This window comes from Myotis lucifugus, unplaced genomic scaffold (assembly GCF_000147115.1).
Source record: "Myotis lucifugus unplaced genomic scaffold, Myoluc2.0 scaffold_22, whole genome shotgun sequence".
NCBI classification, from domain to species: Eukaryota; Metazoa; Chordata; class Mammalia; order Chiroptera; family Vespertilionidae; genus Myotis; species Myotis lucifugus.
In genome coordinates, this window is record NW_005871070.1 from 5468910 (window position 1) to 5540998 (window position 72089).

General features: G+C 41.9%; 1 protein-coding gene and 2 long non-coding RNA genes across 3 annotated transcripts; 2 read left to right on the forward strand and 1 right to left on the reverse strand.

Annotated features, from left to right (window-relative positions):
- Window positions 1-6806: 6806 nt before the first annotated feature.
- Window positions 6807-8954, reverse strand: LOC111825345. Its single transcript, XR_002828507.1, has 3 exons — window positions 8865-8954; window positions 8080-8281; window positions 6807-6880 (listed from the first exon to the last, which is right to left on the reverse strand). It is a non-coding gene; the product is annotated as an uncharacterized LOC111825345 (long non-coding RNA).
- Window positions 8955-9592: 638 nt separating this feature from the next.
- Window positions 9593-36618, forward strand: EGLN3 (egl-9 family hypoxia inducible factor 3). The gene is made up of 5 exons (XM_006085842.3): window positions 9593-10291; window positions 30697-30816; window positions 32532-32668; window positions 34679-34752; window positions 35596-36618. Exons 1-5 carry the CDS (start codon window positions 9935-9937, stop codon window positions 35625-35627), a joined length of 720 nt encoding a protein of 239 aa, XP_006085904.1. The 5' UTR covers window positions 9593-9934; the 3' UTR covers window positions 35628-36618.
- Window positions 10298-19836, forward strand: LOC106696633. Its single transcript, XR_001347575.2, has 2 exons — window positions 10298-10419; window positions 18781-19836. It is a non-coding gene; the product is annotated as an uncharacterized LOC106696633 (long non-coding RNA).
- Window positions 36619-72089: the final 35471 nt, after the last annotated feature.

Consider the following 72089-nt stretch of genomic DNA (forward strand, 5'->3'; position numbering starts at 1 on the left):
TTTATCTTTCTCCAACTGGCTTATTTCGCTTAGCATAATGCTCTCCAGGTCCATCCATGCTAATGCAAATGGTAAGAGTTCCTTCTTTTTTATAGCAGCATAGTATTCCATTGTGTACATGTACCACAGTTTTCTAATCCACTCATCTGCTGATGGGCACTTGGGCTGTTTCCAAATCTTAGCTATTGTAAATTGTGCTGCTATGAATATATAAGATACATATATCCTTTCTGGTTGGTGTTTCTGATTTCTTGGGATATAATCCTAGAAGTGGGATCACTGGGTCAAATGGGAGTTCCATTTTTAATTTTTTGAGGAAATTCCATACTGTTCTCCACAGTGGCTGCACCAGTCTGCATTCCCACCAGCAGTGCATGAGGGCTCCTTTTTCTCACATCCTCACCAGCACTTGTCATTTGTTGATTTGTTGATGATAGCCATTCTGACAGGTGTGAGATGGTACCTAATTGTTGTTTTGCTTTGCATCTCTAGGATGATTAGTGATTTTGAGCATGTTTTCATATGTCTCTTGGCCTTCTGTAGGTCCTCTTTCAAAAAGTGTCTATTTAGGTCCTTTGTCCACTTTTTGATTGGATTGTTTATCTTCCTTTTGTTAAGTTGTATAAGTTCCCTATAGATTTTGGAGATTAAGCCCTTATCAGATATAACATTGACAAATATGTTCTCCCATGCAGTGGGTTCTCTTGTTGTTTTGTTGATGGTTTCTTTTGCTGTGCAGAAGCTTTTTATTTTGATGTAGTCCCATTTGTCTATTTTCTCCTTAGTTTCCATTGTCTCAGGAGATGTGTCGGTAAACATATTGCTAGGACATATGTCTGGTATTTTGCTGCCTATGGATTCTTCTAAGATTTTTATGGTTTCCCGTCTTATGTTTAAGTCCTTTTCCCATTTTGAGTTTATTTTTGTGTGTGGTGTAAGTTGGTGATCTAGTTTCATTTTGTTGCATGTATCAGTCCAATTTTCCCAACACCATTTATTGAAGAGACTGTCTTGATTCCATTGTATGCTCTTGCCTCCTTTGTCAAATATTAATTAGGCATAATGGCTTGGGTTGATTTCTGGGTTCTCTGTTCTCTTCCATTGGTCTATATGTTTGTTCTTGTGCTAGTACCAGGCTGTTTTGAGAACAGTGGCTTTGTAATATGACTTGATATCTGGTATTGTGATCCCTCCAAATTTGTTCTTCCAAAATTATACTTTTCCTACATACTTAATTTTAATTACACAAAATATGTCTATGTAAGTAAAAACAGGTAAACTAATTTGTTAATTTTTTAACATGTGTATTCAGAAAACCTACTTTATTATATAACAGTCTTTCAGCTTTAACGGACACCCCCTTGCCCAATTAGTCCATTATATTGAGGTTTTACTGTAGTTACAAAACTTTTGGAAAGGTGAGAGAAATAGAAAGGGGAAGGTGTGGAAACCGAGAGGGGAGTGTCTGCAGGAAGGCAGGACCACTCCCAAGGCTGGAGGAAAAAAAGTGGTGGTGATGTTATCAGAGCCCAGAAGTGTCTGGCATCTGACACTGTGTGGAGCTGCGGATGCTGCTGGAGCTGGCCACTGCCCCAGCCACCGATGCTGTTGCTGGAACTGCCGAGGCTCCTGGAGCCCACAGCCTCTGTTTGCTACCACAGCCACTGCCAGAAGCTTTTAAAAAAAGGGTCTCTTCCTCATCCAGTTTCCCACCAGTGCTTCCCACTGGCAGCATCTAACTGAGCCAGCTGGCAAAGGAGTCTGAGAAACTCAAGTCAGGATTCCAGCCACCTCCAACAGTGCACACAAAGGCGGGAATGGTACTAGTGCCAATAAGCCACTAAATCCCATATTCTTTACAAATACACATTCCTTTTTTTCTACAAAGGCAATATGTTTCCATTAGAGAATAATTAGAAAATACAAACAGGGCATTAAAAACTGCCATATTCATGCCCTGACCGGTTTGGCTCAGTGGATAGAGCGTCGGCCTGCGGACTGAAGGGTCCCGGGTTCGATTCTGGTCAAGGGCATGTACCTTGGTTGCGGGTGCATCCCCAGTGGGGAGTGTGCAGGAGGCAGCTGATCGATGTTTCTAACTCTCTATCCCTCTCTCCTCCTCTCTGTAAAAAATCAATAAAATATATATTTTTTTAAAAAAACAAAACTGCCATATTCCCACTTACCCAGAAACAATCATTAATAGCATCTTGGGGTCTCTCTCTCTCTCTCTCTCTCTCTCTCTCTCTCAAAAAGGGACTCTTACTCTACATTCGGTTCTATAACGCACTGTACAAAATTTTTGCTATAAAACACTTGCTGGACATTTACTTTGTTCCAACTAGTTTCCAGTATTGAGTATTTATGTTCTACCAACATTTTCCTATTATAAATATAAAAAGGGAATTATTGCTTGAAAACAAATTTGCAATTTATAAAAACAATTTATAAAGAATATAATCATAATCTGTATTTTGACTATTATGAGATTGTTTGCTTAGGTAGAAAGAGAAAACTAACTATTTTAAACATAAGGTAAAATGCCAGGTCTTTCCTATCCTGTTCATTTCTTTTGTTGGGGAGCAAAAAGCACTGTAGAATTTCCGAGCTGGGAATGCATGCAGGCCAGAGCCGGGGAGGAGCGTGATTTGCAGGCTGTTCTAGAACCGTCCTGCTGCCCTCTCTGTCTCTCTTCATGGAGTCAGACCTCTGATGAGAAAGCTGGTCTTCTGGAGTGTGCAGAAGGGTGACATGGAGACAAGGTGCCTTTAAGAGTAGACCCATTACTATGGCCACTTGGCAACCATTTCTCATATGTTATCTGTTAGAATGTTTTTGACTACTAGTGGCTGGACTTCCATTGGCTTTAAAAGTGAAGAAATGTATTATCTCACATAACGAGAAGTCCAGAGGTAGGACAGGCTCCCAGAATAGTGAGATAAGCCATTCAGTGATGTCACCAAGGGCTCAAGTCCTTTCAACACTCGGTCCTGCCTTTCTGGGTGTTGGCTCCATCCCGAGACTGGCTCCCTTCTTGGTGACTAGATGGCTGCCAGAGGCCACAGAGCTACCTGCTTCCTTGTCCACGTTTGGCAGGATATCAATTCTTTTCAGCTTAAGCAGACCAGTGGTTTCAATACTGTTGTACATTAAAATCACCAGGAGTGTTTTTGAATTATTTATGTATTAATATTTCATTTTAATTTTGTTTTATTTATTTATTTACTATTGTATTTTTTAACTGTCTAGGCCTTATCTTTAATTTTTTAAAAAAATTGATTTGGTTGAGAGAGAGGAAGGTGAGAGAGAGAAACATCGATTGCTTGCCTCCTGTGTGCACCCTGATTGGTGACTAAACATGAAGCCTGAGTATGTGCCCTGACTGGGAATCAAACGTGCCACCTGTTGGTGGTATAGGACGACACTCCAACCACCTGAGCCACACCGCCCAGGACCTTGGCCTTGTCTTTAGAAAATTAATTTATTATTCCAGGGTGGGGCCCAGCTGGAGGTAATTTTTAAAAGCTCCCAAGTGATTCTCATGTACAGCCAGGACAGAGAACCACTGGATTATGCTGGTTTAGGTGACCTGCCTATTGCTAGACTAACAGTCACCAGGATAATACTGATTAGCTTAGGAAAGTGGATCTCAGAATATGCTCCCTTTCTCCCCCCCCTCCCCCCGCCCCCCCAACAGAAGCAGCTCCAGGGAGCCTGTCAGAAATGCAAACTGATAATGGTGCCTGATAAGCACCACCCAGACCTATTAATTCAGAAACTCTGGGGGTGGGGTCAGCAATTTGTGTTTTAATAAGCTTTATTCTGATGGACTCCCTGCCTCATACCAGTCAAGCTCCTTCTGTGGAGCTGGGGAGCAGGGAAATGTGTGAGCAAAAGCTGAGGTCTTTGGGGCAGTGAGTCCCGGGGCACTGGACCCTTGAGCACTCCCTCCTCCCAGCACAGGCCAGAGACAGAAAAAGGGATCAGCACCTGAATCCGGGAGACTCCTGGCTGTGCAGAGAAGGCCTCTGAATGTTGCCACCAAGCCTAAGTCCCTGCAATGGGCTCTCAGGAGCAGAAGAAGCCATGTTCTGTTGGTATCCAATCCTTTTACCCCAGGGGACTCTAGAAGTTTCTAGGAGCTAAAGGACTGAAAAGACTGACTTGGCGTACACTTTCCCGAAAACATTGTGAACTAATTTTAACCACAGTGCAATTTCACTAGGGTCCTGGAAAAGAAAAAGACCATTAGGTAAAAACAAAGGAGATCTGCATACAATAAGGACTTTAGTTAATAATATATCAGTATTCATTTATAAACTGTGACATATGTACCATACTCATGTCACATGTCTACAGGGGAAACGGGGTGTGGGGTTTATGGGAACTCTGTGAAATCAACTTTCTTTCCTGCAGATCTAAAACTGTTCTAAAATAAAAGGTTCTTTTAAATATGACACATTAAGAGGTGAAATTCTAACAGATGGAAACACCTTTGTAAAGGGTTTATTAAAATTAAGCATAAATGTCTCTTCAAAATGCTCCATATTAATATAACCTTGACACTGTTATATTTTCACGATTGATACCATGTTTTTGTTTTTGTTTTTTTGCCATGTTTTTAGCCAGGGCAAATGCTTGTTGAACATTTTCAGTTTAAACAAGAGCTGAATTTGAAACTATTAATGAAATTCCTGATATGCCACATTCTCAGAATCTGCACATGGCCAGAATTATCAAAGAGCTAATGGGAGAGGCATAACCTTGTCCATGTGCTTAGGAAGAATTACGAACCTATATAAAAAGTCACTTCCTTTCCCCTCAGACTCGGAAAGGAGGAGGGCGGCTGGACTCCACGGGGGATGGGCTATAGTCAAAGGCATCTTACTCAGAACCCAGTTCATAGTGAGCTCAGGCAGACATCCCCCTCAGGCGCTGTCCTGTTGTTCCAGCAGCTCCATTTCAGTTAAATGTGATTCCTGTGTCCTGAGGGGTGACCCATGCAATCCCGTGGACAGAGGGGTGGCTCATTCCCAATGACTCATCTCAGCAGAGTGTACATCAGTGGAATGTGCAATTCCTGGAAACACTGGGCCATAATTGGAATGGAGCAAGGAGCAAGGAGCAAATCTTATAGTTTGGAAGGCTCCCCTCAATGTAGTCCGCTGAGTAATTTATGGTAAGTTTTGCTTACAAGTACTAGCAAGGAAACTGATAACTAAGATGGTCCTTGCAGGGTCAGAGTGTTATTATTAAGAGTCATAACAAAAAGAGCACTGAGGGGCAGTTCCGGTGGGGGCGGCCTCCCCAGGACAACATGCCTCTCACTAGGCCCTTCTTCACCCCGCTCCAGAAGAGGAGCAGCGGGAACACCAGAAGCACCTGGTGCAGAGCCCCAGTTCCCACTTCATGCCTGTGACACGCCCAGGACGCTATAAAACCACCACTTGTTGGCCCTGCACAAAAGGCCGTTTCCTGTGTAGGCTGCTCACTGTCCTCTGTCGGTCAACAGGAGGAAAAGCAAGGCTGACAGAGGATGCTCTTTCAGAAGCAAGCAGCACTGAAAGCACTCCGAATCAAGATGAGTAGGGAACCAGCCCACATTTTGGATAAAAAATAAAGTACTTAAGGGCAAAACTGTTGCCGTGCCAAGCAAGTAGCTTGAAATAATGTTCCCCCCTGATCTTGCTATGTTGGAATCTCTCAGATTTTTTCTGTCATTGTTTTACTCTCTCACTATGTGACCTTGAACACATTCCTTAGCCTCTCTCTCTCTCTCTCTCTCTCACTCTCTCTCTCTCTCTCTCCCCCCCCTCATTTTTATCTTCACAATGGGGAATATTAATAGTACCTATTTCTTGGCAGTGTTATATGAATTCATCAAAGTAATGTTTACAACACTTTTAGAAGAGTGCCTAGAATATGGTGTTAACAAAAGTGTTTGTTTAATAAATTAATGAATAAATAAGATAGCCCTTGCTCACACTGAAGTCCTTCAATGCAACAATAGACCTCTTGATGATATCGCATGGCAAAAACACAGAAAATAATGCTCAGGGAGGGAGCCTCAGGCATGGCAGGACATTGAAGGAGAAGAAGAAACAGAACATTTTCATGAGAAATAAAAGTGAATGTGATGGAAAACTCCCCTATTATTGGAGGAAATGTAAAATGACGCAGCCCTTTCGAAAACAGTTTAGCAGTACCTCAAAAAGTTAAACACAGAGTTACCATATGACCCAGCAATTCCACTCTTAGGTCTATACCCCAAAGAATTGAAAGCAGGTACTCAATAACCAAAAGATGGAAACAACCAAATGTTCATTAGCTTATGACTGAATAAACAAATGTGGTCTATCCGTATAATAGACTATTATTCCGTCATACAAGAGAACAAAGTGCTGATAAATGGTGCAACGTGGATGAACCTGGGAAACAGTTTACTGAGTGAAAGAAACCAGACACAAAAGGTCCCACGTCCCACGATTCTACTTATAGGGACTATCCAGCATTGGTAATTCATAGCCACTGAAGGCAGGTTGGTGGCTGTTCAGAGCTGGGTAATTGGGGAGTAACTGCTTAATGGGTGGAGGGTTTTCTTTTCTGGTGGTAAACATGTTTGGAACTAGAGAGTGGCAGTGGTTGCACAAGTTTGTGAATGTACTAAATGCCATTGAATTGTTCAGTTTATAAGGGTTCATTTTATGTTTAGTAAGTCTTACATCATAAAAAATCATACATACGTAAGTGGGACCAGAGTGAGTGCTGTGTTTGTTCTCGTTGAGAATACAGAACATTCCAGACTCCTCTTCCACTCACCAGAAACCTTATTTGAGAAAGTTATCTAATGGCCATCCCCTCTGGGCCCTGGTTTCAGTATCTGTAAGAAAATGGAAGTGGACTGGGTGATTACGAGGAGCCCTTTCATTTCAAATTCTAAGGCAGAGAAATTCAACACCCCTCTTTTCTCCCTGTCTCATCCACAGGCTTGGAAACAACTGCATCTGAACTGCAGATGTATACTGGAAGACAATGAATGTTGTAATTAAATTATAGGGAAATTAATTTGTTTTAGTTATTCGTTATAATATTAGTTATTACAATGACACAAATTAATGGGCAAATAACTAAAACAAATGCACGTTAGCAATGAGCTTGGAGTTTGCCACTGTGATACTTAGGCTCGGAGCCCATGCACGGCTCCAGCCTGTCTGTACCCTCCATGTAAGCACACACTGTGCTTTTGCCAGTCACAGTATCTCAAGCTCTCCAGCCAAGTGCAGTGCTGGCAGAATCACGTTGATTGGGAGGCCCTTGATTGATTAATCAGTGCCTTGCCAAGCAGGATGGTGACGAGAAATTAAATACCCTTCTGAACGGCCTACTCTTTGCAACCAAGTAATCTAGAACAGCTCGAGGCCATCAATCATTAGAACATGCCATAGACCACTGCTCTAATTACAACTAGACTAGTTAGAACTTTACTCTAAAATTATTGAAATGTTATTTGAATAGTAATTTGAATAGTAAGCCAAATTTACCCAGTCCTGGGACTTAAAGTCTGGGAGGTGGGTATGTAATTTTCTGCATATTACCCATCACAGCATGAGTCCACAAGTTGTTGAGGACAGGCCATTGTGAACATCACTAATTCGTGTAGTTGCTAGGAGTCAGAGCCGTCTCAATGGCGCATGGCACACACACCTCCACTACTGCTACTGCAGGTTACCGGTCTTCTGTAAATTCCTTCCTAATGATTCCTAGGAGTCTCAGGTGCATCTACATAGACTTCAGCTGGAAGCATTTCAGCCATCTACCAAGGTTTATCAGTCACCCCCCACCCCTTAAATTCTGGTTTCTTCAGGGATATCTACTTTGGAGGTCTACAACAGTCCCCAAAGCTGCACCAACCGGAAGCCACAGTCTATCCAGGCCCACATTGTTAGATAACTATTAGCTGCTAATTTCAGGAGGTCCAAGCATGTGGGCTCCCGGCCTCATGGAGCAGCTGAGAGAATTTAGATAGCGCCTTGAGGCTGGCCAAGTCAAGCCTCCTGAAAGGTCATACCAACGACTTACCCTCTTGGCTGAGAGCCTCTCTCAATATAACTGGAAGTTCCACCAGTTTCCCATTGACTACTCTTCTTGAACGTTCCTTCTAGCTACTTCTTTCCATCACGGAGCAGCAGCGTCCCTTTCCTCTTCCACTCTTTGTTCTTGGCCTGGACTTCATTCTGTTCCTCCTTTCATATTTCTCCTCTCACATGCAGAGAGGAGAAGGCTATAGGAAGGAGAATAAAAGTGAAAAAGCTGGAGGGGATTGTGTACAAATTAAGCAATGCCTGTAAACCCTGTACATCCTTCTATTCAACTTAGATGAAGAAACTGAGTGCAAATTACTGTAAAATTAAAAATATGAAAATAGCTTTGCATCCAACTTATGAATCTTGTTTTCCTGATTTTGATCTCTGGTGTTCATTAGGAAATAAATAAAATAAAAAAAACCCATAAAGCAGTCAGCTTATCTTTGGGTAACTAAAAACTCTTCTGGTCGTCCTGACCAGTTTGGCTCAGTGGATGGAGCATCGGCCTGCGGACTGAAGGGTCCCGGGTTTGATTCTGGTCAAGGGCATGTACCTTGGTTGTGGGCACATCCCCAGTGGGGGTGGGCAGGGGGCAGCTGATCGATGTTTCTCTCTCATCGATGTTTCTAACTCTCTATCCCTCTCCCTTCCTCTCTGTAAAAAATCAATAAAATATATTAAAAAACAAAAAACAAAACAAAACTCTTCTGGTGATATTCCTCCCTCCCTTCCTGTAGGGAAAGTGAGATGAGAACATAGTCTATATTTTGGGCGATATACCTAAACTGGCTGTTACACAAGCATGTGATTAATTTTGAAGGCTGACTTTCAGAACACCATATTTGAGTAAACTTGAAAGATAAGTCAATGAAAACATCCAGCAAAGCAAAATAGATATTTTCCCGTTTCAATCAGATATCAGATATGACCCAGCATTTCTTCATCCCATTTCAATCAGATATCAGATATGACCCAACATTTCTTCATGTTCAACCCTCTGAACACAGAGGGTCTTGAATACAGTAGTGGTTAGCGAAATGTTTGTTAATTTTAGTTAAAATGGAATTTCTCTCAGTCGCTCAGTGGCTTGAACTTCCTGACTTGAGGAAAAGGGAATAAGGAAAGGCATCATGATGATAAAGCTAGAAAGAGATCACTATTTAAAATACAGATAATTTGTTCCTGGGTTTATTACTTTGTTCAAAAGCCTGTGAGGTGAGCAGCCAGAATGTGGCAGTAAACTGTGCTATTAATTCCATTTATATTTTCAGAGCTGGGAGTCTGGTTTTCAAGTTTGTTCTTGGACTTTATGCAAAACATATGCAAATCTATAGCATTCTAAAATCCCGTCTCTTTGCCAGCCCCTCCCCTAGTCACAAACAGCCCGGGCTGCGGAGTGGTGGACCCCGGCGGGGGTGATGGGCGGGGATGGGGGGAGTGGGGGAAGGGCTGTCCGCGAGGCGGTCCAGGGGCGGAGCCTGGGCGGGGCTGGTGACGCGCCGAGTTGGCCGGCTGCGGGGCTGGACCTCAGCCTTTCCCCGCCTGGGGCCGCCGCCGCACCATTGGTTGCTCCGCGTCTCCAAAAGGGGCCCTTGGACGCCTCACTGGGTCAGTCTGGTGCTGGGTGGTGGAACTCCCCACAACTCCCGCTGGTCCGGAACTGGATCCCTTCTTCCCAGAGTTGCGAGCAACTTTCCCGTCTCCCTGGCGCTGCAGTGGCTCGGGGACCGGGGCAGCCGCTGGTAGCTGAACCCAGGGCCACGCTACCCGCGCCCCGGCTGAGCGCGCGCGTTGGTCTCTCTCTCTCTCGGTGCACGCTGGGGGTCCCGGAGCTCCGCTCTGCCGGGGAGATGCCTCTGGGACACATCATGAGGCTGGATCTGGAGAAAATCGCCCTGGAGTACATCGTGCCCTGTCTGCACGAAGTCGGCTTCTGCTACCTGGACAACTTCCTTGGCGAGGTGGTGGGCGACTGCGTCCTGGAGCGCGTCAAGCAGCTGCACAGCAACGGAGTCCTGCGGGACGGCCAGCTGGCCGGGCCGCGCGCAGGCGTCTCCAAGCGGCACCTGAGGGGCGACCAGATCACGTGGATCGGGGGCAATGAGGAGGGCTGCGAAGCCATCAGCTTTCTCCTGTCCCTCATCGACAGGCTGGTCCTGTACTGCGGGAGCCGGCTGGGCAAATACTACGTCAAGGAGAGGTCCAAGGTAGGACGCGCGCGGGCGCCCCACCGCTGCTGCAGCCCGCAGGGACCGGAGACATGCGGAGTCTGTTGTCTGTCGCCTTCGCAGGGCTACAAGCGAACTTTAGGTTTTAACCAAGAAGCAAGAAAGAAGTCAGTCTGGTCTTCCCATCCCCCAGGGAAAATCCATGCTAAGGGACTTAGGTGTATCATTATAATGACCTTCTGATAACTTTGAAATAATGGCTCTGGTGGGTGGTACAAGCCGGACAAGCTGTGGCTTTTTGGTCTGATTTTAAGACGTGGAGGTTCTCAAAAGTCCATACGAGGGACAGGTTGTTAGAAAGATGGTGTATGTTCCGAGACACACGTGAACTCATGATCTTAACTGTCTACTTTAAAGTCACCTAATATTTGCCCTTCATTGATTCCAAAGGGGATTCCCATGACCGCACTTTTAAAGAATGCTGGAGACAGCTGTGATTTTGCAATGTGGCATTTGGTTTGTGGAGTTTGGCAGGTGTGGAAAGAGTTTGCCCGGTGAAAGAGTAAAGCTCCTCTTCACTTTTGAGTGCTGCCCTTGGCTTGTTGCACTCAGGACACTTAGATCATAATGAACTGTTTGACTGAAAATTCTCTCCTGGTGCTGAGCCCACACCACCACCTTCCCTTTCCTAACTTGCAGTTGATGGGGAAATCTACTCAAAATCACCGGTTATGCCCTACCCGGTTTGGCTCAGTGGATAAGACCGTGGACCTGCGGACTGAAGGGTCCCAGGTTCCATTCCGGTCAAGGGTATGTACCTTGGTTGCGGGCACATCCCCAGTAGGGGGTGTGCAGGAGGCAGCTGATTGATGTTTCTAACTCTCTATCCCTCTCCCTTTCTCTCTGTAAAAAATCAATAAAATATATATTTTTAAAAATACACTGGTTATGTGATCAGAATAGGGTAGTCAAGTACCTCTGGAAAGAAATGATGTTTTCGTTCACAGCCAGAAGTGACTCCCTGGGTAGAAATTTATCTTGGAAACATTTAGAGGTAGGTTGGCAGAAATGTGGGAACATGTAGTGCCATGTACATTCATTTGGGATAGTCTAGCCACTCAGTCTTTTCTACAAATGACAATCCAGCCTGCTTTCCAGTGGCAGTTCTGAGAGTGATTTGCATTTCTTTTATTGTGGACTGGCCAAGGGGCACTCAGAACTGTAGGAAACTTGCACTTTAACACAGCAAGGCTACACATACTAGCGTGAGAAGGAAGGTGAACATTCACCTCTGTACCATTCTTTAACCACATAGGTAGTATTTCTCAATTTAAGATTCATCCTGTGATAACATACCTTGTTGTCTCATTTATTCCATAAGCTGAGAGGAGCACTCTTAATATAGTGCAAGTAGTGAAGACTGGAAATGTATAGAAATGAAGGGGTTGGAGTGGGTGAATGGAGTAGAGGAGAAATAGATTGCTTTCAAACTAGGGGGACATGAATAGAATATCAGAAGACATTGTTATTAATCTGACACAAAAAGTAAATCTTAGAAAAAAATGCTGCTTTCTAACTTTGCTTTGGGGAAAATTCAGAGTTAGCAGGAATCAGTAGACGATGTTATTGTTTCTCTACTCTTCCATCATTTGGGTGGTGGATGAGAAAGTTGTTTGTCTTGATCAGTCTTATATTTGCACCTTGCCCGTCTGGGGCCCCGTGGGGGAGGGGAGGGGAGGGAAATGGCTAGCCTCAGTATTGCAGAGGTGCTTGTAGCTTCAACTTGGAAGAGCAGATGGCTTCTTACCAGTTTTTAAAACTTTCTTTTAAACTTAGGCTGAGGAATCCTCCCCTCCCCCCACCTCCCTCGGCATTCTAGGAACAGAATTCGCTTTGAAGGAGGTCAGAATTAATTGGCAGAAAGAGGTCACTAACATGTTTGAATGTTAAGTATTTTTATTTAGCTTTGACTTAATGAACAGTGGTAGGGTTTTACTCCAAGTGTTAGCTCCACAAAGGGAATGAAAAGCACTGAGTATGTCTGGCTAAGGACAAGATTTATAAATATGATTTTTCAATTATGGATTATCTTCTGGGTAGAACAAATAACTTTTCAGTTCAGTTAACAGAACATGACTGTGAATTGAAAAGAGGAAATACATCTGTTGTCCATGGAAGAGACATCTGTCTGCCCATACCTAGATGTCCAACTCTCCTTTGGCTATTTTGACACAAAACTCTTCACTCCTTCCCTTTAGAAAAATCACCTCTAGATTGGGATATTCCCAACCAATGAGAACCAAATGCAAACCAGGTTTGAGCAAACAGTTGTTATAGTAAATTTTTTTTTAAAGTTTGATTTGCTTGTATAAAGAAGTCTCTTTAGTAATGTCTGTGGCCTTGGGTCTCTTGTTTGAAGTTCATTATTAAAGCATTGTAGGAAAAACACATTGCATTTCTACATGATTTATATTAGTTTCATCTTAATTTAACCTATTTACTTGTCTTGCTTCAACTGAGTACCTTACCCTTCTGCTTCCCAGAGTAATGATATAGACCCACTTTTTTCATACCCAGTTTTAGAAAAACTGAATTTTTAAAAAGCAGAACATGTAAATTTATTTTAAAAATTTATTTGTAACTTTTTATGAAAAATTTCAAACATATTAATTTAGAGAGGCTAGTATAATGAACTCCCATCCCCCATTTTCAACATTTGCCAATGCATACATTTATTTCAGACCAATTCTTTTTCAGGTACTTTAAATTTCTGTGCTTATTAGTGTATTGACTCTAATTAAGTACTTTTTCCCCTGGATTTTTAAAGGTCATTGAATAATGTAATAATGCCCTGTATCTCAATGAAGCAATAGCAAAGGCATTGGTAATAAAATAGGAATATAATACTGGAATTGAAATGGAAATTGTGGAAGGATATGGAAATAAATATTCCAGGATCCCCTCTTTCCTGCCAAAAAGGTTATTACAGGTCAGAATTTATCTACCTCCACTTTGTTGGAGAAAAGTCCTAGGGTGGTGAAGACTCTGGGGCAGTGGTTTCCTATAATGTAGTACAGCAGTATGGCGCCCCCTAACTGCAAGCATGATCATTGCTTTCAGGCTATCAAAAGATTTATCTGCTACTTCCTTTTGGAGACTTTAGACTATATCCAAGATAAATATTGGTTATAAATTGCTCCTTTTGTTTTGGCTGCCTAGAAATGGCTATTTTCCAGCGAACATGTAACTTATAGAACTGAATGTTCTGCTTGAAGCATCTCATTATAGACTCACTAGTGAGTAACTAATAACTACACTTTAATGAGCAGTTTGCTCTGTCTGGCATTGTACTAATAAGCACTTTAAAAACACTGTCTGTCTGACTTAGTCTTCAAAACCACAATCTTCAGCAAATTGAGTGATTAAATCATTTACCAAAGGTCACAAAGTCAGTGGTAAGAAGCAGTTTATCATAAAAGTTAGGACAAACTCACAGATACAGACAATAGCATGGGAATTACCAGAGAGGAAGGGGGTTAGGAGGAGGTAGAAGAGGGTACAGGAAGGAGATTTGATTTGGGGTGGTAAACAGCACAATTTACAGATGATGCATTACAGAACTGTACACCTGAAACCTATATAATTTTATTAATCAATGTCACCCCAATAAAGTTAATAAAAAATTAAAATAAAATAAAAGTTAGGAGCTTATGCCGGGGGTTACTGACCCTGTAGGTAAGTTGCTCAATTTTTACCAAGTGTTAAAGCTTTTCAGGGAGGGAGCATTAGATAAGATAATGTACTTAAAATTCCTAGCAGGATTCTAAGCCTTCATAAATGTTATAGGCTGTCAGTGGAAGACTTGGGATTCTAACCCAGTTCTGTCTGACTCCAGAGTTTGTGTTCTTGACTATGATGCTCCTAGTTTTCATCCTTTCATTTATTCAGCAAGTGCTCACTCAGCGTGGGATACTGTGCAAGGCTTGAGGTACAAAGGTGAGCAGGCATAATCCCTGCCTCATGGGGCTTAACATTCACTTGTGCATTTGAATGCAGGATCCTCTAGTTCACACTTGATTAATTCTCAAGCCTAAAAAAGAAAAAAGACAAAACCCAAACATTGCAGTGGGTCAGCTACATACATTTGAGGAAGAAAATGGAGGCTGTGCTAATGCTTCCCTACTGTTACTAGCAGGGAGAGTTTGTTAACAAGGTTGCTTGCTAGGACCCCTGACTAGAGGAGTTCTGGCCATGGGGTTATGTGGGTTGTATTGTGCACAGACAGATCAGCCCTCCTGTGGAAACAATGCAGAGAAGTGATGAAACAGCAATAAGTTATGAATAAAAGAAAAAGTGTTGTGAAGTGGTGGGTTTGTTCCTTTGCTATTTAGCAATAAGTTTGGCCCACCCTTCTCATGTGATGTCAGGAGTATCCCTTACTCAGTGGAACTTTTCATGGTTGCAAACTGCTTTAAGCAAAAATGGGATAATGTATGTTGAAGATCAGGCTCTCTCTCAGGAGCCAAGTGCAGGAAATGCAGTCATGGTTCACAGAAGGGTAGGTGGAGCCATGAACTATGAACCAGCAAGTCCTAATTACCCAGGGAAGCTTGGGTGTTAGTTCTTTTCTCTGGTGCTTTATGGCCTCCATCTTTGCTTCTCTGCTCATGCCCTTTATTTCTCCCCCGCTCTCTGTACCATCCAGCTTTTTCTGCTTTTCCATGTACGTGGCTCAAAATGGCGCCCTCCCCCACGTGGCCACCTCAGCCTCAGTCTGAGATCAGCAAACACTTGACCAACATTCTAGAATCTCCTTTTCATCAGCCTTGGCTGGGGAGGTAGAGGGGCATGTGAAATCATAGATCATAACTATGGTTGTCTGGACCCCTGAGAAGTGCAGTTCTTAAAGCATGGGGCTTGAGGACTAGATCCAGAAACGGTGTCTCTGTAATTAAAAATCTTAAAAATCTGTCTGAGCTATTTTAGGGGGAGGAGGCACTGAGTTTGAAAGACTGGAACATTTTTCTGTAAGGATGTGAGGGATTCCTATAAAAGGTTTTGTATTTAAAAATAACTTAGCTCTTGGAGGAAGGAAATTAATCCAAGGAAATAATTTACAGAATTCAGCGTCAGTGACAGTGAAGCCAGTTTCTCCATTGGGTGGTTTTCATAGTGTCTTTTGTCTGTTCTGTTGAGTAACACTTGGGAACAAAGAAAAGAAGATAGGCGTGTGTGCGTATGTGTGTGTACTTTATAATTTCTTTTGTTCACTTTTGGGCCACTGGCCACTCAACCACTACTTTATCTGCTTGCAGTGAAGTGGAAAGTCAGGGGGTATCAATTTAATTTATTAATTGACAAATTGTTAAATGTCTTGTACTGTGGGAGACCTGTAAGTGGCTGGGAGAAGGGAGGTGAAAAGTGATTATAAAACCACCTAAAGAAGCTGAAAGTTGAGTGGTGTGAAGTGGTTGTCACCAACTTTGCTTTCTCTTTTCTAATTAAACTGCACTTTTACACTGATTAGTCACTTTTGTTTCTCTTCTTCAGGCTTTCTCCAATTTCTTTAAAATTAAGTGATCAACATTAGTAACCAAAACTATACCAAACTTTAATGATACAAGTTTTTAGAGCTAAAGAGAAGTATCAGAAATCACATCTCTCCAGTCATTCAATCATTCAGCAGTTTTAATATCTGGAGAGATGAGGTCTTGCAAGGGATTGGGGTCCTGGGCCTAAGCAAAGGTGCTTTAGTGGAGGGGGGCTACCCTGGCTGGGGTTGCTCCCTGAGTCAGGTAGACTGCGAGACAGGGTCGGTAGGTTAATTCAGCTGCATGAGCATTTTATTTGTGAATTTCAAATATAATTCTAATTTAAAATTGACAAACATCCTTTCATGGGGTTATATAAGCCTATCTATACATTCAACTTTTGGGTGTCATGAATTATTTCCTTTTCTGACCTCACTCAGCCCAGAGCAATTTTGTACATTCTTTTCTTTCTTTCTTTTTTTTTTTAAAAAAATATATTTATATTGATTTCAGAGAAGAAGGGAGAGGGAGAGATAGAAACATCAATGATGAGAGATAATCATTGATCGGCTGCCTCCTGCACGCCCCCTACTGGAGGTTGAGCCTCCAACCTGGACATGTGCCCTTGACCAGAATTGAACCAGGACCCTTCATCCACAGACTGATGCTTTATCTACTGAGCCAAACCGGCTCGGACTATGCGTTGTTTTCTGATTCCTGACTCTGACTAGAAAGATTTCAGATTTTATAAATAACAGGCAGCCTTGCATGTTACGGCTCCATTCTGAAAACACACCATGTGTGGAAGACATCTCGGATAGCAGATGGGGATAGGGTTTGTCCCATAATGAGCAGGGCACCTCTGAGAAGCATCTCTAAGCACCCCAGCATCGTGCATTTCATTAGAAAGCTTAGAGGGCATCTCCACTGTGGGCGGCCTTTGCTGAGTTTGGCAAGACCTCTCTGCTTTGGACTCACCTTTGTAGCCGCAGTTAAATTAAGTGACGTTTTGACCTGTGCCTATTGAATCCTAAGGAGCAGCTTGCGGGTTCACACTATGGAGAAGATTATTAATTCTTTGTTAATTGTTACTGCAACAGACTTGATAATTCCTTTGTAGCACCACTTTGTAACTGTTAACTAATATTGCTCCAAGAAATGGGTGTCATTTTTCTGTAGTGTTTGTCAAATGCACATGTTTTGACAGTAATGATAGTTCAGATGTATTCTGCTGGGCAACTGCCAGGGGTGCCCAGCGGGTAGCTGAATCCAGAGGCACTGGAATTGTAAGTGTGACAGGCAAATCATTTTATGATGCCAGACTAAGGAATTCAGCTTTGGCAGATTGCCCGGAGCCGTTGATTTGGCTCAGATTCAGAGCTATGTGTCCATTTGCCAAGAGATTAGTTAGCTCAGCTCATTATACATAGAATTTATACCCCACTTCCCTCCATTATTTCAATCTTCAACCAGTATGCCTCTTACCTTAATTTTGTATCTTTTGATATTGGGATTTGTGGATGAGTTCCTCTGTTTGTTTTTGGTGAGCTGGTAGTGACTGTTATATTTTTCACCTCCTGCCCCAACCCAGTCCCAGTCTTACAGACACGTGGGTTTGCAGTTGTGTACTGCAGACTTTCAGGTCTTGTGCTGGATTCATTCTGTACCTACTTACTGAGAGTACTCCATGTTCAGTACCATGTCAATACCTTCCTTATTAAGTCAAGACATTTTTTGATTCTTTAGGGAGATACAATGATCAACATTTCTTAATTTGTGAAGTAAATGTATCAACCTCATGTTAAATATTGTTTCCTTCCGACATGAATTTGCAAAATGCAAAGTATCAAGAATCCGACAGCCATCTTGATTATTTGCCAGTGGGAAGAAGATAAAATGGAAAACTCAGTTCCAGGTGTCAGTGACGTCTATTTTGGTTCTCTAAGGGAACTTGAAGTTGTTCTGGAGTATTCAGGATCATACTCTTCTATTTGAGTATTGCTTGGAAGCAGTAAACATACAGTGTTTTAAACAGTTTGAACATCCTTTGGACCTTGCTCTGTGTTCTCCAGACCCAGAACAAGAATCTGCCTGTGCCCCTCCCTCCAGATCCCCTCCCATTTCTACTCATCTGTCTAGTCCAGGGGTCCTCAAACTTTATAAACAGGGGGCCAGGCCAGTTCACTGTCCCTCAGACCGTTGGAGGGCCGGACTATAGTTTAAAAAAAAACTATGAACAAATTCCTATGCACACTGCACATATCTTATTTTGAAGTAAAAAAACAAAACGGGAACAAATACAATATTTGTATTTGCATGTGGCCCGCGGCCCGTAGTTTGAGGAACCCTGGTCTAGTCAAACCTGAGGGACTATTACTCAGAAATCTCAATACCTTACACAAAATTGACAGTGAGTCTTTTTGTTTGTTTGGTTTTTGGATGGCTTTTTTCCTATTCATATTGTTTTTGAGTGATGGGAGTAGATAAGTAAAGCCTTTTTAAAGCACAAAATATTGAAGATTCAGGCAGGAACATGCAATATTATTGGTCAAAGTTTGGCCTATTTTGTGCCATTTTCGCTTTTTATTATGTTTGTTTTTTAGGTTCACTGTGGAGCCTCAAGTTTTGTCTTTTCTTAAAAAACTGAATTTTGTTTTCCTTTCATAGTAGAAATCCTTGAGGAGGAAAGCATTTTAAAGAGACTTAGTTTAACCATAACTCACCTCCCTTTTGTTTTCATTCTCCCTGTAATCCATTTTCATGTGCTTTTGTCAGAGTGTAAACGGCCCCAAACCCATCTCTAATCGTGCAGTCTCTGTGCTTAAAAACCCCCAACCGGGCTCTGTCCCTATTGTCCACTCTACGTGCTGTGTACTTCCTAGTGTGCCACGTAAGGCCTTCCACATCTGACCCCAACTGACCCCATCTGACCCCATTGACCTTTCTATACTTAATCTGCTCACCTCTTTCCTTCTCTCCCAATCCCTGAAATGCTAGGAACTGATTTTGCCAGGCACACGGAGCTTCCCATTGTTTCTACTCTTCAGGATCCATCTTAGTGCCTTCTCCATGAAGTTTTCCCTTCTGCTCCCTAGAACTCTGTGGGTGGCTCAGTCCAGGCTGCCCTAGTACGTTTATTTTTTTGGCTGCTTCCTCTAATCCAGCAGTTACTTAAAAATTCCATTAAGGCAGATATATAAACTTAATATATACTTTCAGTGCCTTGAACAGTCCTTTACAATTCATAGGTGCTTGTTGACTTAATTTCATTTTCAAAAGGAACTTTGATTTCAAAGGATGTCAGGATGTCAAAAAAAAAAAAAAGGTTTTGCAGCATGGTCCCTAATTTGATGTCATAATGTTTAAGTATTGTATTACATTAACATGCTACAAGGAACCATCTTAAAGGAGGGGCTTTAGCTTTGTGAGATTCTTTCCTCTGTTTTGGAATTCCATGCCTGGCCCTGGCTTTGGAAACTCACCATAGAAGTACAGGAAGCAAGACACAATAGAGACGATGAAGATGTCAAGAAGGCAGTGAATGAATATGATGGCATCCTGGAGACGTATATTCCTGTATTGATGGCCCAGGCAGAAAATCTACTGGAACCTCGAAAGTTATTCAATGGTAGAAGAGATCTTTCGCAAATCTGTGGAATTCTGCAATGAGCATGATGTGTGGAAGCTGAATGTGGCTCATGTTCTCTTCACAAAAACAAACACAAAGACGCCATCGGTTTTTATGAGCCCGTAGTCAAGAAGCACTATGACAACATCCTGAATGTCAGTGCTACTGTACTGGCTCACCTCTGTGTTTCATACATTATGACAAGTCAAAATGAAGAAGCTGAGGAGTTGATGAGGAAGCCTGAAAAGGAGGAAGATTGGCTCTCCTATGATGACCCAGATGAGAAAAACTACCATCTGTGGATTTGCTGATAGGGACACTTTACTGTGCCAAAGGAAATTATGACTTTGGGATTTCTCGAGTTATCAAAAGCTTGGAACCTTATAATAAAAAACTTGGAACTGATACCTGGTATTATGCCAAAAGACGCTTCTTGTCTTTATTACAGAACATGTCATAACACATGATCATGTTTTGTGAGAGTGTTACTCAAGAATGTGTTCAGTTTCTAGAACACTGTGAACTTCATGGCGGGAATGTACCTGCCATTATTGAACAACTCCTAGAAGAGGAAAGAACACATATTGGAAAGAATGCAGTCACATATGAATTCAGACAGTTAAAAGCTTTGATTTATGAGATTATAGGATGGACTATGTAGTCATGTCTGTTAATGGTTTGCATCATAATGGCTTTATATCTGTATTTTGTACTGTTTTATTTGTATTTAGCCATTGGTATCTTTACTTTGTTACATGTTGAACTTTGTATACTTTACAATTATTTAATTAAAAAAAGAAGAAGAAAAGAAAAGCCCAGCTGGTGTGGTTCAGAGGTTGAGTGTCTATCTGTGAACCAGGAGGTCACAGTTCGATTCTCAGTCAGGGGGTTGTGGGCTCAATCCCCAGTAGGGAGTGGGCAGGAGGCAGCCGATCAATGATGGTCATCATTTATGTTCCTATCTCTTTCTCCCTCTCGGTTCTGATTCTCTGAAATCAATAAAAAATGTTTTAAAAAAGGGGAAAAAAAAGAAAAGTGAGACAAAATTTTCATATGAAAGGACAAATAGGTACTTTCAGTGCCTCTCATTGGATTCCCGAAGAGAGCTGGCTCTACCAACAGTCACACCCCAGGGAGGGTGACTGCCATGACAGTAATCCTCCGCAATTGGACAGAGTTACAATTGCAATGTTTCCTGCCAGCTTGAGGAATCGCACTGCTGAACCTGTGCCAGAAGCTGCCCTAGGAATTCCCCTTGCTCCCTGCTCTCCCCACCACCTCCTGTTCTCCAAATTAATAGTGCAGCTGACTGTTTACCTTTTATCTCTTAGGGGGAGGCATCGCTCCAGAACTCTTGGTTTTGCCACTTTTTGTGTCTGATTCTCATTTTCTATGTTTGTAAAATGGGGCTTGTATCTATCTTGAAGGAACAGGGGGCAATTAAATTAACCATTCCTGCTCCCCAGACTCAGAGGCAGGCACGCCTTTATTTCTAGTCCCCTTTCTGCTCCCCAAAATACTTTACACATTTCTCTCAGACGATCTTTTGACTTTCTACCACTCTTGAGAGGTTTTCTGGATCTCACCCTTCCTGAAAGCCACAGTGGGTCTGTATCCATTGTGTTCTAATTAATGTAATTTTAGCAAGTTCTGTATTCAGTGAGTACTAATTAACATGGTAGTAGAGGGCGAAGATGTCTCCTAAACAAGTGTTGCACCCAGTGAGGAAAATTTATCCCATCCTGTGTCTTCCCAAGGGAGGCACAATTTTGTATTTACTTGAAAATTTTTTCTTAATTGGTAATTTATCTCCTGACTTTGAAACAAGTCTGAGATGCTTGCCTGCTGTGGACCTGTGCTGACAAGGACAGGTCCTGGAGGGGCTGCTTTCCTCCCATCCAACCTGGCAGGGGCAGAGCAGCCTGCGGCTCAGACTTGAGCTGACTTTTGACCAATTGCATGTGAAGCAGGGGCTACGAAAGTACACTGTGGGATGGATCGGGCCTGTCCTGCAGTGAGTAACCGAAGCAAAGACAACTCGGACAACTAGTTAGTGCTTTGCCACAGGATTCAGAGTCAATTTCCTTTGCAAGGATCCTTGCTTTTGTTATACTCCCAACCCTCACCCCCCGAGCATTTAGTGCATAGACTCAATTGAAAGCACACTCATTTTTCATATTTTTGCGTTTTGTGATTTTCTATCATTATGGAAAGGATGGTAGGCCAGGGTAAGAGGGAATCAAATACTTCAAGTGGAACTGAAGATCTTAGTTCCCTCAAAAATGGGGTGAATTGATTAATGTTAGACATTAGATAAGCGGTTCTCAACCTGTGGGTCGCGACCCCTTTGGCGGTCGAATGACCCTTTCACAGGGGTCGCCTAAGACCATCCTGCATATCAGATATTTACATTACGATTCATAACAGTAGCAACATTACAGTTATGAAGTAGCAACGAAAATAATGTTATGGTTGGGTCACAACATGAGGAACTTTATTTAAAAGGCCAGAAGGTTGAGAACCACTGCATTAGATAGACTGCCCTGGTAGAATATGATTTGGATATTAAGGCCTCCCACTCTGCAGCCAGGCTGACTGGGTTCAAAAAGACAAGTTACCTAACCTCCTTCTGCCTCAGTTTCTTCATCTGTAAAGTGGAGGCAGTAATGGTTTCTGCCTCATGAATATCGAATGAGGTAAGATTTGGGAAGCACAACACTATACAAATGTTTGTTCCATAAGTAAATATGCTTACTGATTTCATGAGTTCTAATTCTAACTGATTTGCTGTATGTCATTTCTTTCATTCAGCAGAAATATTTTTCCAAATGCTGAAATGCAAATAAATGTAAACGTAAGATTTGGTTTTCTAAAAAGTTTTTTGCCTTTATTTTTTTCTAGCAGTTTTGGTGTTCCAAGTTAATAGTTTTAAAATTCACTGGGAATTGCAGGCAAAGTGTTTTCCTGGTTTCTCTTTAAAATATTGCTTCCAGGCATTTTCCAGGGCATATTTTCATTGGTAACTATATTTTTTGTAGATTACCCATTAATAAAATCCTGTCTTAACATTTGTATTTAAGTTATCATCGATTCCCTAAAGTATTTCAGAATTTTCTTCAGATGAGAATTTAAAGACAACCATACTCTGACATTCTGACAGCCACAAACATCCTTTTTTTCTGTTACACTTGGAGCCTTTAGAGAGCTACAGGTACAGTTTTCTTTTTCAGAGAGGGCGGTTTCTCACATCAAAGGAAGTTAAATATTTTGACTCCCTATCCCCATGTAGCTTTAAGAATTACTCATGAATTTGTTTTTCTATAGAAATAAGATAACTTCTAGGTCCATATAACTTCCAGGGTTAATGACTTCTGAGAAATGAGCAGTGACTCATGCAGATGACTGCTGCTCACCCCTCTCCCTCCCCCGTCACTCCCCCACCTCTGTAACCAGGAAATTAAATGAGGTGAGATGTGTAAAGCACCACCTAAAGTACCGCCTGGTTCCATGGGTCCTCGGGAAATGGCAGCTGTTCCGATTTGGGGAAGGGTATCAGAGTGGATGTGGTTAAATGCCTGCTAATGTCCTCAACCCTGAGCCTGGCTTTTACCGATTTCATAATTGCAAGGAAGCCCTTATTCAAAACATGTCTCTGGTGACTGTGGTAGTGGCAGGGGGAGGGACGGGGGATGCTCTCCTATGCTTGTTCCCTCCCTGGTCCCGGGCTGTGTGCTGGGTGTGGGCTGGCTGCCACCCTCACGAAGCGCACGTAGCCCTGTCACTCAGCCGTCACCCAGCTGGCTGGGAGCCAGGCCGCCACGGGAAGGGCTGCCTTCCCCAACCCAAGCAGCCTGCATTGATAGGTGGATGTTCCCGGGCCTGTTTACTGTGCTTAATTGCAGGGCTCTGGCTGAATCCCCTCCAAGAGGAAGAATTAATCACAATTCAGGGAGGAATGACAATAGTCTCTCACATTCCTGGCCTCTGAGCGCTTCAGCGGCTTCTTGGGGAAGGGTGATTTACTTAAGTGCCTGCACAGAGTGCAGGAGCCCTGGAATAGAATCTTGATCTAAAGCAGTTAGCCGTTAAGGACCTGTGAGTCCTCTGTGACTGCGTGTATGTGTGCACATTTCCAGGGGTGGGGGTGGGAGCCCAGCCCTTTAATGTAAGAGTCTCATGGCACTGTTTTCACTGAGCTGGGAGAACTACATAGAAGGTTCCAGAGTCTTGGCAATTGTTGATGGTTGTGTGGATGACCCTGGATCTAGGACCCAGTTCACAGTAGAGTCAAACAAGGGCACCGATGAGAAGGTCTACCTGGGGACAGGTCTTCAAGTAAAGATGGTACAGTCCCTGCTCAGGGTGCTCTGGCCTGACCAGGGGGCCGGCAGACCCACTTCACCAGAGCCACTGGCTGTAATGTCTTACTTTTCATTTTCAGAATTACTGAAGGTTCTGCCTTCCAACAACATTCAGGAGTGGGGCATGGTGATGATTGTTCTGACTTGGAGATGAGGTTATGTGTGTCAAGCAGCGTTGTGGCTATGTGGGTTCAGAGGCATTTGTAGTGTGGAGGTGAGCAAATAGGGGGGCAGAAGTAGTTCTCAGTGTAGAAACAGAAGAATAGAAAGTACTTCAGTAAGTAACTTGGGGTTTGCTGAAAGGATTACAGTAAGTCCTCAATGTTGTCAATAGGTTCTGCGACTTTAAACAAAACCATATGTAATGAAACCAATTTTACCATGGGCTAATGAACGTAAAGCGTTACGTTCCTACGGCATCTCATCAATGTTAAAACAAAACGATGCTAGTCAAGCGGCTGCTGTACTTACCTGCCTGGTATTTGACTGGCGTTCTCAATCTCCGGAAACTTCTAGTCAGATGCTGAAACGTTGGGAAGGGGAATGTGGGGACTGGACTCAGCTCATGTTGTTGCCCCCGAAAGCATATTTCCTATTCCCTCCTCATTTTGTTACATTCATCTTTAACTAGAGGCACTAGGAGGAAATAGCGAGGCCTCTCTTAACCAGCAAGAGAGATGACAAACAAGATGCCAAGAGAGCTAATGACAGTTTGCACAAAGTTCCCTGCTTTTTTCTCTGAAGTACCTACATTGCCTACCGCTAATTTCTTTAGGCCAAGCTAGATGCAGTGAGGATGAATATGTACAAATTCTATGGCACTTTTGAAGCTTATGCGTTGTTCGTCATCACCTTGAGAGCTCGCTTTTTTGTTTGACTTCGCATAAAGGAGGCGGCTGGCAGCAATGTGAACTTTGTTTAAGGACGTCTCCTTGAAACTCCCGGAGAAAGCTTTGCACAGTTGTCATCAGCTTGTGACGATGCCCTGTGAATATTGTGCTGAAGTAATTTAATTTAAGTGGCAACAACGGGCCCCACAAGGTGTCCTTGAAGAGGCCATACCCCTGGACAAGGAGGACGGGGAGAGGCCTCTGCCTTCCAGTCACTGCCCTTGCAGAGGATTTGTGGAGTTTTCTTCACTCACTCCTTGTCACAGCCAAATGGAAAAGAATGGAAAATGACATTTTGGCTTAATTTATCTTTAGTGTTATTTTAAATTTATTGTTGAAAGTATTACATATGCTCCCTTTGTGTGTGTGGTTTTTTTTTCCATTGACCCCCTCAACCCTGCACCCGCCCCTCCCAGGCCTTCACCAGGCTATTTATTGTCTGTGTCCGTGGGCTGTGCATATCAGGATATAAGTTCCTCGGTTGATCTCTCCCCTGCCCCTCCCCCAACACCTTCTTTAGTTTTTCTGTTTGTTTGTTACAGAGCAAAACTTGCCAAGATCATGCCTCTTCCCATTTCTCTCCCACACCAGCCTTTCCCATGGTGCCTACACTTAGCACTTTGAATACGTAAAGATTTTTTAATTTTTTGTTTTCTTTTAAACTAAGAAAATTTCAGTTTTAGAGCAGCTGCCAGCACATGCAGTGCCTTTGTTCCAGTTCTTAACACCTCCCCACAATGAATTACCAAATGAGGCCCCTTCCCCAGCAGGTGCCTTTATGAATATAGGACGTAAAGTGTACAACCACAGGCTGCCCTGCTTACTGTCCACTTTAAATGTACGTGTTAAAATAAAATATGTGCTGAACACAAACCACCCTGAAAAATGGCCCCAGGAATATAGCCTTTGGCACCTCCACCCACAGCTGACTAGAAACATTGGCAAGTTTGTCACCTAGGCTGTTGTCACCCGAATATAAATTATACCCACTTCTGGCCAGGAAACTTCAGCTATTACTTTCCCCACTAGGATAAGTTGCTTGGCTGTTTTTCTAAGCTAAAGCATGTGCATAGTCCTGTGTATTTCTCCTCAACTCTCTCCACATCTAATTCTCCAGGTAGTTAGTGCCTTTTGGTGGAGTGGGAAGGATCCTGGGTCCTTCTCTTTGTTCAGAGTGGACACGGGGGAAGGACTTGAGGGGAAGAAGGTGTGGAGGAGGCATGTGGAATGTGAATGGCACTGAGGGGCAAGGCTGTGCCTTTGAACAGCAAACATCTGAACCTGGTGAAGAGAGCAGGGAAGGTGCCCATGGATAGCCCAGGAGCTAGTGCAGGCTGGCTCGAATTCTTAGGAGATCTCAGACAGAGATCTCCAAATATAGCCTGATGTATTTTTTTGAGGTCCTAGTTTAAAAATTGGGATAAAAATATTCAGGAGTGTTAACCCACAAATCCAGTTTGGTTGTCTCCGGCTATCCTAGAATGTGAGGATTTTGTAATACTAGGCCCTCATTGCAAAGGAAGGTAAATTCCATGGTGCAGGTAGCATAGCATGCACTCCAGAGTTCTGACACATACATATATACATGATTGGCTTCAATTATTTGTGCTACTCACACGCTCTGAAAGCTGTTTGAATTTGCCAGCTCTGGATTTGAAGCTACAAATCCCTTAAGTAGGATCAGATCCCTGAAGGAGACATACTGAAGCCGCAGTTGAGGGAACAGAAGCATGCATATCATCAGCTTTAAAAATAGCGAACATTAGGCAGCATAAGGAGTATCTCCTTCGAGCCTCATAAACCCATTTTACAGATGAGAAATCTGAGAGGTTAAGTACAGGTTATTTTGTACTTAGGTTGCATTTTATTCGAAGTATGCTGTGTTCAAGACCATTCATAATTCAAAACAAACCCTTACAAAGATTGGCTGGTATTTCTGCATAGCAGTTAGATGGGTCTTAGCATTTGGCAATGGACCAAAATGCCAGTTTAAAGGTCACTCAGCCAGACAGCTTTGAAGTTATGCTATTTTTTGACACAATTTAAAAAATGGATTCCCATTTATTAAAAATTTTGCAAATAAAGTGAGACTTGATTAATATTTCAATGTGTGGAGCTAAAATTTACATAAAATGCCACTTTACTATAACTTGTTCAAGATCGAGTCATACTATTGAATCTGACTCCAAACTTATATGGGATGTAAAATACATTTCTATAAAATTCTGTGTTGTTGCTTGTTATTGGAGAACTAGTGAGCCTAACTGGAGGTTGGGGTGAGGCAGATATACCCCCTTGCCACCCGTGAGTCTAAATGATCATCATTGCTGAATGGACAGTGGAGGTTGCCAGCGCCAGTTTTTGAAATGGTTTATCCGTGGAATCAAGCTGTAGTTGGTTTCAATCAAGAACACTCTATTTAGACATTGGAGTGGAAATCCTGGACTTTCATTTTTCAACTTTATCTTTGGGATTGATGGGATCTGGTTGTTTATGAAGTCAGCTTACCAATAACTCTAATAGAGCAACTGTTTTCTTTTCCGCTTGTAGCATTTGGGGAGCACATTGTGTTACTTGTATTTGGCTGTTAAAGTTTATATATCTGTGTATATCTTCAAAGAACATACACATTTCCTGCCTGAACGTGACCGCCACAGTGTCTAGAGTACATTTCTTTGGTCTGGAGCCAGCCTGGGAGCCTGGGAGAGGTTCATCCCTCAGCTAATTTTCTTTTGGCTACAGAGCTGTGGAGAGGCCTCTAAGGTTGGTGGGAGGGGGTCCACACTGGGGTCAGAGGAAGGAATGGGGAATGCATAAGGGGATATGTGGATTAATGTGCACATCCAACAATAGAACTATCAGGCCATCAGGGGAGGGCATTGGGGGCAACCAGGCTGGCAGGGCAGTTGGGGGCAAGATCAGGCCTGCAGGGGAGGGCCATTGGGGGTGAGATCAGGTCAGCACGGGAGGGCAGTTAGGAGCAATCAGGCAGGCAGAGGCAGTTAGGGGCGAGATCAGGCCAGCAGGGGAGGGCAGTTGGGGGTGAGATCAGGCCAGCAGGGGAGGGCAGTTGGGGGCAACAAAGCCAGGAGGGGAGAGCAGTTGGGGGCGAGATCAGGCCAGCAGAGGAAGGCAGTTAGGGGTGATCAGGCAGGCAGGCAGAGGCAGTTAGGGGCGATCAGGCAGGCAGGCAGATGAGTGGTTAGGAGCCAATGGTCCCAGATTGCGAGAGGGTTGTCTGACTGCCAGTTTAGGCCCGATTCCACCCCCTCCCCCTGTATGAATTTCGTGCACCGGGCCACTAGTAGAACCATAAGACTATGTAGTATATGGGTTAGTAGATCACACTGACATTTCAAATATTAATCCAGTCAGGAAGTTTTGACAAATACAAAGTCTTTAATAAATGAGACATCTTCCTGATTTGTGTCAGTGTCATTGCTTGGCCTATTTGTCACATGATAATTAAAGTGTTTTAGCTCTGTTGGTCTGAAGCATTCTCCTCCTTTACATACTCTAAATCCTTTCCCTAGCTTGATGAGGTTTAGATAGCAGCTCAGTTGACCCAATCAGTTTCCGGGGTTTGTTCCTGCCCCGTGCACAAATTGGCACAGAAATGAGTGACTCGTTAATTACGTGATTCTTTAGAACGCATCCTAAGCCTCCTGGTTTTAGACTGTGCCAAAGACCAGCAAATAGCTAGGAATGTGTGCAAGCCAAGACCCATCTCCTATGGCTGTTATCCAGAAAGCACTGATAAAATTGGCTGTATGAAGTTTCAACAGGCCCACTGAGGCCCACAGTGATTTCCTTCCATTGTTTTGGACTTGATACAGTGGCTGCAGGAACCAGGAGAAAGGGTGAAGATTCACAGCTCAACTCCAGGGCATCCAGACTATTGACCTTTGCCCTGGAGTTGAGCTGTTTGAGAAGAAGTTTATGTAGCGTTGATGGAGCACTTTTTCTTTTCAGGGCTTCACGCCGGGGAGATGCTGAGATGGTAGGGAATGCAGCTTATAATTATTTGTAGCTTAAATGACTTTCATTTTTGGCTCAGTGGTGGCTCTTATAATCCTAATAGCTGCTTCCAGGGATGGGTAATTCCCTTGTCATTATTGGTGAGTTCATTTATCTCTCCTTCCCCAGTGAGGCCCATCGTTTCTGTTTGCTGCCAGCCACCTTCCCCCAAGCCATTCTTTGCTTGGTGGTACCATCATTTGTTAAATCTTGATTGGAGTAGCCTCAAAATTTCACCTTCTGAAAGATGTTCAAGCTAACAGCCTAACTTTATCTCTAAGATGACATTGGATTGACCTTTTAGATGTTCAAAGGGTAGGGCATGGGGATCACTAGCTGCATAAGGATATAAAGTTTGATAGATATGGTGATTTAAGCTTTAAGATCACCATAAAGCCAAGTTACCTTCAGTCTTATTATTGTCCCAGAGGTATGGTTTTTTTATTAAGTCAGTATGCAATGTGTGCGAAGTCTTTAAAGCTACATGCCTAGTTCATGCCTTCATGTTACCACTGGTAGTGACTTGGCACCCACAGCATTGAAGCTGATTCATTGAGTGCACTAGCACATTAGTTTGGGCTATCCAACAGATTATTTTAGCAATATAACAATCCTGCCATTTATAAGAGAAAGTATGAACTGGATTGCGATATGTATATTGGAAGATAGGTTTTAAAAATGACAGAAATTTATAATGATTCAGGTAAAATGCATACATACTCTTTGGAGGAAAGAGTCATTCACTAATTCATTCATTTATTTATATCTGCTTTTAAACAGACACCTCTATGTATCAGGCACTGTTCTAGGCACTAAAAATACATCCGTGACCGAAACAGGAAAAATATCCCTTTTCTCATCTTATGTTGCCAGTTCCAGTATCTTCTCTGCACCTATCTCATCTCTATAAAATATTTTAGGAATATGTCAGTGTCTGTGAAAAGAGCTAGCTTTTTGCACTTTGCCTATGTTTTTCTACTCCTTGCTATAATTTCTCCATAGAACAATTAGAGGTTTGTTACCCTCTTAACAGTAATTCTCAGGAGAATTTATAGTAACTTAATAGTAACTTTCAATGAAGTTTATAGTATGACTTTCTGCTTTATTCCCACACTTGGTTGATACAGGTAGCACTTGGGAAAAGGAAGAGAACTTAAGGTTATCATCTGATTTGGTAATTATCAGTAGAAAGAAGACAAACATTGAGAAACATAAGCTGGGTGTCTGTGGCTTTTTCTAGGAATCAGGCTGACTGGTTCTATGCTAACAAGTTAGGACACAGCTTCCCATTGACCCTTCCCTTTTCCTTTTGTCCTAAGCATTTTATTGAGCAAGACTGACCCTTTTCTCCAAGATATTTATAAATACAAATATCTTTTAAAAAATATATATTTTATTGATTTTTTACAGAGAGGAAGGGAGAAGGATAGAGAGTTAGAAACATTGATGAGAGAGAAACATCGATCAGCTGCCTCCTGTGCACTCCCTACTGGGTATGTGCCCACAACCAAGGTACATGCCCTTGACTGGAATCTGAACCTGGGACCCTTGAGTCTGCAGGCCGACGCTCTATCCACTGAGCCAAACCAGTTAGGGCAATAAAAATATCTTGAGCCCTAGTTCTAAAATCTGTGTGAATCAGGGGCACTTGCTAAACAGGCATAATCCGTACATTCCATACCTAGTGATTCCGATTTTGTGGGTCTAGGGGGGAAACTGCTATTTTAAAACGGATTGAAGAAAGGTGGGCATCCTAATGAGATGTATATGGGTTACATTCTACAACCATGGAAATATTGTTGAACCACTTTCTACTGGGCTGAGCCATAGGGATGACTTGGCCTTTAAATCTTGTATGCTGAAAAGTCCAAAGTTATGTACTGTGTGTGCACTTAAGAAGCCAGCAGCCACCTATCGATGTCACTAGTACCCAAGGAGACTGTGTTACTCAACTGCTCACTAGTGGGAGAAGATTGTCTCAGCTTTGTTAACCATCTTTCTCGGGGTTTCTTTGTAGGCAATGGTGGCTTGCTACCCAGGAAATGGAACAGGTTATGTTCGACATGTAGACAACCCCAATGGTGACGGCCGCTGCATCACCTGCATCTACTATCTGAACAAGAATTGGGATTCCAAGGTACTTGGAATAATGGGAATAGAGTGTGGGGCTAGAAACTAAAGGAAAAGAAGGGGGAGAGATCAACCAAAGGACTTATATGCTAGCATATAGGCCTAACCAATGGACACAGACAACAGGGGGTGAGGGCATGAGTGGGGGGACGGGGGGTAATATGGGGATAAGGACACAAATGTAATAACTTAATCAATAAAATTTTTTTTTTTAAAAAGAAAAGAAGGCAGATGACTTAGAGGAGAGTTTGGAGTTCATAATTCCCACAGATGCATCTTTTCTTTTTCAATCCCCTCCCATACCCCAGGGTACTAAAGTTGAGATGAAAATAACGGATATCAAGTTAATGTTACGGGAGTAGGTAGAGTCATTATTAGGATATGGAAGGAGTGCTTGATGAAGAGAGGGTAATTTGTTATTTTAGGGATCGACGTTTTTAGTGTAATCCAGAGCTGATGGGACTCTCAGTGCAGAATAAGATGTACACTTTTCTCTTCTAGCAGCAACATTGAGAGAATTTCACAAAAATAGAGCTGTGGGATAGAAACCTCCCCAAGCGAGGCTTCCCACACAGTCCTCTCTTGGGGTGATACATCTTATTGGTGGCTGCCTGCCATGGCTTACTGCGGTTTGGGAATGCCAAAGGCTTTATGGTTTATTTTTGTTTTTCTGAACATATAGATAGAAAGAGATAGGAAGTCTGGTTCCACACGTACAAACGTTTGTCTGGAATGTGTATGCCTTCTGAGAGTTAAGGATGATTTAGGAGTCTGAGAAGTCAGAACTTTTTAAGCTTGTTTAGCTTTTGTACCTTCTGCACCTCCATGTCCTGCTCATTAGGGCAGCTGCCGGCTGTCGCTGGGCTAGGACATTTTATCTGGAGTCAGAAAAACCAAACCTGGGAAACCAGTGGCTCAGTGGCAAGGCTCATCTTGTCTCCCTGTTGGGAAACATGACTAGAATTCACCCCTTGATTGTCCTTTAAAAACTTGAAAGGTGGTGTTACAGGCAAGCAAGTAAAGTTGTCAGGTCAGTGATAATAAATTGTGAAATATGAAATCATTCAGCAAATAGTGGAGTGCCTGCTAGTGCCAGGCATTGTGTTGTGGGAAACACTGAAGTATGAGGCCTGCATTCTACCCTGCTATGGTTATCCTAGTCGGACAGATTGGGCATACACGTAAAATGAAAAAGTAATTCAATGAAAAGAGAGATACATGTAATAAAAGGTACAGATAAGGCGATCTGAGAGTTTAGGAGAAAAAAGCATGTCACTTCCAACTAACAAAGTCATATAGGAGCAGAGGAAAGCTGTACATTCTAATTGAAGGGGAATGATTATTATGTGGGATGACTATCCTAGGAAGCTGTTAATATTAGATTGAACCATATGAAATTGCTGGGGTTTTTTGTAGGTCAAAATCTGTCGCATATTGGTGGTCTGTATGATTGAACCCAATAGAATTCCATTTTGTGTCCATGGGCTTCATGAGTGGGGGGTGGGAAGGCTTCCTTTGGCATGAGGTCAATAAGGAAATAGCTCTCGCCAAATTTGAAATAAACTTTAATACAAAGTATGAGGCCGAAGTAAAAATGGAGGAGTCATATATTCTTAGAGTGGAGATTGGAAGATGGCTTTGTTTTTAAACAAGTCTTAAATATCATTGTTAATTAACGATGTATGAGGCCAGAAAATAATCCTCCTTCTTTGTGGCCCTTAGCTACACGGTGGAGTCCTGCGGATATTTCCAGAAGGGAAGTCATTCGTAGCAGATGTGGAGCCCATTTTTGACAGACTCTTGTTCTTCTGGTCAGACCGCAGGAACCCACATGAAGTCCAGCCTTCCTATGCAACCAGGTAAGAGCCAGGGCCACGAGTCCGCGTGAGTAGTTTCTTGTACAAACACCAGTTCCTGGAGAATTCTCTAAACTTGTGTCCTATGCAGATGAGGGAGTAACCACACCCCAAAGCTGATAGCAAACCTGTTTGGAGTCCATTTTAATTTTTCTTAAAGTGGAAGCTTTGGATTCTTTTTTAAAAAAATACTTTTATTGATTTCAGAGAGGAAGGGAGAGGGAGAGAGATATAGAAACATCAACGATGAGAGAGAATCATTGATAGGCTGCCTCCCGTATGCCATCCACTGGGGATCGAGCCTGCAACCTGAGCTGAGCATGTGCCCTTGACCGGAATCAAACCCGGGAACCTTCAGTCCACAGGCCAATGCTCTATCCACTGAGCCAAACCAGCTAGGGCGCTTTGGATTCTTTAGTATGCAAAACCTAACGTGGGTTTGAACTATTAACAAATTGTTTTCCATTAGGTGAGCATATTGGATTCTAAATTTCCCAGAGTGTTTGTCTCTTCTGTCCTTACTTCCCCACTCCTTTCAAAAACCTAATGTTGAACTGCTCCCTGAGAATGTTGGCTGTCACACCCAGGAATTCTGTTTGGTCAACTCTGGATGAGTTTATGAGTTGCCAGTTAAAAGCAGAGAAAGAATCTTGTGAAAAGAAAGAGGAATTTGTTTTGACTTATATTCTTTTTTTTATTATTTTCTTAGCATAAAATTGGTTTGGGCTCACTGTTCCAATCAGATCCCAACAATTGGATTTAAAATATTAAAGTAATCATGTCCTTAGATCATACATGGGAAGATTTTCAGAGTAACTGAACAACTTAGTACTGTTTAGTATTAATCTAGAAACTCTTGATACAATCTTAATTTTGGATTCTGCCTTTCATTTGCTGTTGTTTTATGGTCGACACTGTAAATCAGGCAGTACTAGAGTGCTGTGAGTTGCAGCTTGAATTGGGAATAGCAGCTCTGGGCAAGGGGTGAGAACATGGGTAGAAGGATATTGACTAAACCTTAATGAGCCTAATTAAATGAAATTCATTGAATTAAATTCACACAAGTAAAGTTCTTAAGATTTATGTGTCCCCCTCCAGAAGTCACAGAGCTGAGCCCCACACAGAGTCACATATTAAATGTCAAAGTGGAATGTGCCCTAGGTGAGCAGGTAACTAATTCTACCACCAAAGCCTGCTTGTGGCTTGTTTAATGGGTACAATAATTGGACCCTGTGGTTTGTGCCAGAATTCCCTTGTTATTTCACAATCCCTTGATGGTTGGAGTCATAGGGAACATTAGCGAACGTTGATGGGAAGCCCTTGAAGAAAATCAAGTGCTATAGAAATTTGAGTAGCTAATAATAGCTATAAAATGAAACTTTGAAAACTCATGCATGAAGCAACTCCTATTCCAGTCTAGCCCATAGATGGGATAAAGCTTATTAATGAGAATGCAGTAGAAAGCTTGAGGGCATCATTATTCCATTGCATCTTTGCCTCGGTGTCCAAAACTAAAGAAAGACAGCCAAGAGTTTTAGGTGTCTTGTCATTTAAATGAGTTATTCTTCAAAGCTTCACTCAGATATCTCCTCCTTTTCTCCGTGCTCTACCCACCAAGTTGGGTCTCTCAGTCTTTAGCAGGATGATTCCTTTCTAGTCCTTTCTGTGTAGATCATTACACGGCCTGTTACAGTATTTGTTAATTGCCTGTCTCCCCACTAGGGGCTGAGTTCCTTGAGGAAGAAGCAGATATATTCACATGATCATTTGAACTCCCATTGCCCACATTGATGCCTGGTGCATACTTGGAATTCCTTACACATTTTATTACATTTAAATAGAATTGAAACCAGAGAAGTTTATTTTAAATTAAAATTGGAATGGATTTCTAAAAATAGGGGACATTTTAAATGTTGGCTTTATAAATGACTCTGAAGGGGGATTGTACTATGCATTTTTATTTTTTGGTAGTAATTTTAAATCTCTTTTCTTATATCTGCTTATCTTTCACAGATACGCTATGACTGTTTGGTACTTTGATGCTGATGAAAGAGCAGAAGCCAAAAAGAAATTCAGGAATTTAACTAGTATGTATTTGATAATTTTCTGTGACTTTTGATCAAGTCAATCTTTGACTTTAATTTTTAAAAATATATTCTCATCTACTCTGTTCATTCTCAGCTGTGCCTTAGCTTCATATATAATGACATCTTGATGGGCTTAATCCTGAAACCCTAGCTTTAGCTCTGCTGGGAAAATCAGAAAAATGCAAAGGACATCCTTTGTGAATGCCTACTTTTGCATGAGAGGTTATAATTGATGGGAAATTGTAAACTTTTTATTATTAATGTCCACCCATCCAACATAACATTAAATGTTGCCCATGATTTTGTCACATTGCAAAGGAAACATGATGGAACCCAGTAGAATGGTTCATTTATTGGTGTGAGACTGTGACTCCCAATATAGAAACTGGGCTCATATAATATAAACTGAATATGACTTAAGAACTGTCCCCTCAGTACTGTAAAGCAGCATTTCCCCAAATACATTGTACAGAAACACTAATCCTGCTAGTCTTGCCAAGGTGGTTTATGAGAAGGTAAATTCTTGGGCCCTACAATATGGGAAATGTTACATATCGTATTCCTCTCTTAAAGAGTCACAGTGCTCATTGGCTTATTAACCAAGAAAAAGTAATCTAAGAAATCCTGCATTAAAGGCATATGTAATATTGCCTATTTGGACTATATGCCTATCAAATACCTAAGAGAACACATTTTGCTAAACTCTATCAGGAGGCACTTTGCTCAATTTTGTTCTGTAAGATGGGAAGTATTTACTAGAGCTTTTTGGATGACATTTGTGATAGTAAACTCATCGGATCTGACTCCTTACCCTCTTCATTTTCTTTTTTGTCCCTAATTCAGGGAAAACAGAATCTGCCCTCACTGAAGACTGACTGTGTGCTCTGAATCCGCTGGCCTCATTCATTTTAGCAATGGTTTCTGAATTCTCTTTAAGAGTTGAGACCCAAAGAAGGCCTCTTCAGTGAATTGGCGATGTGCAACCCCCTCCTGCTTGCATCATTCACATCCCTGTCTTGCGAATGGTACTTTGTGTTTTCTTGCCAAGACTGCATCCATCTTCAGACACTCTCTTTGCCAGATGAACTCATTGTCTAACTCTGAAAACACCTGCAGACGACCTCTCTTGCCAGCGGTTTAACTGATAGATTTGGTAATACTGTCTATCAAACAAGAGCCCAGAAGCATGGGCGAGGGAATAAATCTTATTTGCACTTTATGTACACTTCCTGATTTGAAAGGAGGAGGCTTACAACGAAGAAAAAATGGTGACAGGTGCCACAGAGAGGCATCATTGAAGCCTTTGACAGCAAGAAACAGGAATCTGTGCCACCTGAACAATTTCCAGATGTTTCTAATCCAGGGCTGTTGGTGTTTCTGGAGAATTATCACAACCTAATGACATTCTTACCTCTAGAAAGGGCTGCTGTCCCAGTCACCCATTTATAAGTGTCCTGTGGGTTGATACTCCTTTTTCCTTGTCCTACAACCTGGACTTGTGGGTTCTGCCTCATTTTACTGATCATATGACTTTCTGATAAAAAAAAAGGCAAACCAGGTGTTTTCTATTTTCACTTCTTACTTGGGGAACCTAGTTCCTCAGGGGCAAAATCTAGACATTGTTTGATTGCTTTGTTGAAATGGAATTTGAATTTAAAGCAAAGGGGAAAGATGTACCTGGTAGTTTAGCGTCAGCAACCTCTGATACTGGTGTTGAAAGATCTGGGCCTACAGCAGATATACAACAAATGTGTGTGCATCGTGAACATTTTGAGAGCGAGATAGAGTTAGAAATGTGGACATTCTCATTCTTCAGTTTCCTTTTAAATGAACTCACCCTTCTTTAACAAAATAAAATAATTTTTAGAAACAGGGTGCTGTATTTTAAAAAAGGAAATGGAAATAAAACAAACGTCCTGAAAAGCTTGGTTGAGTTCTTTCATGGTTTCTGTCCCGAGTTGCCTTTTCCAACAGACGGGACTCTGCAGACCCACTGCGGTGGGCAGCGTGGAGAATCGTGGGACTCGCTGGAACTGCTGCAGTAAGCACTGACCCTTGAAGGACTTTGCATCGAGTGTCTGCTCTATGAAAGTCACTCTTCCTAGTTTTCAATTCCATTTTCATAATTTAAAAATCTTATTCAATTATTTGCTTGAAAATCCCATGAACTTTAAAGGGCCAGGAATATTTTCTTTGGCCATTTACAGACTTAGCAAGAAACAAGCTTATTTTTTTTTTCTTTTCTGGTTTTAGAAAATTTCTAGCTAAGACTTGTCTTCATTCTCACAACTGCTCCTTTTTTTCATGGTACTTACCACCTTCTAACTTACTATGTAATTTTCTTATTTATTGTGTTTATTATCTTGTATCCTTCCTCTAGAGCAGTGGTTCTCAACCTTCTGACCCTTTAAATACAGTTCCTCATGTTGTGACCCAACCATAACATTATTTTCGTTGCTACTTCATAACTGTAATGTTGCTACTGTTATGAATCGTAATGTAAATATCTGATATGCAGGATGGTCTTAGGCGACCCCTGTGAAAGGGTCGTTCGACCGCCAAAGGGGTCGTGACCCACAGGTTGAGAACCGCTGCTCTAGAGTGTAAGCACAAAGAAGACAGGGATTTTTGTATGTTTTAAATCAACGGGATATATTCCCGGCACCTAAAATAGTGCCTGACGCACAGCAGGACTCTTTGAATAAACTCGTTCTCCTACCTTCGCACGTCAATGGTCTGATTAATTTCCTTCATCTTTGGCAAGAAGGACTCGCTAGAATTTTTGGACATACATCTCTCATTGTTGACTTATAAATCTAGGCTAAGAGTTTTAGAAAGCTTTGGTCATCGTGTCATTTCATATTTGTTTACCTATTTGAACAGGTCATTGACCACTACGCAGCTGAAAACTGAATGAAGGATTATACCCTTTTGGTAACTTCCACTAATAGCTTCAGACAGGGCAGAACACATTCCTCCTTTGAAACAATTTTGAAAAATGTCATTAAGAGAGAAAGAAAGAAGGTTGTTTCTTAGGAATTCATAATCTATAAAATTGTAACTAAGATTTCCCCCCATGATTACTAATGTCATGGGAATGACAGACTATTCTGAAGGAATACCATGTTTCAATAAAATGCTTTATATCTTTCATTTTGCTCAATATTTTGACTTATCAAAATATCGAACCTTTTAGGCCTTGCTTACTCCTTCCAGACAAAGGTCCTATAAACTAATAAACTATATATCAAATCAACTTTTAATGCACTGAGTTTTTCCTGGATGAATTTGAGTTCTGGAAGACTAACCTGGAAAACACAGCTATAATAGTGTCTGCTATTTTGCTTCACTGACAGCCCACTTAGGGGAGGACTTAGCCTTGCTAAAGCAATATTATTTGGCAAATAATCTGATCAATTTCCTTTATATTCTTGGCAATGAAATATTAAGAGCCTACCTCAGTGTTACATCATCTATATAGTGCAGAGTCCTTGGCAGGAGATTAAATTTTGAACCAAATATCCAATTTCGTGGCTATAAGAGGTCTTACTAAGTGCATTAAATAGATCTTCAGTAGAGTAGTTAATACCAATTAAATGCTAGGCTGTCTGAATCATGAGTTATCCATTCAGACATGATTTTGTTTTTCCTTCTTTAAATAACTCAGATTTTTTAGAGGCTGGGCCATCCTAATTTACTTTGGCCATTCAGTCTTCAAATTTCCTGTGTTTCAGAAAGCAATGATGAGAAATGCCATGCTGGGTCAGCAGTTTGTGTAAAATGGGATTTTGGACATGTCAGGTACTTTTATATTTGATAACTATGAGGACAAGCACAAGGGATGTTCTTAGTAAAGTTATTTCAAATGAAAATAGTACAAAATTGACAGTTTCAGTCTTGAATCTTTTGAGTGGCATGACAAGAATACTGAATAGCTAGTTGGTTAGAGACTATTGTCAAAACAGTGGAAATAAATAGTTATTTTTCAAAGGGAAGCTGGCTATAGTTGAACTCTTTTGGATAATATATGCTCCTTTATATTAAAGACCCACTGTACTTTTAGACTCAGTCTACTGTCCAAATGTGATTTTTTTTTAACATGCTGCTGTTTCACCGTGTTGGCAGTGTAGACCCTTTGAGAGACTGGATTACCATAGCCTGTCTCCTTTACGTTTACAAGGCCAAGTTCAGTAGCTAAACACTCATGATATAAAACAATTGGTAAGATAATTCTTAAGCACTCAGAGAATACCCGTATGCCATGCCTGTTCTACATGCTGTCACATGTTATTCTTTGCAGCCTCAGAGACAGTTCTTCCTCTTTACAGATAAGGAAGTGTTCTCCGAGTGGTTAGGTGGCATGTCAAAGGTTACACAGTGATGAGGTAACACATCAGGATTGACTCAAGACTTCCAACTTCCCCAGTATTGCCTTTGCTGTCTCCTACCTGCAGAAGAGATGCCAAACAAAAGAGTGAATGGAATTGGCAGAGAGGGAGCTTTAAATAAATGATTTTTACTTGATATTTTTATATAATACTAGAGGCCTGGTGCACAAAATTTGTGCATGGGGGGAGGGGTCCCTTAGCCCAGCCCTCACCCTCTCGCAATTAGGGACCACTGGCTCCTAACTGCTCACCTGCCTGCCTGATCACCCCTAACCGCCTCTGCCTTGGCCCCCACTGCCACAGCTTCATCCGGAAGGACATCCAGAATGACATCCGGAAGGTCGTTCAGCTGTCTGGTCTAATTAGCATATTACACTTTTATTATAGCTTTTAATTATCAACAAGGGTCTCATGCCAAACATCCTAAAGGAATGTCAAGCTTTCAATATAAACCATGCGAACAGAAAACACCAAGTTCATATTTGAATTCTCTCTCAACTTTGCAAAGGGATCTTTCCTGCCTGCATAACAGACGGTGGAGGAACTTTGGGTATATGTCCAACATTGGCCCCTCGGGCTAATGCTGGGCTTGAGCATATGGGGCGTGCTGTCACCAGTGCAGCAGAGTTGAGCAATGTGGGCCATCTGGAAGTGAAAACAGATTTGGATTTCCTGGGTGCAATTTGGAGACCTCCCAGCGGGCCGCAGTGCATTGGGACATTTAGACAATGTATAAGCTGCCACCCTTATGCCCTTATTGGTGGAAGTGGGGTATTCCTTTCCCCGCTGAGTGCTAGGGTTGGGTTCCTTACAATATCTCTGATAGATCCTCCCTTCCCCCAACTGGTGGGCAGAGTAACAGCAAACATGACTTAACCTGCAGCCCAGAAGTACCTGAGTGCCTAACCATGTACCTTATGTGGACTATACATTAAGCCACCAATCAGCACCTGCCAAATACCCCAAGCCCTTGTTCCTATATGGACCATACATTAAGCCACCAATCCCTAAGCCCCCATTTCTCCCCATTCCACCCCTCAAAAGGAGTGACCACCTCTGCATGGGTTGCTGCTCTCTCATTGTGAGACAACTCAGCAGGTCTTTCTCCTAATAAAGCCTGTAGTCCTGGTTTTCAGCTCCCGACTGGTCTTTCATTCTTGAGAAAAGGATTTTCTGAGACTTGCACAAGAGGATAAGTGACTTTTATTTGTGTGGAATTACATTTCTGGGTTTCCAAAGTCCCATTTCCGTAATCCAGTCTTGGAAGAAGTGCAGCTGGGGATTCAGTAGAGCTAGCAGAAAAGCAGGGTCCAGGGTTTCCATTCCATCTTGGAAATGGGTCTGGCTTAGCATCAGGCTGCTTGCAGTCCATTGTCCATTGTGTGGGGAGCAAACGCAGGAGCATGAGAGCACAATCAAGAGCAACCAAGTGGGCCAAGAGGGAAAGAGAATGAACTCTTTTGTTTAGGAGATTAAATAACCCAACCTCCCCCCCGACACACACACACACACACACACACACACACACACACACACAGACACACACAGACACACACACACAACTACTCTGGCCAATGATCTGTTCCCAGGTTGAAGTACCTTCCCTATTTCACCCAGACTTTATTAGGCATGTGTGTCTATTCTCTCTCTGTCCAGTCCCTCCCTCCACCTCCCGAAATCCCTGGGGAATAGACCGGTGGCCCCCTGGGGAGTGTTAAACTGCAGCTTCCTGGCAAAGCTGCCCAAGTGACAAGCCTACAATATTTGGCCTTCCCTTTGCTCCTTTCCTGTTATTAATAACTAGGTTAATTACCACGGTGTCGGATGCACTCTGAGGGGGAGGAAAGGAAACATTTCTTTCTATTCCTGATACATCTAACATTCCAGCTTGGGCTTGAGGTAGAGCTGTCAGTGGAGTTCTGTTACTGACAAATGCTTGTATGCGATACATGGAAACTAAGAGAAGAGACTGAGCAAGGCCCTGCAATCTCAGGGAGTACTTTTATCACCTCTGAGTGATATTGAGAGGAGATTTACAAACATTGTTGAATTCTCAAAGGCACTTGAGTGATCACTACCTAATCTTTCTAAAGTGGCTTGTAGAAGGATGTCATTTTAATTTCTTTAAAACACAGTGCTTTTGCTTAAATACTATGAAAGACTGAGTTGAAGAAGCATCCGACTTCTTTCTTGAATCCTGTTTGTTTGACCTTTGATAAACGTAGCACTTAGAAAAGTCAGCTTTTTTTTGGCAAATAGTTGCTGCTCATGCTCCTGAGTGCTGAAATTTTTCAGAAAATTTATAAAGACCATTTTGTGATTCATTTTTTTAAAGTTAGAAAAACATCTCAGCTGTTGTGTTTTATTGTCACAATTTTGCATACAGATTTCAGGAGTTGTGAAGAGAAATTCATTATTTTAGGAGCAGATAAACACTGGGTCATTAGAAATTAATTTAACAAGTAGTCTGTTTTTGGCTAATTAGGGGGAAATGGTATACCCCTTATGATGGATGTCTGGTGTAGATGTAGAAGTTGACTTGGGACTGAGGAATGGAAGAGCATTTATCACTCCACAGCTTCCAGGGGAATGGAAGTTAACACGGGGTCTGGGTGCAAAATCAGGTCAGATCTCAGAAGCGCTGTTGGAGGAGGTGGTGATGGTGGTTGTGGTGGGGGGGCGGGTTAGGAGTGGGCAGCTGCCTGGCCAGGATGAAGGGAACAGTAGCGAGCAGCAGGGAAGTACTTGCCCACTTTCTGCATTCTGAAGCATTCATTGGGCCCAGGTTACCTGCTATAAAAATGCTGGGAAGCAGGAATTCCCAAGAATCTTTTCCAAAGACCTTTATTTATTTATTTATTTATTTATTTATTTATTTATAAGATAATAAATGCACTTGGAAAACCAAAAGCAAAGAGTTTGAAAAATGTATAGGGGGGAAAGGTCTCTTTCCTCAAGGTTATCTGCCTAATCCTGAAAAGTTAGCACCTCAAGAAAGGCCATTCCCCTGCCTTTGGCACGTTTGCTTGGTCATTTCCTCCTATTTTTATGCTTATTCATCCTGTGGCCTGCGTTCTCCGTGACATGCCTATTTTTTTTCCACCCTCCTGTGGGGAGAGATAACATTCTCAGGACTTAATTCTCATCTGATACGTTTTATTTTTAACCAGCCTCTACATCCTTTCCTCTTTGCTTCTTATTTTCATGAGTCTTTTCTGCCTTTTTTCTCTGCCTTTTCTGGCTTCCTCAGAAGGTGTGAGCAGAACATCCGGTTATAATATATTGCACCGGGGTTTGGGGTCCAGAGCAGCTGCTCAGGGTACTGGGAACCTGGCTCAGCTTCTGAGGGCGGGGAAACTTTCTCCTCTGCCCACGTTCCTTCCTGTTTTAAATTGGGCAATTCACTCTTATCTCCTCCTCCCGCTCTGGGCTATCTGTGAATTTCCTTTTGTCTGTGAAGTTATCTTATCTTGATGAAGGAAACACGCTTTAAAAAAACAAGACAGCTGTGGCTTGCAGTGATTAGAAGGGACTGAATGTCCCCTTGGCAGTGGCCTTGCAGCCACTGAGGGCTCTGCAGTGTGACTGAGCCTTGACTTGACATGATGTTTCTAGGATTGAGATGAATGAAAGCAGCCAGTGTCCACCCAAGTGAAGGGAAGGGGTTTTGTTTGTCTTGTTTGTCATGTAACCTCTGACTGCGGCTTTCCCAGACAAGTATGTTAGGAGTAAGCTGACCTCAGCTAGGTTAAGTACATATACATTCTTTTTTTTTCTTTTTCGTTTTTGCCCTGACACGCCCCCTCCCCAAATATGACTAAATATGGTTATGGCTGAAAGTTCTCCAACTAACACTGGGGTAAAGAGAAATCTTTTAACCTGAGAGTGGTGTGGGGTTTGCAGTGACTGGCTGCATTCCCCAGAGAGGGTTGTGCATGGGAACGTGCTCGAGACTTGAACTTCATGGCCTCCAACTGCATTTAGTTCTCAGTGGACCGGTCTTCTCTCAAGTATCACTTAGTGTTGTCACGCATCCCATATACAGTTGCTATGCATTTCCTATAACACTGTGACAGGTACTTGGAAACAAAAAGAGATCCATGGTGTAGCTTCACAGCATGGCAGACTAATATCAGAGGATCTAAGAATAATATCGCTAAGATGTAAGCACTTGATCATGTACCAACCAGGGTCCTGGGAAGAAATAGATGACGTACAAATTAGGGTAACTGGAGGGGAGTTAAATAAAGGAACGTTTTAACCAAGGTCGGGAGGGTAAACCATCAGAGACAGCGAGCACAGAACCTCCCCAGCCATGAAGGGGTGGCCAGGTGTGAACCAGTGCTGTGGATGGGGGTGGGGAAAGGCAGCGCATCACCTAGTTCCCCACCGGCTGTTGGGGCTGTTTCTCTGGGAAGGGGATGTGGGCGGGGCAGGCCCCTCTAGATCACACAGGGTCTCATTCACTGTTCTGGTCCTTGTTAAAAATAGAAGTGAAACAATTGCACGTAGTCTCACTTAACAAAAGGTGAAAGCTGTGTTTTACTAAAACACGTACTGAAACAGTGGTAGGCTGCTTACTTGCCTCCTCACACGTGCACTGATTTGTGAGTCAGATTTACCATTGGACATCTTGGCTCTAAGTGCCTGAGACACAGGAAATAAGTTTCAGAAGGAGGTGAAGGTGGAGTAGAAGGAGGCTGGGGAGCTTGGGGGGGGGGGGGGGGAAAGGCACCCTGGTGGGGGGGAGCAGCCTAAGGGACTTTTCCCTCATTTCCCAAGGGGGGCTCTGCCTCTGGTAAAGTGAAGGGAGTGGATGAGTAATGGCCGCACTGAGCCTTGAGCTGTACAAATTAGATCATGTCTAAAACCCACATCGGAGCTGGTCTTGGGAGTGACCTGTACAAATGAAAGTAATATTATTATGAAGTTTCAGCTTCAAGGAGAGTAATTATATCATGGTCATTTCTTTCCTTATTAGATTATGGCCAGGGGCTTCTTAGGGGGGAAAAACTACTCTGTATTTACCAGACGTACTAGTGAGCATTTCCCCCAAATCCCAGCCACGTGTTCTCCTGCTCCCCAGTGCGCCCTGGAGGCGGCCTCTTCATAAAATCCAGCGATTTCAAAGCGGTTAGCCACAACCCCACCTCTCAAAGCAGAGGCCTTAGTGACCTGCAACCACCTGAAGGGCTGAGCTCCTTCACAGCTGCTGCTCCTTTAACAAAACAGCCCAGCTCCGGCTTGGAGGCTTCCTTAAAGGTCAGCTGTTCCTCCCCCAGAAGCTTGAGTTCCTCCCCACCAGTTATGCCTTTTTCGGCAAGACCACACGGAGCCCAACTCTGCCCCCTGCCCACAGGGTAGGAAGTGTGGTCGTGCACTGCAGAGGGTCTGGACCAAGGAGCTGGTTCTCGTAGTATTTTCAAGCTCGGAAAAGGTGCAGCTCTGAGATAAGGGAAGGAAACTAGCTACACAGGTGAGACACTTTGGACATTCTTGGGTAAATGGTGCTGCTTTGGGGAAATTAAACAGCACGAACAGGCAGGGAATATTGCGAGCAGCTAAGCACAACTCCCGGTGTGTCTGTGAGATGTGGGTGATTCTCTTAGAGCAGTGGTTCTCAACCTTGGCTGCACATTAGAATCACCTCGGAATCTTTTTTAAAAAAATATATTTTATTGATTTTTTACAGAGAGGAAGGGAGAAGGATAGAGAGTTAGAAACATCGATGAGAGAGAAACATCGATCAGCTGCCTCCTGCACACCCCGCACTGGGGATGTGCCTGCAACCAAGGTACATGCCCTTGACCGGAATCAAACCTGGGACTCTTCAGTTCGCAGGCCGACGCTCTATCCCAGTGATGGCGAACCTTTTGAGCTCGGCGTGTCAGCATTTTGAAAAACCCTAACTTAACTCTGGTGCCGTGTCACATATAGAAATTTTTTGATATTTGCAACCATAGTAAAACAAAGATTTATATTTTTGATATTTATTTTATATATTTAAATGCCATTTAACAAAGAAAAATCGACCAAAAAAATGAGTTCACGTGTCACCTCTGACATGCGTGTCATAGGTTTGCCATCACTGCTCTATCCACTGAGCCAAACTGGTTAGGGCACCTGGGAATCTTTTAAAATCCTGATTTCTGGGCCTCATCCTCCAGAAATTCTGTCTCTTTGTTACTAATGTTGTGGCCCCACCCCATAACAAAGAAACAGAATTTCCGGAGGATGAGGCCCAGAAATCAGGATTTTAAAAAGATTCCCAGGTGATTGTAATGTGCAGCCAAGGTTGAGAGCCACTGTCTTAGAGAGAGCACTGGTTGCTTGGGGTGTGACACTCCATCCCCTGTACCTCACAGCAGCTTGGCAGATGGTAGGGAGGCACCATGGTTTATTGGAAACAACATGGACTTTGGAGTCAGGTCTGGTTTTGAATTTCAGTTCAGCTGTTTTTAACTGTGCACCTGTGTAAGGTGTCTGTGCCTCGGTTTTCTCTACAACTTTGCTTAATGATTATATGATAACTCACTCACACAACGTTTCCTGTCCCACCTGAATCTGGGTTCTGCTAACTCAGAGGTCTTAGTGCCTGAAGGACAAATGCAAGTCTATTGAATTTGGATGTTGAGAGAGCTGCCTGGCCATTGTGGCCTCAGGAGTTGCTACCGGGTAAATGGGCAAGAATGAATGACAACAGCACAGCCCAAGGTAGGCTGGAATGATTGCTGAAGCTGCCCAAGGAATATTCAGAGAAATATGGATGGCACACAGCAGGGCTTCCCCGGGGGTCTGTCCTAGGACCACCATGCCCGGAATAAAGGGTAACAAGCAGCTGTAGCAGCACTCCTCAGGCGGCACTGCCTGGGGCTCAGCTCCACCGGGAATGAAGGTTTAGGGTACTGTTCCAGGTAAAGAGCCCTGGACAGCTGTGGAGCTGGTTGAAGGAAAAGGAGGTGCGATAGGGAGTGATGAAGTCAGACAGTTACCAATGTACTGCCTCTCAGCTCCAAATCCTCCTTTCGTTGCCTTGATCATGGAGCTGACACTGTAGACATTTCCCTGCCATTGGACACATGCGAAGCTTCGTTAGAGGATGCTGGAGGGGCACCGCAGGAGGAAAGGGGAGCCTTCCCGTTTGCAGTGCGATCCTGTTCTGCTTGCCCCAGCGTCGCCTGTGGAATATGTTAAAGGACTCTGAGTGGCCTTACCCTCCTGTAATCTAAAAAAATATATATTTTTATTGATTTCAGAGAGAGGAAGGGAGAGGGAGAGAAACATCAATAATGAGAGAGAATCATTGATTGGCTGCCTCTTGCACATCCTTCACCGGGGATTTAGCCTGCAAACCAGGCATGTGCCCTGACCTGGAATTGAACCCTGACCTCCTGATTCATGGGTCAACTACCAAACCACACCGCCTGGGCCTCCCGTAAGTTTCATGCCAGCACCCAGCCCAGTGCTCGGCCTGAGGCTCCCAGGGGGAGGCTTCCTGACCAGCAACCTGCCCTCCACCCACTTTGGACCAGCACCTCCCTGGGCACCTGAAGCGCTTCTCCATCGTCCCGTGGGCTGCAGCCTTGTTCTCTGGAAGGATGTGAATCTCAACCTGGGGAAGGAGTCAGCCTTCCCAGTTTGTTCTTCCTTTGGTACTCTTCCTCTGCTCTAGGCTGTTCTTTACCTCTCTGTACAGACTCCCTGTGAATGGTTCTTCTTGTTCACCTTCCATGTTGAAAATTCCTATGTAGTTTCTGTCCTCCCACCCTGACCCCTGACTGACTAGAATCGGTGCGAGGAGTGGTCCCCGAAGATAGACTCTCCGTTCCCCCCCACCCCACCCCACACAAATGGTGTTTTGGGTTTAGTCTGGGTTTAAGTGCAGGGCTCCGCTCCTTGCCAATGGGAAATGGGGTGTGGGTAGTCTATGGTGTGCATCAGCATCACAGCGAATGAAGCTATCAACTGCGGTTAACTGTGATGCAACGCCAATGGAAACAAATGCCTCAGAACCCCAAGCAACTGCTGGGCTTGACTGTTATGGCAGTAATGATGACTACAAAGACTGAGACGCGGGGTGGGCATTGCTGCGTATACTTGAGTATTCACAGAGAGAAAATGACAAGCTTGAACCCTTTAATATAGCTTACCTCATGGTGTGACTGGAGAACGTCAGTAGCCACAGGCCTGATGTTGCTGAAATCAGATACAAAATTTAATTGTGTGGGTTGTCGAATTATGATTGGGAAATTCACCGTGTAGCCAAGTTTCTTATGTTAAAGTTGAGGTTACTGACTGGGAAAGAATGAAAATCTGAAACTTGAAATGAGAATATCTGGTTAGATTTTGATAAAATTAACTATCTTGAGAACCACCCTCCCAACCCCCCAGCTCACCTCGAGCTTCCCTGCCCAGTAGAAGGGTCTTGCCCTCATATAAGAAGAGACAAGCCCTCCTTTGCTTGAAAACCCCATGATAAGCTTATTTGGGAGCAGATTCCTTGACAGGGATGTTCACTCTCCTCAAGCCCGCCACAGCCATCCCTTGTACCAGTAATTAGCCCTATAAGTAGAGTCAATTCCCAGCATGCTCCAGGGACAGGAATCTCCTGGTACCTGAGAAGAAATCACTTCCACACTGAACGAATGCTAACACTTTGCTACTATATCAGGAGACACCTGGAGAATATGTATGGGAGTGGATTCCAAGAGTGTTAGACTTACTGAGGTTATGGGTTTTCCTCTTATGTTTCTACAAATATCCTAGACAATAAAAGCATAATATGCAAATCGACCGAATGGCCAAACAGTGGAGTGACCATCCAGACGACCGTTCGGACAACCATCCAGGACCATGCTATGACACCCACTGGCGCCAGGCCAGCCAAGGAGGGTGTGATGCGATTGGTCAGGGGCCTGGCCATCGTCCCATGAATGCCCTGCAGAGGGAGGCCCAGGCCACCGACCAGTGGGCTGCAGCGGGTGGGTGGGGCCTCCCTCTGCAAGGGAAGCCCAGGTCCTGGATGCCGGAGGGGAAGCTGGTGCTGGCACCAGCCGGGGGAAGGAAGGCCTACTCTTGCATGAATTTTGTGCATCGGGCCTCTAGTAAAATATACAGCTCTCTGCTTTATGCACTACTCTTTGCGACTATAATGATTTTTGTGGATTGTAACTTTTCAGAAGTAAAAGTATCTCTTCGATTTCTCTTAGTGATTGTTACCTTGAATTCTCTTTTGTCTGAGATTGATAGTGGTCTATTCATCATCCTTCAGTTAGCATTTTTCTGCTATATGTTTTTTCATCTCTTTATTTTCAACATTTTGGTGCCATTTCATTTTAGGGTTATTTCCTGTAAATAGCCCATAACTTTGCTTTCCGTATACAAACTATCTGCTATAGCCACTGAAATGTTTAGCTGGCAGGCCATGTTTTACATGCTTTTTGTTTTCTTGTTTGCTTTGTTCCTTTCCTGTCTTTGATCAAATTTTTGCTTGCTTTTGTTCTTATTCCTGTTTTTGTTTTTTGTGCTTTTTTTTTTCTCTCTCTAGTGGTTCAGAAACAATACACTGTATTTTTTTAGTGGTTAACCTTAAATTTTTTATGTGTATGTATTCTCTGGAGGTAATCAGAATCTGTAGCTCCCTCCTGCACAAAATAATCATGTTTGCAGTTTCTTCTTCCTCTATTCCATTCCCCTTTCACATGAAGATAATCTTAGATATTAGTTCTAAGGTTGTTTTCCTGTAGTAAAGAATTTTTAGAGGTCTTTTGTTTTAATGGTTTCCTTGGTTGCCATTGTTTTTTTGTATTTCAGGTCCTTCTTTTGGATTCATTTTTGTTTTTTTCTTTAGCATGAGAAAACCCTATAGTATTTCAGAAGGTGTTCATGGTGCTAAATTCAGGTCTTCACATGTCTGGATTTTTCCTCCTCTATTTTGGAATGCTACCTTGGCTGCTTGGTTTATCAATAACTGAGATTTAGGTTAAAATCTCTCACTATGAATGTGGATTCTTCTATTTCTCTTGGTAGTTATGTCAGTTTTGGTATATATATATATATATATATATATATATATATATATATATATATAAAATATATATTTTATTGATTTTTTACAGAGAGGAAGGGAGAGGGATAGAGAGTTAGAAACATTGATCAGCTGCCTCCTGCACACTCCCTACTGGGTATGTGCCCACAACCAAGGTACATGCCCTTGATTGGAATCGAACCTGGGACCCTTGAGTCCGCAGGCCGATGCTCTATCCACTGAGCCGAACCGGTTAGGGCTGGTTTATATATTGAAGCTATTTTATTAGATATACACAATTTTGGAAATTTATTATATATATATATATATATATATATATATATATATATATATATATTGATTTCAGAGAGGAAGGGAAAGGGAGAGAGTGATAGAAACATCAATGATGAGAGAGAATCATTGATCGACTGCCTCTAGCACATCCCTTACTGACAATTGAGCCCACAACCCAGGCATGTGCCCTGAGTGGAAATCGGACCATGACCTCCTGGTTCATAGGTCAACGCTCAACTACTGAGCCATTCTGGCCAGGCAGAAGTTTAAATACCTTCTTTGTGAGTTGAAGGTTTTGAAAAATCATTAAGAGAACTCTTTCTGGTAATGCTTCTGGTTAAAATTTGTCTTCTCTAATGTTTATAGAGCCATTGAGCTCTTTTTTTTTTAGAACTTTATTTCCAATCTTTTAGTATGTGGGACTTTTTAAAAAAAATCTAGTATAATAATCTTTGTCTTTTAAATGACTGCATTTCAGTTAAAATTTTTTTACAACTTTTTGTTTTGAAAAATTTCAAATGTACAGAAAAATTTCAAGAACAATAAAGTTATTAGACTCACAATCATTAATAGTCTGCTACATTCTCACTCTATGAATATATTTATATACAAATGTACATGTATACATATATACATAAAATTCATAAGTATATGTATGTACAGTGGTGGCAAAAGTACAGTTCTTTGTGTGGAAAAAAATATAATGCAAGAATATATAATAATACAAGAATAAACCTTTTCACATACTCACAATTGTAAAGCTACTTTTGCCCAACACACACACACACACACACACACACCTTTTTGAACTGGATGAAAGTTAATTGAGCATGTATGTCAAGAACACGGACATTCTCCTACCACAATGCAATCATCCACTGTGAAATTTTAACAATGATACAATATTATCATCTAATATATATATACACTGAGTGGCCAGATTATTATGACTGGCCAGATTATTATGACCACCCCATCAGTACAATGAAGTTAATTAGTTATGCAAATAATAATAATAATAATAAAACCTTGAGAGTATTTGCTTAGGAAGTTTACAATATTCAGTATTTTTGTAAGTGTCAATGAAATACTGATGGGGTGTTCATAGTAATCTGGCCACTCTGTGTATAGTCCACATTCCGATAGTTCAAATTGTTCCAATAAGGTCTTTAAAAAAATTTATTCCTGCTTAGGATCCAACCAAAGGTCATGAACTGCATTTAATTTTCACTATAGAACAAGTCCTCAGCCTCTTTTTAAATTATTTTTAATTTTTAGAGAAAGAGAGAAACATTGATTTGTTTGTTGCTCCACTTATCTGTGTATTCATTGGTTGATTCTTGTATGTGCCCAAACCAGGTATTGAACCCACAACCTTGGCATATTGGAATGACTCTCTAACCAACATAGCTACCTGGCCAGGGCCCCAGCCTCTTTTTTTCTCTTTTAAAGAATCCAGCTCAGCTGTTTGCAGGATCTCTATTTGTATTTGTCTGACTCTTTCCCTGTTCACAATTAGGTCAGGTAAACATTTCTGTCAGTGCTGCACAGATGGGCAATGTTGTGTTTACTTCAGTGTATATTAGGGGTGCATGATAGAGTTTGTCCCATTACTGTATTACTGATACTTTTGATCACTTGGTTAAGGTGGGTGTCTGTCACATTTCTCCACAATCTGCTCCCCAACAATTTCTTACCCAATATTTTATCCATTTGTGATTTTTCCTGTTGTGAAATAATGATTTTCTATCTCTGTCATTTCTTCTACTCTTATTAGTAAGCATTCTACTTTAAGGGGAAGCTTGTCCTCCTGTCTTCTCTTGCCCATCCTTTCAAAATAAAATTTTGAGATCAGGGTGGATTCATTTAAGATCAGGGTGGTTTATTCAAAATAATAAACAATTACATTGTTTATTCAGTGTTATAATCTACTAGAGGCCCGTTGCACAAAGAGATTCGTGCAAAAGGCCTTCCCTTCCCCTGGCTGCCGGCACCGGTTTTCCTCCGGCACCTGGGACCCAGGCCTTCGCGGCTCTGGCTGGAGCCTTCAGTCTTCGCGGCTCCAGCCAGAGCCTTCAGTCTTCGCTCCACCACTTTGCGCCTACGTATGCAAATTAACTGCCATCTTTGTTGGGTTAATTTGCATACTTTCCTGATTGACTGGTAAGCATAGCGGAGGGACGGTCAATTTACATGTTTTCTATTATTAGGTAAGAAAGATTCCTGTTACTAGTCATTTTGAGGTTTAAATATATCCCTGATGGCCACCAAGAGCTATCACACTCCCGTGCCCTTATACTAGACCAGCCGTGGGCAAACTACGGCCCACGGGCCGGATCCGGCCCATTTGAAATGAATAAAACTAAAAAAAAAAAAAGACCGTACCCTTTTATGTAATGATGTTTACTTTGAATTTATATTAGTTCACACAAACACTCCATCCATGCTTTTGTTCCGGCCCTCCGGTCCAGTTTAAGAACCCATTGTGGCCCTCGAGTCAAAAAGTTTGCTCACCCCTGTACTAGACCCACTGGCTTTTGAGCACTTATTTACCTTCTGGTACAGCAAGCCCTTCCAGGCTTCCTTTTTATTTTCCCTGTCTCAGCCCTGAAATCAGTCATTTCTCCAAGACATCATAATGTCTCATTATAGTGGGGAATAGTATTCAATACTAGGATCTGGATGCTAGGCGTACTCCTTGGCACAGAGATCTAATTGCTTCCAGGCCCTTTCTGTGGAAAGAGCTGAGAAATAGCGAGTTTATAGTGATGGTCTCTAATTCCACTCTAACACCACAAGGTTTTTCTCTCTCCTGTCCACATTTGATGTTTGTATCTCTGTTCTCCTGCAGTGAGAACCTGGAGTTCCAACTGTGTATTTGCTCAGTCCTACAATACATTTCAGAATATTTCATAATCCCTTCATCAACAAAACACTTACTAAGTCAAGTTTAAAGTTTCTTTGCTTTTTTATCCCCTTAGACAAAACTGTATTCCATTGGGGGTGTATTGTCAGAGACAGTGTTTAGAAATTTAGATTAAATTTTTCTTCTGGGTAATTATGTATCAATGTGAATGAAACTATGGTTGGTTTCTTTTGTTTCTATTTACATTCAGTTTTAGAGTTTTCCCCATTCTTGTTTCAGTTTAATTTTGCATGCATAAACATTACCATGGTTCAAAAGTCAAAACTTAGGAGTCCCATTCCCTTCTCTGTCTCTTCCATCCACAGATACCAGTCCTCCACCACATAGGCCACCGATTTTATTTCTTCTTTATACTTTCTGTTTAATTTTACAAAAATAAATGTGTATATTCCTATTTTTATTTTCTTACATAAAAGATGACATACAAAATTTTGTGTGTTGCTTTTTCACTTAAAAGCAATCCTGAAAATCACCCTACATCATTAGCTCATAGAGATTTTCCTCATTCTTGTGTATATTTTAATTAAATTAAGTGTGGTTTTTTGGACTTAAATCTAAATCTAACATGTTATTTTGTGCTTTGTACTTACCCTGTTTTGTTGCACTCTTTCCTTTCTTGCAATCTTAAATTTATTTTTATAATTCCATTTTCCCTGCTAGTTTAACTTTATACATTCTTTTTTCTACTCCTTTCTAGATGTTATCCTAAAAACTACACCATGTATCAAGGTCTAAAGTTAACTTTACCTTTCTGGGAAATGCAATGATCTTTCTATATTTAACCTGGCAAGACCTAGTTTATGCATCCAGTGTTTATTTAGATGAACTCACATGTCCTTCTCACATCTCCGAGCTTTCACGTTGTATCATATTTGCTTCTCCCGGAAGGCATCTGTTAGTTTACTGTATTTTCTAATTTTGTTTTCTGAAAATGTCTTTATTTTACCTTGACTGCAATAATATTTTCACTGGGAATGGAATTCTAGGTGGACAGTGATCTTTAACATGCTACAAAAAAAAGAAATCATTCTATTGTTTTTTGCCTTGTTGCTGTCAGTCTGACACTCTTTTTAGGAAAATCTGTTCATTTTTCCCAGGTTTCATCTAGGAGTATCCTCCTTGTCTTTGGGTTTCAGCAATTTTATTATGAACTAGAGGCCTGGTGCATGAAATTCGTGCACTCAGGGGGGAGGAGGGTCCCTCGACCCAGCCTGTGCCCTCTCACAGTCTGGGAGCCCTTGGGGGAGTGGGCCTAAGCCATCAGTCAGACATCCTTAGTGCTGCCGCAGAGGCAGGAGAGGCTCCCACCACCACTGCTGCGCTCGCCAGTCGTGAGCCCAGCTTTTGGCTGAGCAGCACTCCTCCTGTGGGAGCGCACTGACCACCTGGGAGCAGCTCCTGCATTGAACGTCTATCCCCTGGTGGTCAGTGCACATCATAATGACCGGTCATTCTGCCGTTCAGTCAATTTACATATTAGCTTTTTATTAAATAGGATTGCTTAGGTATGGACTTATTTTTATTTATTCTGAATTTTGGAATTCATTAAGCTTCTTGAATCTGGATTGCTTATGTAAAATTCCCACCCATTATCTATTGAAATGTGGTCTCTGAGCCATTGTCTTCTTTGGGGACCCCAATTGAATATCCTTTATATCTGTAACTCCTACTTTTGTATCAATTCTTGTGTGTGTGTGTGTGTGCGCATTTGTGTTTGTGTGCGTTTGTTGGTCTCTCTGGGCTACATCTTGTATAACTTCTTTTTTTTAATATATATATATTTTATTGATTTTTTACAGAGAGGAAGGGAGAGGGATAGAGAGTTAGAAACATTGATGAGAGAGAAACATCGATCAGCTGCCTCCTGCACACTCCCCACTGGGGACGTGCCCACAACCAAGGTACATGCCCTTGACCGGACTCGAACCTGGGACCCTTGAGTCCATAGGCCGCTGCTCTATCCACTGAGCCAAACAGTTAGGGCTTGGATAACTTCTTTTGATTTTTATCTCTATTCATGAATGTTTCTGATCTACTGTTAACTTATCCTCTGACTTCTTAACTTTGGCTATCACATTTTTCAATTCTAGAAGTTCTATTTGGTTCTTTTTCTTTTTAAAAAAAATATGTTTTTATTGATATTAGAGAGAGAAGAAGAGAGAAATCAGCTGCTTCCTGCATGCCCCCTACTGGGGATTGAGCCCACAACCAGGGCATGTGCCCTGCCAGTAATTGAACTGTGAACCAGTGACCTTTTGGCACATGGGACGCCACTCAACCAACTGAGTCACTGCCAAGGCTGGCTCTTCTTATGTGCAAGACCACTTGGTGAATTTTCTGTTCCATGCAGATGTTTTCACATGCAAGTTCAAGTCTAGTGAGAGCAACAGATTGTCTCAGACAAAAGTGGCTTCTGTGTTCATTTATCTCTGGAATTCCTTTTGTTCTGCTTACATTGTTAGCCCCTCTAACTTTTAAGCAAGATGTCTGTTTTTCTTTTATTTTTAAACACTTCACCCAGCGATTTTTAGGTTTGTTTTCAAAAGGACTTGTCCAAATACCCTGGTCTATTATTACAGAGAAATTTTATGGTTTCCTCGGAAAATTTATTTCTTCCTTATTTCTGACTTTTGGAGGGTGGATATTCTTTGATTTTTAGTTGGCTAACAGCCATTTTTTAGTTTCAATGATGTATGTATGAAGAACATAAATAAAACAAGAGAATAAAGCTATTCTGTACCAGAAACCTTAAGTGCTGTATAGTTAGTCCTTCCAACAACCCCAGGAGATGGTAGAATTGGTGGTGGCTATTGTTTTTCCAATTTTATGTAAGAAGAAAATGAGGGTAAGTAGCCTCACCAATGTCACAAAACTAGCAGGTGGCCAAGCCATAGCCTTAAACCAAGGTCTCACATCACAGCTGGGGTCTTAACACTTTATTCTAGAAGTCCCCATTTATAGCAGTTTTACAAGCTACTGGAATCAAAATCATTAGAGATAGAATCAGAGAATTTAAATTTGACTCAATATGCACAGATGCTATAACACTCATGGCATTGCTAGTCAAAGCCATGATTCCTACCAATCCTTACCCTGTGTATATGTATGTACATGGAGCTACACATCTCAGCTCAACACCGTCCACATGGATATTGGTAAATCCCTGGGCAGGGCATCACCATTTCATTCCCTCCATCCCCTACCCCCAGACATTTAGTGCAGAAGGAGGCAATAGGATCATTGACTTAGACTGTCATCGTGTTGCAGTCCGATGTTCACAAATCTATTTCTTAAATATAAAAAGCTATTCAGGGTATGCATTTTCTTCTTTATGTCTTTCACAATTCCTGTAGGTTTTTATATGAAGATACACAGTATAGTGGTTAAGGATGTGGACTTTAGAACCAGGCTGCCTTGGTACAAATTCTGACTCTGTCACTTGTTGCCTGGATGACCTTGGGCTAGCTATTTGACCTCTATGGATCTCAGTTTTCTCACCTGAAAAATGGAGATGGTAGCATCTACCTGATAATGTTAATAGGAAAATTAAATATAAAGTAGTTAAAAAGTATTTGACACCCATGTAACAACTGAATGCTTACTGTTAGTAATTAATATTTTCATTATTTCTGAATAGCCTCTACCTTTAGGATGTCATGTTTTTTTTCTGAATCAAGATTTATTTATTTATTTTTTTGTTAATATCTTCAAATGGTTAGTGTATACATATTTGTTTTTATTTATTTCCAGTTTTATTGCATGTTATAAGTCTTTTAAGGATTTCAGTAATCTAATACCTAAATAAATTTTGTCCCAGAAACATTTGAGAATGTCTATTTTCTAAAGCAGGGGTGGGGAACCTTTTTTCTGTCAAAGGCCATTTGGATATTTATAACATCATTCGCAGGTCATACAAAATTACCAACTTAAAAATTAGCCTGCTGTATTTGGTCAAACAGTTAATTAACTCACCCCTCATACCTTGGTGGGGCCAGACCAAATGATTTCCTGGGCCTTATACGGGCCCGTGTGCCGGATGTTCTCCATCCCTGTTCTAAAGAATGCAAAGTTATTTCTATGTACATATAGATCTGTATTAAATCATCTTTGTTAATGTTAATTTTCTATATTTTTAAGTCTACTAGACCTGAAAAGCATAAATTCTCCACAGTATTTCTAGATTTATGTATTTTAGATTTAGGCATTTTTAGTTTTTCTTTTTCAATGTTGCTCCATATTTAGTGAAGTCTTCTTCCATTTCTGAGCAGGGAGATATCTTCTATTCAATGATCCATTTCCCGCTTTTATTTTCTTACTGTTTTCTTGGAATCCCTAAGGGCCTACTCTTGGTTTAAGGTTAGGAAGCTGTTTTAGGAGCTGGAGGAGTCCCCCAGGGAGGGAGGGAGCAAGCTGTGCTCCCTGTCACTGGGCTGGCACTGCAGAAGCAGGGAGTGCCACGTGGAGATACTGGAGGGAGAGGGCGGTGGAACAGATGCTCTTGCTTATTTTTAAACCATAGTATTTCTTTGGCTTCAACTAATACAGCAACTCCCCTCTTCCTCTTGGCAGCTTGAGGAGAAAGCCAAACCGGAAATAAGATTCTACATGAACTCACATGAAAAGGTAAGGACATTCTCCCAAACCTTGTTGGTCTGGGCAGCCCTTCAGAGTTGTGTTAAGAGATGACATTGCAGACAGGGCGCCTGCTTATTCCCAGGCTTCCATGGGAATTTTCCCTCTTCACACCCCACCTGTGAAAGTTGCTAGGCAGCAAGGAGAGAGAAGTGCTAGCTAGAGGAAGCGACTTTTCTTGCAACTCTTTGTATTTCTACCTACACTGAGCAAAGCAGCTTTCCTGTGGGGATTTTTCTTCAAAAGCAAAGTATTCTTGTCTTTGCTTCTCTGCCTACATTATTAGCAGTAATGGAATGGCCCAGTTTTCTAAGGCTACACACTCAAGGGAGCACAACTACTGCATTTAACTGCCTGTGCCGAACCTCCTGCCTCGAATGCCTTCCCATTCAATCGAAGGACTTTCAAGGTTGCTCAGTGCAGGCTTTGGGACCGCGCCAGTGGAAGGAGCTAATTGGCTGCCAGACTTTCTCTTGTGAAGGGCTGAACTTTTTTTTTGTGTGTGTGTGTGTATAACAATGATACCCTTGGTCTGCTATCAGCTGGATTATCAGCATATATTATGACCCAATTGTGATGATGGGTTTGTTTTTACCTCCTCTTGATATAGCAACTAGAATATATCTGAAAACAACTGAGCTGGTTTAGGAGCCAAGAACTCAATTCTCCTGTCCTTTTACCTGTTCAACATAAAATTAAAAACGACTTCCATCATATCTTTTGTCTTAATTTCCCATTATACTATGCTATGAATTTCATCACACACATCTTTGTAGCTATTAGCGAGCATGTTTTATTTTGCTTGGTTTTGTATGTCTCTTTGTGGAAACAAAGTACCTAGCTGAATACTTTTATAAAGTAGTCACTTAATAGCAATTGAGTGATCAGATCTGAAGTTTTGTTGTTATTTAGCAATGTGTTGTCATCATCTGAGCTAACCAGCCACTGGACCAAATGGAGTATTTCCATTAGCTTCCATCTTAGGATTTGTGTGTGTGTATGTAACAATCTTTATTTTGTTTTAAAAACATTATGTGTGGTACCTTTCCCAGCTGTCTGAGGGCTGGGAGTAGGAACGGCCAACATTCATCTCTGTAACTCGCCCTTTTCTGTTTCCCGTGGCTTCACCTCTTTCGGTAGATTATTTTCTTGTTAGGTTGGAATTATCTACTGAGAGTGTATAATCACTTCTTATATTCCCAGTTGTCATTCTATTGCTTTGACCATTTGCCTCAGCCATTTTATATTTCTAGGTCTTGGGTGCCAACACATTATAACCCCCAAATAATCATTCATGATCATATGGTCAAATTAACAGTTCCATGTTCGCTTACCATCACTTCTATCACATATGGAATTAAAGAGTTTCTTTTCTTTAAGCAACGACTTGAGAGCCTTGTCCAGGTTTCTATTGGTTAACCATTCAACTGGGATTATTTTGAAACATGATCAATATGCCTTGAACCTCTACATACACTCTGGAAAATTCAGAAAAAGTAGGTTCCCTGAAGGAATGTTCAATATAGTTGGTTACCAACATATACCCATATGAAATTCAGTGGTCCCCCCTTACCCATGGGGGATATGTTCCAAGACCCCCAGTGGATGTCTAAAACAGTGGGTAGTACTATATATATATTCTATGTTTCTTCATATACATACCTTTCATAAAGGTATGTATATAAAACTTAATTTATAAATTAAACACAGTAAGAGATTACCAAAAGTAATTAATAATAAAATAGAAAAATTGCAATGATATACTGTAATAAAAGTTATGTAAATGTTGTCTCTCTCTCTCAAACTATCTTATTGTACTGTATGCACCCTTCTTCTTGAGATGATACAATGCCTGTGTGATAAGATGAAGTGAGGTGATGATGTAGGCATTGTGAAGCAGTATTAGGCTACCATAAGGGTTACTTGAACACAAGCACTGTGACACCGGGCAGTCAATCTGAAAATGGAGAAGGCTATTAAGTGACTAATTGGTGGGGAGCATATACAGTGTGGATACACTGGAAAAAGGATGTGGAATGGAGCAGATGACATGAGATTTCATCACACTACTCAGAAAGGCAAACAGTTTAAAACTTATGAATTGTTTATTTCTGAAATTTTCTATTTAATCTTTTTGAACCATAGTTGACCATAGGTAACTAAAAGTGTGGAGAGCAGAATCCTGGATAAGGGGGGAATTCTGTACTCAGTGAATGAGTTGTTGGTATATGGCTCAATTGTCAACTACGCTAAAGAAGCTCTTCACCAGTGCTCTTGATGCCACAAGGCTTCATGAAGAACAAACTGGGGTTGGGAGAGCATTAGTCTCCTCAATGCTGCTCAAACTCTGTGTCGCTCTGGTTGCTGTCATCTGGGAATCAAGGAGGACTCTTTGTCATGCAAGGGTTTTGAAGCCTGGGGAAGAGCAGCCAGTGCTCAGGGAGCCTCAGGTGACCACAGCGTTGAGGCACCTGTGGTATGTAGGAAGCCCACATTGAGGAGGAGGCTGAGGCACAAGGACATGAGCACACTTGTTCCTGAGCATGTATGAGGCTCTTTGGGTAGTCAGGAATGAATGGGGACGGTGAGATTGCACTAGCAGGTGTGGTTATAATCCAGGAAAATTGGGCTAATAATGTTGCCTTAATATTACTTAAGCCCACAAGATGGTGGGGCCTGAGAATATTTGGGTTAGGTTTATGTAAACTAACTCTCACTTCTATTCCTTCCTTTCCATTTCTGTTGCTACCATATAAATTTAAGCTTTCACCACTTTCCATCCAGACTCTTATCTGCACAGGCTCTTCCCTGGTCTCCTTTTCCTTGTCTTAGTTAGCCCCAATCCATTTTGTTTTGTTTCAATTTTTTGTTCCAAATTAATCTCTCTGAAATGCTGCTTTCATCATATTTTTAGAAACTCTTGAAAATAAGATGGACACACTCACTGGAGCATCAGGATAGAAGTGATGGGGTGACAGAGAAGATGAGGCTGGAGGGAGCACGAGGTCTCTCCCACCCTATACTCCAGTCTTCTCCTCACCATCACCTCACAGATATACCAAAGAAAATGTGACTTTCTTGACAATCGTGGCATGTTAATTAAGTTCAGTCCTGTCTTTGGCTTGTTTTTAAACTCATTTAAAAATAAGTAAATGGCATTGGGAGGAATCATGAACTAATGTTTGATGGCTAACCAATGTCCAATGTGAGAATTTTGTAAGTTAGTACGTCCATTCTATTTACAAATTTAGGAACAGCAGAAATGATCAGAGGCTGCAAAATTTTCTGGTCAGTGAGCGGCTCCCAGATAGCATCCACAGGAGCCACAGATGAGATGTTGGCTGAAAGGCCCAGGGTTGGCAAACTCCTCAGGTTGGAATCTGGCCCCACTCCCCTTTCCATTTACTCCCCAACTCAATGCTCCTGAGCCGGGCTGAGATCCTTAGGGCCTGGCCACTTGCCATACTCATTGCCGAGCCATTTCTTCTTTCATGATGTCCTTTCTCTTCAGAGTTGTTTTCTGCTTTTCCCCTCCCAGCCTGCTCACATCCAGCTTCTTATTAAAGGCTTAAAAAAAAGAATCTCTCTGCTTTTTCATAGGCATCATTCCAAGTTGAGATCCATCTCTCCCACTGGGTGGTCAAACACTTTAAACATAACAGGACTGAGTAGAAATGTCTTCCTTTCACCTAGCTAGATCATAGTTTGCTCAGTTTCATTTAAGTTTTTTTTAATTAGAACAATATTTAATTGATTATATGGATATAGATTTTAGCCAAATAGTCCCCTGTTTCTCTCCCCCATTCACTTAACAGGTAATTATATTTTGACTTTTGGAGCTTTTTACTTGGATATTTATTTCTATATTTCTAGATAGTTGCTTATACAGCTATTTCCTGATTGACTTAAGTTTGAAATGTTGTTGATTTTATACTTTAAAAATGAGGGTTATATTGTGCCCCTCCTCCTAACCGTCACCATCACCTCACACTCCCCCCTTTTCCCATCTTCTCAACAAATTTATATCATGCCGTTTGATTAGCCCAGTGTTCAATGTTTTTATTAATAAGCATGTGGAAATGTTATTTGACCCAAGCCATGCAGTATTCTGTGATCACATTTTCATGCTGTTATAGCTCTTTGTTTTTTCCTGAGTTGATAACGGTTACTTTCAATTTTCTATGAACTTCTAAACACTCTATCTGAAGGCAAAATCTCTCCATGTGTCTGGACATATAAGTATTCATATTTTTCTGGGAGACAGACCTCCTGAAAGTCATGTCCTTTGGCTCCTGTCTGGACTGGCTGCTCTTCAGGCCAGCATCACAGTGGCCATCCTTGGGTGAGAGGATCTGCTTTTGCCGCTAACCTGGGGATTCCCTGTGTGTCTCCCCTGAGCTGGATCTCTTGCTTCCTGGTCTTTTCAGCATCTTCTTTCTTGGTTTGCTCTGTTGTCCTGCTGAAGCACAGACTGAAGAAAATTACAAGGAAGGTCAACCTTTTGAGATTCATTTATCTGGCAGTACTTTTAGTCTGCCGTTAGACTTGAATATGTGTCTGGGTATAGAATTCTAGACTGGAAATCATTTTTCCTCAGAATTTTAAATGCATTGTTTCCTTTTATTTTTAATTTCCAGTGATAAATACGTACCAGATGCCATTTTAATTTCTAATCTTTATTTTGATCTTTCCCTTCCATCTCTAGAAGATTTAAAGGAACTTTTCATCTAACATTTTTCTAAAATTTCACATTGTATCTTTTTTCATTCATTCTGTTACAACTTGATATGTACTTATAGTCTGGAAATTCCGATTATTTATTGAGCACTTTCTTATTCCTTTCATCACTTCCTCCCCCTTTTCTCCAACTCCTTTTATTTAAATGATTGGCTTCTGTGACTAATTACAAGTTTTGTTTTTCTCACTTTCCATCTCCTTTCATTTTCTTCTCTTTTCTGGGACATTGTTTCTACATTGGCTCCCAAACCTATTTGGATTTATAAAATCTCTCCCATCACTTCATTTTCCCTTCTTTTTCTCTGAATGTTCTTTTTTTTCAGCATCCTATTTATAGCATAATGTATGTGACATATTTCCCGATTGTCTGAAGATATTAACTATATTATTTTAGACTTTTTCTAGCTCCCTGCACTGTCTTTGTTTGACACACTATTTTTTTTTCATGTTAGAAGCTGCCCTGAACTATCTGTTGAATCATGGGCCATCTCTTCCTATTTAAGAGTAAAGTCCATCAGATCTGACCAGAGTTCTTTTTGTAGTCTGGGCTTTTTGACTATAAGTATCCTTGAGTGTCTTTTCTATTGAATGGTCATCTTTTTTTTCAGAGGGTTTAATTAATGGTTTAACCTTTTGCCTTTAAAATATATTCTTAGCTGCTAGTGATCTTGGAGACAGGAAAAAGAGAACTTGAGCTCTCTGATTTGGTATGTAGTTTTCCTTGTAATCCTCCTGCTGTCAGAATGCTACCTCCGGCCTCAGCTGCGCTTGGTGGTGCCTGAATCCAGAGCTTCAGGACCAGGCAGGGTTAGGAAAGCACTGTCACAGGTGCTCAGCACTGAGGAGGGGTCAGGCTGCTGCTATATTAATAGTCAAGCCATTGAGAGCATTCCTGCCTCCAACTCTACCTGCTACACCCTCCTTCCAGAGGATACTTGGTGCCTCTGGTTCCCTATGTCTATTTTTGAGGGCAGTGGTCCTGCCAAGTGGACTGGCTTGCTTCTGGGTTTCTCCCATTCCTAGCTCACATTTCAACTTTCTCTAGTCCACCAAGTCAGTTACTATCTGTACAAAAATCTGTTGCTGTTGCCTGTGTTCTTATTTGTTTTGCCCTTATTTTATGCCTTTAAAAATTTTCTATACTGTAATTTTGAGCAGTATGGGAAGAGAATGAATGATTGTGTTCAGTTTGCCATATTTAACTGGAAGCGTCTTTTCTCTAAGATTCTTCCTACAGATTCCAGCACAGATTAGTCTCTCCTTTTTCTAAACTCTCAGAGCACTTATTTTCTGCACTCCTTAATTTTGCATTTACTTATATACTCTTAGTTTTCTAACATTTTTGTGCATGGGAAGCCTTGATTTCAGATCTTCTCTTTTATGACAAAATATTAAATTGACTTGAATGATTTTTAGATTTTCAGGAAGGAGGGCTTTTTGTCTCGTATAGGTAACAAAATTTTAAAAATAAGACTTTATAGGTTGAAAAGGCCGCGGTGAGGTCGGGACAGCCCCGGTGAGGTTGAAACAACCCTGGTGAGACTGAGACAGCCCCGGTGAGGTTGGGACTACTCCAGTGAGGGTGGGACAGATAATGGCGACCAGTATAGACTGATGAACAGGGGTAGATGCAGAGACAGAGCAACATTGAACAGACTGTCAAACTACAGTGGGAAGCCTGGGGAGGGTTTTGGGGGGGGGGGGGCGGTTAAGAGATCAACTGAAGGACTTGTGTGCATGCATATGAGAATAACCAATGGACACAAGACACTAGGGGGTAGGGGCCGGGGGAATGTCAAGGCGGGGGGGAAGGAGACATATGTAATACTCTTTGTAATACTTCAAGAAATAAAAATTATTTTTAAAAAAGACTTTATATATTAGTGTAGCTGTTCATATAGCCTGCAAATTTAGCTCATGGCCACCTCCTTCAGTAGTCATGAAAGCTCTAAAATCAAATGTGTTACACTTAGCCCTAACCGTTTGGCTCAGTGGATAGAGCGTCAGCCTGCGGACTGAAAGGTCCCAGGTTCGATTCCAGTCAAGGGCATGTACCTTGGTTGCGGGCACATCCCCAGTGGGAGGTGTGCAGGAGGCAGCTGGTCGATGTTTCTGACTCTCTGTCCCTCTCCCTTCCTCTCTGTAAAAAATCAATAAAATATATTTAAAAAAAATGTGTTACACTTTGAGTCATATTTTCAATATTAACAGAAAATCTTTATATGAAACCTCAGTTTATATTAAAACCCAGATTTTCATTTGTAACATTTTTGTTATTCAGTTCATAAATGCTTAACACTAACCTCATACTCTCTTATGCCAGTGCTGGTGGGATGTAGAGAAGCCTTTTAGGTTAGGGGAATGTCTGACCTTAATGGATTATATGAGATTCTATAACTGCATAACAAACCATCCCTAAAATCAATGGCTTTAAACATTTACAAAACAACACTTATTACTGCCTAATTCTGGGAAGTTCTGCTGCTGATCTCATCTGGGCTCAGTTGTGCAGTTGCATTCAACTGGTGGGTGAGGTGGGAGGTAGGTGCTGGGTGCAGCTAAGACAATCCAGGCCCTTCTTTCCAAAAACCTGGGGTAGTGAGAGAGAAAGCTGCAGCGTGCAAGCACTTACCCAGCCTCTGCTTGCATCATCACATTGGCTGATGTTCCATTGGCCAAAGCAAGTCACATACCAAGTCCAGACTTAAGTGGGAAGGGACTAACGAAGGCATAGATCCCAGGAAGCATGATTCATTTGGGGTCATTAAATTAAGAATCTCCCACAGGATATAGAATAAGTGTGTGTATTCTAAATATAATTTATATGTCACTAAAGATCACTATAAACCTTCCAGTTTATATCTGTGATATAAATACAATTCCCGGGAATTGCTGCACCTTTATTTTAATACGATGGAGAGGATGGATGTATGGCCTTCAAGTCCCAACCCATTTTAGTGCAAACAGACAGCCCACTTACAATTCTGCAGCCATGCCCATCAGTCACCAGGGCCATGGCCCACACCAGGCAGTGATCCAACTTGGGGCTTTTGATGCTGTGATCACAGACATGAATCTTGTGGCCCCTACATTACATCACTACTGTCATCAGCTTGAAGCAGCACTGCACTGAACCCCAGCAGGTTGCAGGGCGCAGGCACATACAGCTGTCTTGGGAGAGGGGTGTGTGTGGAAAAGTCCAGACAAGGGCCCTTTCAAGTGGTCCAGTGCCAGAGCCTCTGATCTGGAGGCAGTATTCTGGAGCAGGTGAGGTTTAGCTATTTCTTTGCAACTTTTCTACCAGGTTATAATGAAAGGAAGTTTTCTGATCAAATTTTGTCATCTGGTTACTTTTTAGTAAATTCACACAAAAGCACCTCTTCTGTAAGCTCTGTTTGATACTTGACCTCTATTTCATCCCCTTAGTGCCTATAACAATGCATGATGCCTGAGTGACATTAGTCACTGTTCCAAGGTCAGGAGTCAGCTGTGTCAGATAGGTCTGCTGGGAACACAGAACCCACTGAACTAGTGGCAGGACCCTAGACCATTTAGGGGTCAAACCCAGGGCACCGTCCCACAGTTCTGTTCAATGGCTATATTCTGTGAACCATATTTAAATAGTAAAAACAGCCCTAGCTGGTTTGACTCAGTGGATAGAGCATCGGCCTTTGGATTGAAGGGTCCTGGATTCAATTCTGATCATGCCTGGGTTGTTGGCTCGATCCCCAGTAGGGGGGTGCAGGAGGCAGCCAATCAATGATTCTCATCATTGATGTTTTTCTCTCTCTCTCCCTCTCCCTTCCTCTCTGAAATCAATAAAAAATATATTTAAAAAAGCAAATTTTAAAAAAGTCAATAAGAGTCTTAAAAAATAGTAAAAACAACCATATATAATTGAAAATAATATGTTTTAAATAACCTGGAATCTCCAAAATATTATCATTTTAACACAATGGTTCTCAACCTGTGGGTCGCGACTCCTTTGGGTGTCGAATGACCCTTTCACAGGGGTCGCCTAAGACCATCAGAAAACACATATATAATTACATGTTGTTTTGTAATTAATCACTATGCTTTAATTATGTTCAATTTGTAACAATGAAATTGGGAATCACCACAACATGAGAAACTGTATTAAAGGGTCGCAGCATTAGGAAGGTTGAGAACCACTGTCTTAACATGTGGAACTAGCAACATTACAATTACTCAAAAACCCCATGGGGCTAGGTATATATTCTTGACCAGCTCAACTAATGCTCTGGAGTTAGTTGAGTTAGTTAGCATAGAGTATGTTCTGATGGGCAGTATTTTTTTTAATGTGATGGGAAGTATTTTAAACATAGTTTTATATTACCTTTATTTTGGGAAACAATTCTAAAAAACTATGAAATAGATCTTCAAATATTTTATACATAAATAAACACAAAAAGTGTATTGTTCCCAAATTGTGTGTGTGTGTGTCTATGCATGCACAAAGGATGCATACTTTAAATCAAATTGTCTTGGGTGTCTAACTAAAGCTCTTTCCCATTAGTTTTTAGAAAAATTTAATATAATAGCACCAGGGAGCCAGAGGCAGCATGATCTGTGATAGTGAGGCAGAGCACTGTTTTGAATTTTGTTTGCTGACTAGTTTTTTCTTCTGAATTTTAATTAGGTAGCTAGACCCCCTAGTATTTTTTGCCTGAGGGGTTTTTGCAGGACCAGAAAGCAGAAACTGCTTGAAGTCAGTGCCTCTTCCTCTCCCTTTCTCAACATGCCAAGCTTCTTGGGGATCCCAGTGGTGAGGGGAGAGATGGTAGTGCTGGGGAATGAGGTGTCCCAGAGGCCAAGTGGCAGTAGACGGTTGGCAGGTGGATGAGTTCAGTGGATAGGGACGACAGGAGCTGTGTTCTGTGGCATTGTCAAGGGGGCCCGCAGGACCCAGGGAGGCTGGGTGCCAGGCAGGGGAGTTTGCAGCCTCATCCAAGATACTCAAGTTGTGGAGATAACCAGTGTGGATTGATAGCAGAGGGGCAATGGGAAAGCTTTGGTGGTGTATAAAACTCCCAAACACTTGGCCACACCATGGGGTGGGAGTGTGGGAAGGAAGCCCCAGTAATTAGTGAGACTGCATAATAGCTCAGTAGTAGAGCCTTCGGAAGGATTTAAAGAAAGTAGAACATTGTGCTTCTTTTTACATTTGAATTTGAACTGAGTCATACTCTTACAAATGGCTCTGCAGACAGACCGAGATTCATCCCTCAGAACTGGAGGGTGTTCTGCGTGGTTGTCCCCTCGTCCACTGGATCACAAAGGGACAAAACCCAGTTGCCAATTACTACAATGAACTTAACACTGAATCTAGAAACAGGAAGCCTATTTGTAGCCATGGTTCTGCCTTCACCAAGTCACTTCACTTTCCTGGGCCTTGGTTTCTCCTGCAATAAGTTTCTATGAGAAGCTCATGGGGCACCTTGGATATGAAGCGCACGGGGCAGGAGCCCCAGCACTGAGGGAATCAGCATGTCTGGAAGGACACGAGCTGCTGAAATGTTCCATTTCCCCGCAGATTTCCCTAACACTTTCAAAGGAAGATTTGAAGAGGCACTTAACAGGTGAAGAAAACAAACGAAGACTTAGACTCACTGTCATTAGAGGTTTGTGCAGGTTCTGTGCAAAGGCTTCCGCCGGAGGGCTCTGGCTTCTGCATCTGAGAAACTCCACATCTCCTGGCACCTTGATTCATTTTCAACAGGGCTTTGTTCGCAGTGTGTCCGCGCCACAGCTGGATGCCCAGGTCCTGAGGGTTGGAAATAAGTTTCAATTCTCCCAAAAATGGCTGTTGGATCTCCCTTCATTGTAACTGCTAGAGCAGTGGTTCTCAACCTTCCTAATGCCTCGACCCTTTAATACAGTTCCTCATGTTGTGGTGACCCCCAATTTCATTGTTACAAATTGCACATAATTAAAGTGATTAATCACAAAAACAATATGTAATTATATATGTGTTTTCCAATGGTCTTAGACGACCCCTGTGAAAGGGTCGTTTGACCCCCAAAGGGGTCGCGATCCACAGGTTGAGAACCGCTGTTCTAGAGCATTTTCTCTGATTTGAGAATATCAGTTCCCAGAAGCTGACCTATAACCCTGATGTATAAAAAACCTGGACTTTGTGCAACTTGCTGAACAGTAGAGGTGGGGGAGAGGGGAGCCAGGCCACTGGAGCTTGGGGTTTACTGATATTTTTCCATTCAGTGGTTCTCAAGTGGCAGGTTTTCACAACATTTTGGATATCTTTTTTCTTAATTTTCATAACCCATTAGGAATGTGCACTAAAGAATTTTTAGCATTAGACTCAATATATAACCTTTTACTTTGGTAAAATCTCAGGGCCCTGATAACTGTTTGTCATTACAACTGAGTATCCTAGAATATGTTGGTGTTTTAAGATGTTGCTACTGTAGTCCTGGGAGCTTGCTAAGAGTGAGTGTGGTATTATAGTATGTACTATATGACAACAATTTTGCTTGATAGGGAATACATGCTAACAGTTATTAAGAGATTATATGTTGTATCTAACATTGTTAAGTGCTTGACTTAGAGCACTTCATAGAATGCTCATAATGCAGGGAGATCCTAATCGCCTTCACTGACAGGGAATCAGGATTGAGCTCCCAGGCATCTTACCTGTGATCACACAGTTGCCAATACATAAATAGGTGTGTGTACATACTCCACAGATGATTCACTCCATTACATGTTTATTGACTGCCACTACTCTGGCCAGGTACTGTCCCAGGTGCTGGGTGAGAAGTAAGAGATATGACAGACCAGGTCTTTGCCATTAGTGTGGAGAGACGGGACAAAGCTCATTCCAGAAATGAGTGATGTGAAGAAAATAAAATAAGGTGCTATGAATTGGGACTAATTACTAGAAGAAGATTTAATGTGGTGCTTGTGGAATGCCTCTTCAAGGAGATGGCATTTGAGCTCAGATCTGAACAGAGAGAGAGAATCCCCCATGTCAGGATCGTGGGGGAGAGCTTTCCAGCTCGAGCAGAAGTCCAGGTGAGAGCAAGCACAGTGTGTTCAAGGAACACAAGGAAGGTCAGTGTAGCTGGAGCATAGTCAGCAGAAGGAACAGTGGGTGGAAGTGAGATCATAGGGGTAGGCAGAGCCAGATCTCCCAGGGCCTGTGGCTGGTGGTAGTGGTGATGGGGGAGAGGGAAGGAGGAAGAAAAAGGAGGATGGCATAGATAGGGGAGGATCATATATATATACTGGCCTCCATGGACAGTGGGTGCCTAAGAGTTCATACATCTTTATCTCATTTAATTCCCCCATCAACCCTGGGAAGTAGGGACTATTATCTATACTTCATAGAGATCAATATGAAGTATTGAGCCCTAAGTAGCTCTCACTTCTTCAGTGTTTCAAAGATGACTGCAGAATCCCGCAAATGCAGCTGAACCACACACAATATGATCAAAACACCCACTGGATGCATGCGATTGATTTCATTATTAAATTTAAATTCTTATATTTCTCTTCAGTTTAGCTTTATTGGTGGTCTTCTGAAAATATTCACTCTTTTTAACACCAGAACATATGCCATAGATCTTTCACTTGTCTACTCCATCTAGTCAATTAGCATTTATAATCAAAATATTTTCTTTTTATTACTGACAATAATCTCTTCACTAACAATCCTTGGAGTTACTCATGCAATATATGAGAATGACAAGTCTTATTTTTCATTAATTCCTTGAGCCTGTACTTATTGACCAAGTTACTGGTCAGGAATGTTTGTCTTATGTCTCCACTGGGACTTGCAGTGGCAGAGCTGGTGCCAGGAAGCCTGGGTCTGTGTTGGTGTGAAGTGAGCGGCTCAGAGGACAGTTATCGGCCCAGGCTCCGTTCACCTTCCTCCAGGAATAAGCCATTTTCATCTTTTTTGTTACTGTATCATAAAGCATTTTGTACTAAGAGTTGAAACTGTTTTGAATTTTTTCTTAGTCTCTCTTCTGCTGTATGACTATGGGCAAATCACAGAACCTGTGTAGACCTCAGTGGAGCTTTCTTTCACGATCATTGCACTAAATTAAACAGAGTATGTAAATGGGCCTTTGACTCCCTGCTTTGCTCCAGTTACTGTCCCTTTTCTCTGCCCTCCTTTTGGAGCAGAACTACACAGAAGTTCCTTCTGTTCTATTCATCACCTCTCATTCTCTCTTGAACTCACTCCAAACAGGTCTCACCTTTCCACTAAAATCGTCCTAATCAGGAGAGCCATGTCCTCCCTCCTACCCAAGCAGTGGCCATTCTCAGTCTCCTTTCAGCCATTTCTCTCCATCAGCTCTGAGCTCACCTGTCATCCCAGACTCTCCCCGACTATCCCATCCATCACAGCTGCCCTTCCCTCTCCCTCTGTTATACTCGCAACCCTCCTGTGTGGTTTTCTTCATGGTACTTGTTTTAGTTTCCTAGGACTGCTGTAACAAATTACCACAAACTTGCTGGCTTAGAACAACAACATATCTGGAGGCCAGAGACCCAAAATCCGTTTTTCTAAGCTGAAATGAAGGTGTTGGCACTCCCTCCTGGGTGAGGCTCTAGGGAAGACTTTATTCCTTGCCTCTAACAGCTTCTGGTGGCTGTCCACTGTCCTTGGCTTGTGGCTGTGTACCTTCATCTCTGCTTCTGTGATCACACTGCCTTCTCTTGTGCGTGTGTGTGTGTGTGTGTGTGTGTGTGTGTAAGAGAGAGAGAGAGAGAGAGAGAGAGAGAGAGAGAGGTCCCTATCTCCCTGTCATAAAGATGCATGCATTTGCATTTAAAGCTCACTCTGATAAGGCAGGATAATCTATCTCAAGATCCTCATCTAATTACATCTGCAGTCCTTTTTGCCACATAAGGTAATAGCCACAGGTTCCAGAGATTAGGGTGTGGATAATTTTGGGGGGATATTTTTCAGCCTACCGACCGTAATACTTAACACTCAAGATTGTTCAATATTGATTCAGGCTAGTAGTGCATCCTATGGTTCTCTTTCTAGGTTGTTATTCATGCGGGCAGAGCCTTTTGTTTTTGTATACCTTAATAAATATAAGGAAAGTCTTTGACTTCTTATTCTGCTAGAACTCTGGGATGGGGAGCAAAGCTGAAAATCACTTTGGTTTCAAGTGGAATTTGGTGCACACAAAGAATATTTTTGTCACATGTGAATGTGAGTTTCCAATTTGCTTGATTTCCCAGGAGCTACAGAAATGCAAGGGTTTATAAGCCTTTTCTAATTTGTAAGACTCATCATGCTACTATACAGATCTTACACTCCTGCTGATCACATTCATCTATTGGTTTGTAAGATAGCAATGGGATTGAACCAACTGGCATTACATGGGTACCATGTAATGGGTGTTTAATTGGCACATGCCCAGAAGGAAACAGCAAATTAAGTATTTGTGTAGAATATTTAACATATTAAACATCCAACATGGAAGGCTAAGCCAATGGTTTTTTTTTCTTCTACTTATTATTTTGCACCAGAGAATAGCTCTAGAGCAAGCATGTAAAACTCAAAGGCTAACACCGGCCAAATAAATGAGGCATGAGGCCCGTGGGCTGCGAGTTTGACATGCTTGCTCTAGAGTGTTTATTGATATGGTTTTCATTTTTCTTTGCAAAGGCTCATATTGCAAAGGCTTTCACGCTTTTGTTCCGGCCCTCCGGTCCAGTTTAAGAACCCATTGTGGCCCTCGAGTCAAAAAGTTTGCCCACCCCTGCTCTAAAGTCTTACCTTTCCCCGCCCCCCTCCTCAATTGATTTACAGTTTGACTAAATCTGTGCATTGGTCTCTCCATGAGCCATCTATCTCCCTTCCTATAGCCTAGAGCAGGGGTGGGCAAACTTTTTGACTCGAGGGCCACAATGGGTTCTTAAACTGGACCGGAGGGCCGGAACACAAGCATGGATAGAGTGTTTGTGTGAACTAATATAAATTCAAAGTAAACATCATTACATAAAAGGGTACGGTCTTTTTTTTTTTTTTAGTTTTATTCATTTCAAACGGGCCGGATTCGGCCCGCGGGCCGTAGTTTGCCCACGGCTGGCCTAGAGGCTCCTATATAGTATTTGCAAAATTTGGCCATTGATTTATTGGCCAATTTATTTGTGATCAAGGAAACATTAATTAGAATATTACTTCATAAATAGGATTGTTTAACATATAAAAGATAGGATTTCTGAGACAGCTTATTATCTGAAACTATGCTTATGGCCAAGGGTTGAGATGGGCAAAACAAGTACTAGAACTTCTATAAACGTTATGAGAGAGAAACACTACGTTGAA

Bases quoted from the DNA above. Each gene is read 5' to 3' on its own strand.
- EGLN3 (XM_006085842.3), top strand. From the start codon at position 9,935: ATGCCTCTGGGACACATCATGAGGCTGGATCTGGAGAAAATCGCCCTG. The intron at 10,292-30,696 runs GTAGGACGCGCG...GTTTCTTTGTAG, and splicing joins ACGTCAAGGAGAGGTCCAAG to GCAATGGTGGCTTGCTACCC. The intron at 34,753-35,595 runs GTATGTATTTGA...TCCCTAATTCAG, and splicing joins GAAATTCAGGAATTTAACTA to GGAAAACAGAATCTGCCCTC.